At 44.5% G+C, this 60,948-nt stretch overlaps 4 protein-coding genes and 1 long non-coding RNA gene across 9 annotated transcripts; 1 reads left to right on the top strand and 4 right to left on the bottom strand.

Moving 5' to 3' along the window:
* Positions 1–4,053: 4,053 nt before the first annotated feature.
* Positions 4,054–8,902, bottom strand: LOC125525398 (uncharacterized). Of its 5 annotated transcripts, none has more exons than XR_007291282.2 (6): positions 8,591–8,902; positions 8,299–8,507; positions 7,510–7,791; positions 7,252–7,438; positions 4,714–7,170; positions 4,054–4,636 (listed from the first exon to the last, which is right to left on the bottom strand). It is a non-coding gene; the product is annotated as an uncharacterized LOC125525398 (long non-coding RNA). The 5 variants fall into 5 exon arrangements; XR_007291283.2 differs by having other exon boundaries at positions 4,740–7,170; XR_007291284.2 differs by having other exon boundaries at positions 4,169–6,372; positions 7,001–7,170; positions 8,591–8,894.
* Positions 8,903–14,581: 5,679 nt separating this feature from the next.
* LOC125525422 (putative receptor-like serine/threonine-protein kinase At5g57670) lies at positions 14,582–17,335 on the top strand. Its single transcript, XM_048690441.2, has 5 exons — positions 14,582–15,521; positions 15,629–15,792; positions 15,877–16,092; positions 16,214–16,375; positions 16,469–17,335. The coding sequence occupies exons 1-5, from the start codon at positions 14,834–14,836 to the stop codon at positions 16,640–16,642; spliced, it is 1,404 nt and encodes a 467-aa protein (XP_048546398.1). The 5' UTR covers positions 14,582–14,833; the 3' UTR covers positions 16,643–17,335.
* A 2,314-nt stretch (positions 17,336–19,649) lies between these two features.
* LOC125521713 (replication protein A 32 kDa subunit C-like) lies at positions 19,650–24,063 on the bottom strand. Its single transcript, XM_048686776.2, has 10 exons — positions 23,840–24,063; positions 23,607–23,744; positions 23,406–23,503; positions 23,265–23,306; positions 23,090–23,167; positions 21,857–21,935; positions 21,443–21,763; positions 21,106–21,188; positions 20,054–20,122; positions 19,650–19,973 (listed from the first exon to the last, which is right to left on the bottom strand). Exons 1-10 carry the CDS (start codon positions 23,945–23,947, stop codon positions 19,889–19,891), a joined length of 1,101 nt encoding a protein of 366 aa, XP_048542733.1. The 5' UTR covers positions 23,948–24,063; the 3' UTR covers positions 19,650–19,888.
* A 5,025-nt stretch (positions 24,064–29,088) lies between these two features.
* Positions 29,089–29,724, bottom strand: LOC147960792 (silicon efflux transporter LSI3-like). The gene is made up of 2 exons (XM_087533188.1): positions 29,596–29,724; positions 29,089–29,193 (listed from the first exon to the last, which is right to left on the bottom strand). Exons 1-2 carry the CDS (start codon positions 29,722–29,724, stop codon positions 29,089–29,091), a joined length of 234 nt encoding a protein of 77 aa, XP_087389314.1.
* A 1,748-nt stretch (positions 29,725–31,472) lies between these two features.
* Positions 31,473–32,476, bottom strand: LOC147960791 (uncharacterized). Its single transcript, XM_087533553.1, has 3 exons — positions 32,298–32,476; positions 32,076–32,193; positions 31,473–31,544 (listed from the first exon to the last, which is right to left on the bottom strand). Exons 1-3 carry the CDS (start codon positions 32,474–32,476, stop codon positions 31,473–31,475), a joined length of 369 nt encoding a protein of 122 aa, XP_087389679.1.
* Positions 32,477–60,948: the final 28,472 nt, after the last annotated feature.

Here is a 60,948-nt window from a genome sequence, read left to right as displayed (position 1 = left end):
TTTTTCTTGAAACTAGTGGTCTTATTGACCATCAACACTTGATGCTCCTTTTTGATTTCTACCTCCGTAGCTTTCAGCATTGCGAAGAGCTCGGGAATAGTCTTATTCATCCCTTGCATATTATAGTTCATCACGAAGCTCTTGTAGCTTGGTGGCAGTGATTGGAGAATTCTGTCAATGACGCAATCATCTGGAAGATTAACTCCCAATTGAATCAAGTGATTATTATACCCAGACATTTTGAGTATATGCTCACTGACAGAACTGTTCTCCTCCATCTTGCAGCTATAGAACTTATTGGAGACTTCATATCTCTCAATCCGGGCATTTGCTTGAAATATTAACTTCAACTCCTGGAACATCTCATATGCTCCATGACGTTTAAAACATCGTTGAAGTCCCGATTCTAAGCCGTAAAGCATGGCACACTGAACTATCGAGTAGTCATCAGCTTTGCTCTGCCAGACATTCATAACATCTGGTGTTGCTCCAGCAGCAGGTCTGGCACCCAGCGGTGCTTCCAGGACGTAATTCTTCTGTGCAGCAATGAGGATAATCCTCAAGTTACGGACCCAGTCCGTGTAATTGCTACCATCATCTTTCAACTTTGCTTTCTCAAGGAACGCATTAAAATTCAACGGAACAATAGCACGGGCCATCTATCTACAATCGAACATAAACAAGCAAGATACTATCAGGTACTAAGTTCATGATAAATTTAGGTTCAATTAATCATATTACTAAAGAACTCCCACTTAGATAGACATCCCTCTAATCCTCTAAGTGATTACGTGATCCAAATCAACTAAACCATGTCCGATCATCACGTGAGATGGAGTAGTTTCATTGGTGAACATCGCTATGTTGATCATATCTACTATATGATTCACGCTCGACCTTTCGGTCTCTGTGTTCCGAGGCCATATCTGTATATGCTTGGCTCGTCAAGTATAACCTGAGTATTCTGCATGTGCAACTGTTTTGCACCCGTTGTATTTGAACGTAGAGCCTATCACACCCGATCATCACGTGGTGTCTCAGCACGAAGAACTTTCGCAATGGTGCATACTCAGGGAGAACACTTCTTGATAATTAGTGAGAGATCATCTTAAAATGCTACCGTCAATCAAAGCAAGATAAGATGCATAAAAGATAAACATCACATGCAATCAATATAAGTGATATGATATGGCCATCATCATCTTGTGCTTGTGATCTCCATCTTCGAAGCACCGTCGTGATCACCATCGTCACCGGCGCGACACCTTGATCACCATCGTAGCATCGTTGTCGTCTCGCCAATCTTATGCTTCCACGACTATCGCTACCGCTTAGTGATAAAGTAAAGCATTACAGCGCCATTGCATTGCATACAATAAAGCGATAACCATATGGCTCCTGCCAGTTGCCGATAACTTGGTTACAAAACATGATCATCTCATACAATAAAATTTAGCATCATGTCTTGACCATATCACATCACAACATGCCCTGCAAAAACAAGTTAGACGTCCTCTACTTTGTTGTTGCAAGTTTTTCGTGGCTTCTATGGGCTTAAGCAAGAACCAATCTTACCTACGCATCAAAACCACAACGATAGTTTGTCAAGTTGGTGCTGTTTTAACCTTTGCAAGGACCGGGCGTAGCCACATTCGGTTCAACTAAAGTTGGAGAAACTGTCACCCGCTAGCCACCTTTGTGCAAAGCACGTCGGGAGAACCGGTCTCGCGTAAGCGTACGCGTAATGTCGGTCCGGGCCGCTTCGTCCAACAATACCGCCGAACCAAAGTATGACATGCTGGTAAGCAGTATGACTTATATCGCCCACAACTCACTTGTGTTCTACTCGTGCATATAACATCAACACATAAAACCTAGGCTCTGATACCACTGTTGGGGAACGTAGTAATTTCAAAAAAAATTCTACGCACACGCAAGATCATGGTGATGCATAGCAACGAGAGGGGAGAGTGTGATCTACGTACCCTTGTAGACCGACAGCGGAAGCGTTAGCACAACGCGGTTGATGTAGTCGTACGTCTTCACGGCCCAACCGATCAAGCACCGAAACTACGACACCTCCGAGTTTTAGCACACGTTCAGCTCGATGGCGATCCCCAGACTCCGATCCAGCAAAGTGTCGGGGAAGAGTTCCGTCAGCACGACGGCGTGGTGACGATCTTGATGCACTACCGTCGCAGGGCTTCGCCTAAGCACCGCTACAATATTATCGAGGACTATGGTGGAAGGGGGCACCGCACACGACTAAGAATATGATCACGTGGATCAACTTGTGTGTCAAGGGGTGCCCCCTGCCCCCGTATATAAAGGATCAAGGGGAGGAGGCCGGCCGGCCCTCTATGGCGCGCCAAGGAGGAGTCCTCCTCCTAGTAGGAGTAGGACTCCTACTAGGAGGGGGAAAGAAGTGGGGAGGGAGAGGGAAAGGGGGGCGCCGCCCCCCTCTCCTAGTCCAATTCGGACCAGGGGGGAGGAGGCGCGCGGCCCACCCTGGCTACCCTTCTCTCTCTCCACCAAGGCCCATATGGCCCATTACTTCTCCCGGTAGGGTTCCGGTAACCCTCCGGCTCTCCGGTTTTCTCCGAAATCACCCGGAACACTTCCGGTGTTCGAATATAGCCGTCCAATATATCAATCTTTATGTCTCGACCATTTCGAGACTCCTCGTTATGTCCGTGATCACATCCGGGACTCCGAACTAACTTCGGTACATCAAAACTCATAAACTCATAATATAACTGTCATCGAAACCTTAAGCGTGCGCCTACGGGTTCGAGAACAATGTAGACATGACCGAGACACGTCTCCGGTCAATAACCAATAGCGGAACCTGGATGCTCATATTGGCTCCTACATATTCTACGAAGATCTTTATCGGTCAGACCACATAACAACATACGTTGTTCCCTTTGTCATCGGTATTTTACTTGCCCGAGATTCGATCGTCGGTATCTCAATACCTAGTTCAATCTCGTTACCGGCAAGTCTCTTTACTCGTTTCGTAATACATCATCTCACAACTAACTCATTAGTTGCAATGCTTGCAAGGCTTATGTGATGTGCATTACCGAGAGGGCCCAGAGATACCTCTCCGACAATCGGAGTGACAAATCCTAATCTCGAAATACGCCAACCCAACATGTACCTTTGGAGACACCTGTAGAGCTCCTTTATAATCACCCAGTTACGTTGTGACGTTTGGTAGCACACAAAGTGTTCCTCCGGCAAACGGGAGTTGCATAATCTCATAGTCATAGGAACATGTATAAGTCATGAAGAAAGCAATAGCAACATACTAAACGATCGGGTGCTAAGCTAATGGAATGGGTTATGTCAATCACATAATTCTCCTAATAATGTGATCCCGTTAATCAGATGACAACACATATCTATGGTTAGGAAACATAACCATCTTTGATTAATGAGCTAGTCAAGTAGAGGCATACTAGTGACGTTTGGTTTGTCTATGTATTCACACAAGTATTATGTTTCCGGATAATACAATTCTAGCATGAATAATAAACATTTATCATGATATAAGGAAATAAAATAATAACATTATTATTGCCTCTAGGGCATATTTCCTTCAGTAAACAACCACAATCTTGAAGAAAACTACCCCTCGTGCCATGCTATGATGTTAAATATACGGTAATGAAAGGACATCATTCAAATTGTAACATCACCATCCTACACAAACTCTCATCCTGCATACAAACTCCTCACCATCCACAGCTTCAACTTAAAGTCTTAACCATAATATAAGGGCCTCTTTGATTCATTGGATTGCAAAAACACAGGAATAGGAAAAACGTAGGATTGGAATGGCATGTCCATTGGATCCCTATAGGATTTGAGTTTGTTTGATTGTGTCATGGAAAAAACAAAGGATTTCTTCCAAGAGGTTGAAGTGGATGTTAGAATTCTTGTGAAATGTAGTACAAATGAATCCTTAGGAAAGAATCCTATAGTATTCAATCCTACGAATCAAACGACCAACGTAGGAAAAATTCCTAAGGATTCTAATCCTTAAAAAATCCTATGAAAATCCTTTGAATCAAAGAGGCCCTAAAGATATGTCTTCGTACATTTAGGGCTCATAATTTAAGTTCACCGTGAGCACAAGAGCTTCCACGCCAGCTATGTGGGGTGAAGTTAAACAGGTCACATCCAGACCAAAAATATAGGTCTTGCTTTACATGAGTGTATCTAGTGCTGAACAAACATCGGAATCCAGGCACTACCACAGCAGCATCTGGCAAGGCAGCTAACAACTGCCCGAAGTGTCAAAATATAACCTAGGGGTTGTCATCTAGACTTGCATCTTCAAGAACCAAACTACCTTTGCTATCACCTCTTAACTTCTCATAACAGCACTTCCAAGATCATGAAATCCGGCAGCACACCCCTGTTTCCTCTCATCAAAATCACCTCATGGGCAAATGGAGCTTCAGAGATAGTGTAGCCGGTTCTGCACATTTTTTTAATAGAGCAAAATCTTTCTGCGGCATGAGAAATGTGCATCTCCCCTTACCCACGCGCTTACCGGTGTGAGATGATTTTCTAGGTAAAGCCGATCGACTTCCCTGATGTAATTCAGAACGAAGAGCTGTCCTTGCTGCGAAAAAAAGGTATTAGTCCATATCCGGGTCGTCGAACAAGGCTGGCAAATGTGAATTGCATCAAATGCCTTACATATCACAATTAAAATGCAAACCCACGTTGTAGTTAATCGTCCAGCCCTTAGCAGACACATGCCACCCAGCAATGTTTGCATGAATGCAATGCCGAAGGCCATCTAGGATGAGGTTTGCATTGTTCTCGTGCTTATATCACATCTCCTCAATAGGCTCAGATGTCTCGCATGGGTCCATCACTAACATGGTCATTTCTTCCATGTCGATGACATAAAGTCACCAGCCATCCAACATAGGCACTGACAGCATCAGCTACGAAAACAAATTCCCATAGAAATTCCCACTGCAAGTAGTATTTTACCCTCTGCTGTTATGGAACTATTTTATCCTCAAGCACCGTAATCAGGATGGACACTGTATAGATGCGAATGGTCCCCTTCAAATCGAACAATAACCAACCTACTCAAAATAATCAAACTCAACCTGTTGAGAGTATAATTGCTGAACAGTATAATTGTGTTTATATCTCTTTATCACATCAAATTAAATGGCCATTTACCTGAAGTGCTGAACTAATAAGTTTTTGAACTGACCAAAGGCAGCAAACATAGTTTCAGTACTTGATTATGGTGATAGATTTTAATCATTTTAGTAGATTAGTTTACTGAAAACTGAATAAATTGTCCTCGCTAATTTGTGTTCCGGTTTCAATTGTTTTGAATTACCATCCCGGCCTCCAGTGCCTCTCACATGGATCCAGAAAGATAAATTCCTCCCTCTCTCTCCCTTTTCACCACCTCTTCCGGAACTGTGCACTAGTCGCAGGACACTACCACTCGTCTGACGATCTATCATGCTTGTGGCCCAACTCCTTTCCTTATCGCTGCTTCTCTGCCGTCATTGCAGCGGCTGCCCTTCCTCCTGGACTTCTGTTTGTGCAACCATGACGTCTCATCCTGTTGCCCGTTGCCAGTTGGGCCTCCCCTATACAGTCATAGTGCTCTGACTCAACAAGTGCCTCCTGCTATGGTAACATTGTGCTAGCTAGATAATATTCATTCCTTTCACTCATTAAGAGAGAGAAAAATTGGTCAGAGTTCTATAATAATATTTAATTTGTTCGCCTGGTGTTAACTTACTTTGGATCATTATATTATTTTCAGACCTTGCTAAGTAAGCTGGCATGGTTCTCGAAAATGTACTCAATATGCATATGTCATATATAGGATCTCCCATCACACCATGTGCCACTTTGATAGGAACTGATGGTCTTGTAGCAAGTGTTACTGAGCTCTTCAAAAAGAAAAGGAAATATAATTAAAGCAAATTTAAGCAACTAATTTGTCCAACTGTTTAGTAATCCATGTTTGATTGGCACATTTTCAGGTCACATTAAACACAGAATGTCACCTCTTTGCACTAAAATCACACATTGATAATTCAAGATACTCTATTTGTTGTATTTAAACACACCGCTCTATTCCACAAAACACCATGTTAAAATCTTGTACCAAACATGAAAATCGGTTGATCTATTCGACCATTCCTAATTAGTAATTACTCGAGCATTGTCACCAAAAAATTCTCCAGCAAGAGTTTATATGTTGGTGTTGGTTTTGTGGTATTCTGTGATCCTGGGAGAGCCAACGGAAGTTTATCACTACTGTGTATAATATCAGATCCTTCAACTGAATTTTTATCTCCCCAAATAAAGCAGCTGCAACAATGAAATTTCTGAATAAGTGCATATATTCTACGAACTGCTGGGTGTTGGCATCTTTACAAACAAAATTAAGTCCCTTAAGATGGGTTCAGTATAAGAAAAACACTCACGCTAATGGGTTGATTTCCAATTTGGTTGTCTGCCGCAATAAAATAAAAATAAAGCAGAGGCAACAATAGTGATATTTCTGAATTAGTGAATATATACTCTCAAATGCTGGTTGTTAGTATCTTTCCAAACAAAATTAAGTCCTTTAAGATGGGTTCAGGGTAACAACACTCACACTAATTGTCAGATTTCCAATTTGGTTTGACTAATTCCACAACCCTACATGCTTTAACTTGACTAATTCTGCAACCCTTCGCCGACGTCGTCTCCTCGTTTACATCCTGGCCCACAACCCAGGTGTATTCTTTCATTTCCTTATTTATGGAAGCACTTCTATCTAATGCCAGCATTTAATGCACCACATCCCAATATGCACCTCAACCGCCCAGATAAAGAGTACAGGTGTGCCCGCAATCAGAAACACGGTGTCCTATCATCAGGCTGATGAGTACAGACTCGCAATACCATATTATGTAGGTGCTCCCTCACCGAGAATAAAGGTTCAATTGTGTACCTCGATGAGATGTAGGGGGTTCTAGGTCTGATTCCATGTCAATCTGGGAGTAGCGGCATAGGATTATGGGCATCAACTCATGATCCATAAGGGTGTTCCCGGCTAGCTGTTCCTTTGGAGCAACACCTGATATTCGTATAAACCTACGAACTTTGTGGACAAGGGAATTCCTACAAAAGCATATGAATAAGTATTAGCAACACGTTATGTTTAAATGCAGACGTATTTTAGTACATGTGTGGGGTAACTACCCTGGATAGTTCTTGACCAGATGCAGAACTGAAGAATGTATCAAAATTCAGAGACACTTGCTTCAGGTCAGTATGGAACAACACCACTGTTGCATGGGTTAGTCTGGAAACCAGGGCAGAAGATATACTTTCGCCCTGTGAGCTCGTCTCGCGGTTGTCTAAGGCTTTAGATAAAAGTATCGTGTAACTGTAGCATGGAATTATGTAAGGCTTCAGATAAAAGTAATAGTTGGATTATCAATATTTTTACAACCATACCTTGCAGTTTGAGTATGATGTAACATCCTTGCCGATGCCAGCAGCCATATTGATCATTCTTCTAACAGACTGTCCTGATCAAAGAGGTTGATGCGAGGAAGAACATCATGCTCCTTGTTAACATAGCGATAGGTGAAGTGTGTATCTTTTGAACCGACATCCGCGAAAACCTCCATCGTCTTCCGTACATCGTCCTCTGCTTTGCTCATGGCTAATTTTCCCACATAGATTCTTCCGTGCCCCATTTGTGAAGGGAACATTCACCATCGACCAAAAAAACTCCTACAACGATGCATACCATGGTTAGGATATGGTATTCATGCTGCTGACGAAGGACCTACTCTAACCCTGCAATCAACATGCAACTGCTGATGTGAGTACAACGCCACATATCCCCATTCCACGGAGAAAATGTACAGATGATGAAACCCTTAGATCTCTTTCATATTCATCTAGTTTTTGTTAACAATCAAAGTTCGGAATTTGCTCACAATTTCCTCGCCAAATTGCACTTGGAACTGAAATAAACTCACTCTTATCTCCACGCTTTCAGACCAATGCTGCAAATTTCGACAGAAAAATCCCCTTTTGACAGTCACTACCAATGTTGCTGAAAAAAATCTTTCAATTTCCAGTTTGCACCTAACTAAATCCCTCATTCGTCACACTTGGCTGCTATTCATCCTAGTCTGTACTCTGATTATTAGCAGTCAATCACATATGTCTGCACTTGCTGAATCCGACTTGCACTACTAATTTTTGGATTGAATATCTTGATTCCTAACATACCTGTGTGCCCATCCTGAAGTTCTTGGATCCATCTTTCCTGCCGACTGTGCCGAGGCCTGTGGGGAATCCTCCCTCTGATCTCTAGCGGCTGCCTCTACCGCACAAATCTTCCCATAGAATGGGGGTTGATTCTGCTCCGTGCCGCCACAGGATAATGGAGGGGCTCCATAGGGATTTCACAATCATTAACCTCCTCAGGCACCATAAATCTGACAAGAAATCGGTCCAAGCTTGCATTAGGAACTCCATGGGATTAGAAAGAACAAGAAAAACAAGGGAGACCTTTTGGTACCTTTTAATCGGTTGCATAAGGAACTCCATGCCCACTGGCAGATCTTGCCCCCTGATTGAATCGCTTCTCCACAGCCTCGGCGCTCTCTCTCTACTTGCAAAATCCAGAAGGGTGAGGTAGAAGACGACTGTACCACACCAACCCCACCACTTACCAGCCATTCCGTCGATGCAGATAACGGAAAGTAACTTTTCTGATCCACGGATCAGGAAGAGGAATGTCGTCCTGAGTCATGGCTCGGCCAGCTGCCGTCGACCACCACGTATCCTCCGCCTTCCCTGGCCCACAGCTCATTTGTATTTCCACCTCCCACTCCTTTTTCTAGCGCTCGCGTATCTGGCTCATGCCATAAATGCATCGCATCGCCAGAGCCAATTCAACCGCCCAGATACCGAGCTCATGTGTGCTCGTGAGCAGAAACACCGCTTTCGTAGTAACATAGACTAGTAACATGCATATGTTACTAATCTATATTACTACCTCTATAATAGGGAGTGGCATATGTGTAGTAACATGCAACACTTCATTTATTAGGCTATAGACTCATCTTGCCTTGCGATGTGTGGCGTTAGACTAGTCATAGTGGGAGTAACTTCAGCAGTAACATCGAGTCAACTCAGCAAATTTTCTTATGTGACAATGAGTTAATGAGGAGAGAGGTAGTTGTAGTAACTTAGCTAGTTACTAGTTACTGTAACATCACATGTCCCAATGCAATATGAGTCTATAACCTAATAAATGAAGCTTTGCATGTTACCACGCTTATGTTACTACCCACTATGAATGTAGTAACATAGTATAGGAATATGTGTATGTTACTATTGTATGTTACTCTCCATTATGGCTAGTCTTACTCATACTACTAGTAACTAGCTATGTTACTATTTTCCTCTCTTTCTTCATTTATTGCTTGCCACATCATCTATTTTATCTAGATATGTGTGATGTTACTACCTATGTTTACTCCCACTGTGGGTAGTCTTAGGGATATGACTAGTTGCGAGCATCTCAATGCACATGGATTATTGGGAGTTAAGTTTAGTACTCCCTCCGATCCATATTAATTGTCGCTGATTTTGTACAAAATCAGCGGCAATTAATATGGATCAGAAGGAGTAAGTGAGTTAGGAATTAAATAAAAGGAATGTGTTAGAGTTCAATTTGTTGATAATTAGGATTATTTGACTCTTTGGATTAGAACTTTGAACTTGTGACTAGAACTTAGAACATGGGGTTCGTGTCTGGTTTATTTGCTTTCCTGTTAACTACACCAAAAATCAACTTTACTCTCTTTACAGGAAAATCAACTACACTTCATGAAACTTGTTTCTTAGATTGGTTTACCTTCCAATTTTAATACCAAACAAAACAACCTCCCAAGCATCGAAACTAGAGATTTGCCCATCTATACTAGAAGTTGTTTCGTCAGTATCATGGTGTGTTTATCTTTTCAATGAAAGTTGATATGTGGAGGTTTAAACTAGCAGCCAACTTTGCTTGACGTGTTCATCTACCGTACATTGTAATGGTCACTATGTCGGGCAGTTAGGATGCATGCTCTTTATCTTTGTCATTGCCGAAACTAGAACCTTTGGCGGTGTGATTGCTTCAAAGAACAATGAAACAATTAGTGACCATTGCTAGCCATCCTTGCAATTTCAAGTTTTACCAAACCACATTAGGATTGGTGAAATATCCGGGTTTTTGTGCAAGTGCTTAAACTCTGGAATTCTCTGTCTAAGATCCACCTAAATCCTAAGGCCAATGATGTTTTGACATGAAAGTAGGAATCCAAGGATGTCTTATCGACAAAGTCAGTTTACACATCATATTTTAACACTTCGATCATTAACCCCGCAACAAAGGTGATCTAGTTGTCTTGGGCTCCACTTGGATGCAAAAAAATCTATGGTTGGTCACTCATGAGAGGATTTGGACAGCTGGTCACCTGCTAAACGTGGTCTTCCCATAACGAGCGATGTGTTTTATATGGCACACCCGGGAAAACATTTGTCACCTGTTCATGGAGTACTGTGCAGTGATCAACATAACTAGCATCGAGAATATAGGTCATCTTGTTTGTACAAATGAGAGATGGCCAAATTTGAAGGGCAGGGAAAAATAAAACTATAATTACATCCTTGAATCCCGCTTCCTTTTAGTAGAGCAACTTTGGCTATTGAACTAGCCATGCCAAAGAGGAATTGACCAAAGCGCCATACCTCTCTTATATCTATTATGACATTTCTGGTGAGGAGCCTTGAACAAGAAAAGCTGATTCGGGTCTCCTTCTTTGTTAAAAAAGGTTACAAGAGCAAATGTTTTTAGAAACAAATCTGGTCGGGTGAGAGCCCTGACGAAAAGAAGGCAGATAAGAGAGGGCTCAGATTGTCACTATTTATCTAAGTGACCCAAACATTCCATCAAATGGTTGTATACTGGTTCGATCGGTTGCTAGGGATTGGCCCAATTGTTGGTAATGTATTTACTTCTTGTTTTGCACGTAGCTGGGTCCAATCAATCTTCAGTCGTACATGTAGTTACATTGTAGGGTGTAGTATGTAGCATGTTAGCCATTTACCACATCATCACATGATTTTGTAATGTTTTCACCCAACATTATTTAATGACAAACCTATTGTCACTTAAGGGGAACTCATCACATGTAAATAAGAAAAATAAGTGCTTCACCAACCATCACCTATGTGAATATTAATCACCCTCCCCCCATTATATAGGCCCCTTTGTTTTGACGGGAATAGATAACATCGTGCAATTGTTTCACTTTCTTTTAACTTGTTTTGCAAAACTAGGTTAGTCCATCAAGTACGCGTCACACATGTAAAAATAGATGATACATGAGAAAAGCCAAAGAGTCTTATGGGTCGACCAATGGGAATAGGAGGCATTAGTAACCGGGTTGTGGCAATTAGTTTCAGACACCATCGAGGTTCAACATTGGCGACCTTGTCTTACGTCTCATTCAAGACAAGACAGACCACAAACTCAAGTCGCCATGGGAGGGTCCGTTCATCATCGACGAATTGTTGCACGACAGAGCACCTTGGAACATCCAACTGCGTCGTTGAGCTGAATCCTTGGAACATCCAATTGCTATGTTCCTTTTGCACCTGACCTTTTTTAGTTCATTTCTATTCATGTTTAGTTCGATCAGACATTATATGAGTTGAATAAAGATGGTTTAACCCAAGTTGGTCCTGTCTAAATTTCCTTTATCCTTTGATCGTGCTAAAATACTGATCACCCCGCACATGTGTCATTGGTCAAATTGCAGATCTCCCGGGCCGGGGCTGCGTCAGCAGCATTATATACGCCACATCCCGGCTGAAAATTACTCTTCCTAACTTACATGCTTGCTTATGATTTGGTGTGCGCCTTCTCGCACACATAGTCATGATCAAATCATGAAATCAACATGCAATGTACTCCAGCTGTGTTTGCACAATGTGGATGTCGCACTGTAGTGTGGTCTGTAAGTTGAATGCTAAGAATTGCAGTCTGGGTTAGTACCTGACATTTTTACAAACCAAAATTTGAGGGAATGGTGAACTTGCTATCGTCAGGAGCATGCGTGTACAAATACAATGGTCTCTCCCCTCGCAAAAATAAAAGATAAAACGGTCTCTCATACATAAATATGACACCAGATGAAGTGTGTGCCCCGTTGTGCATGGCTACATTCAAGCAATGTGTATGCGATGTATACGATTTTAGATGGTGAGTTCCTTGCATCGGTGATGATGGTTGAGTTGGGCTTACTTTTTTTCAACCAAGTGCATATAACATCTCTCCTCTGAATAGAGGGAACTGCGCGAACCAATCTGTGGTTGGATGGTTAGATAGACAGTGATATCCTCAGCCCAATGGTTCAAGTCCTAGATTTGACATTGGTGCTCGCATTATTTCTGCATTTGTTTCAGGCTTCCGGCAATGTTCGTTCAGTGGGAAGAGACGTTCCCGTCGACTACGATGCGGCTCACTCTATCGGAGGTGCTCATAAGAGTAGGATGTGTGTGTGCGTGTTCGTTCATAGGAGTAAGTATATGCTCGTGTATGTAGCGACTTCGATTGTACCGTGTTAAAAAAAGAATAAAAAGGACTGCAACAATCAAACAAACTAGGAATAACCAACGACCACCGAACAACCAACTTAGGGCAAACCCTGTTCCGCCTGTGGCACGCACCCACACGTTGTTTTTAAAATTAATTTATGACATAAATTTTAAAAATCATGCTATATATTATATATTTTTAACATCTTTTAAAAATTGAATATTATTTATATTTAAAAATTATATAAATTTGAATTTTTAAAAATTGTGAGTAGTTTTATATGAATTAGTATAAAAAAAATTGGCTTGGACAGCCCATAGCTACTTGCTGGCGGGCTAGCTACTGTGTTGTACCCGTTCCATACGAGAAAAATTAGAAGAGTACAACCACCAAGAGGACGAGGCGGTGCAGTTCCTGTTGAAACATAGCCCAAATTCTCAAAAAAAAAATGCCCAGACACATAAACTGATCCTAAGAATCAAATCGCACACCCACCGTTCATCAACCCCCGCTACGGCCAGTCCGCTGCCATCCAGCAGGCCCACTTGCCAAGTGAAAAGAGTACCCACGTACCTAGTCAGCTGAGTGAAACTCATCGCCGGCAAATCCACGCACCAGCACGAGGACCCACACGTCAGTGGCCGCGAACCTCCTGATAACCTGAGCGTTGGCTTGGCTAGCCACGTATAAATTTGAAGGAAATTTTGACTTTGGAGTTAAGCACTACAGCAGGTTGGATTGCAAGAGGTCGTCCCTGATCACTTGGTGCCATATGGCATTAAGCGTGATGCATGAGGACATGAGAAGAAAAAATATTCCATGATCTCGTGGAGCATATGGAGAGAAAGGAACGATAGACTTTTCGACGATATGGTCAACCGAATTTATATTTTGTTCAGATATAAGCTGATGCTAACTTATGGGCGATGGCTAGCTTGGGTTGTTTGACCCATGTAACCCCTCTTTCTATAATTGGAGTTATTATCAGCCGCTGTAGTTTTTTTTTTTTACTTTTGGCTTGACCGCTTGAGTGAGCTGTCGCACGTTTCAGTAGCCTATATGTTGTATTAGCCTCTTTATAGTTGTTGTTGGTCCCTCTTTTCAAGTTTTTTCCAAAGACTTTTGTGGTTCCCCAAGGTCGTTCTAAACTGTATTGTAAATGTTCTGAACCGGATTACATTGTATATTTTTTTCCTTTTTCAGGCAAGGGGTACATGTCCACCACTTACCTTGGTCTTGTAACTGTTTGCATCTTGTTTCATTTTCTCCGCCTTAATATATGGGCAGCAAAACCTGCCAGTTCCTCAATATTTGCACTATAGTTTTTTCCGCTTAGTAATACGGCATGTGCACTTTTCTCCTACATGATTCAAAAAATATACCACACACACACAAAAAAAATTCAAGTCTTTCAAGCGAACGGTTGACGCTGGCCCATTTAAACCATGGGCCCAGGCACCGTCAGTCCTGCCTCGAGCAAGATGGGCCGGCCCAGGCACGCATGCGGCTCAGGGCAACGAAGTCCAGCCACACACCAAAAAATTGCCTAAAAAAACTGCCTTAGAAGTTAAAACTCGAAAAAAAGACATGCAGACGCGCGCCAACCTTTTCTTGGTTGCGACGGCGCAGCAGCACGTACGGGCGATCGCCAAGGACGCACTTTGACAAAGGGATGCAGCTAGCACAAGCGCTCAACATCAACCGCGTCGTTTTCCACTGCATCTTTTGGCCGAGGCTGGATGCCCATTTGTCGCCGGCCTCAACGCGGACGTCGCGGCGGTAAGACGAGCTGGCGGCTCGTACCGTGCGTGCGTTTGCGCACTGGAGCCGGTGGCGAAACGGCAGCTACCGCGGCGGCAGAGTCACAGAGAGAGGAAGCAGAAAGCAGAGTCCCTTCCCTTCCCCTGCTGCGGACGCAACGCTTCCTTCCCTTCTCCCTAAGCAACTGCCTGCCTTGCCCTCCCGTTCCGTTTCACCCGCCCGCCTAGGCCTGGGTAGACTCGTCCCACAGCCACGCTCAGGCGTCACCGCTGCTGCTGGTGGTGTGGCCGTGTGGCTGCCTGCAACGGCGCGGTGCATGGAGGGTCGCGTCCACCGGTCCACGTACGGTACGGGCGCCGGGCCGGAGCGGGACCCAAACGCCCCCCTGCCCCGCCCGGTCGCGATCATATGCCCACGACGCGCGCGGCGTTACGTAGCACTCTGACGCATCAATGCCCGATCCCCAGCACCCCTAGCCACTTCCTACACCACTTCGCCTCCCTCCACTTCCTTCCGATCCCTCTTCACCCGAGACCAGAGCTCGCCCTCGTCGATCGCCCGCGCGCCGCTCAGCCAAGAAGCCGCACGACGGCGTTCGCGCATTGCCCCGGAGAGGCCCGCCGACCGATGAAGCCGCTGTACCTGCGTGGCAGCGGCAGCTTCAAGAGGCTGCTGCTCTCCCTCTCGCCGCACCGCGCCAAGCGCGTCCACGCGCCCCCCGACGTAGAGCACGCCAGCGCGCAGACGGAGGCAGCGTCGCCGCCGCCGCCGGAGCGGAGGCCCGAGTGGGAGTGCTTCTCGTACGAGGAGGTCCGGCGCGCCACGGGCGGCTTCCGCGCGGCCAACCTGGTGGGCCGGGGCGGGTCGTCGGAGGTGTACCGCGGCGAGCTGGCGGACGGGCGGGCCGTGGCGGTGAAGCGGCTCCTGGGCGCGTCCGCCTGCGAGCGCCGGGAGCGGGACTTCCTGGCGGAGCTCGGCACCGTCGGCCACGCCCGGCACCCCAACGTGTGCCCGCTCCTGGGATGCTGCGTCGACCGCGACCTCTACCTCGTCTTCGCCTTCTCCGCCCGCGGCTCCGTCTCCGCCAACCTCCACGGTACGTCACGCCCGTAACGGACGCCGCACGCACCACGGCCATTAATGCCAACAATGTTTCTTGAATGAACCGTGGGTCGATTGATTGATGAATGAATGCATGCTCAGGCGGCGAGGAGGGGGCGCCGGCGATGGGGTGGGAGGCGCGGTACGGCGTGGCGGTGGGCACGGCGAGGGGGCTGGAGTACCTGCACAAGGGCTGCCGGCGGCGGATCATCCACCGGGACATCAAGGCCTCCAACGTGCTGCTCACCGACGACTTCCAGCCCCAGGTCAGTCACTCAGCCGCCGCATCTCCATCGTCGATCGATCGATCCTCCGCTCTGCTCCGGCAGCCCTGACGCATGTAACAACAGATCTCCGACTTCGGGCTGGCCAAGTGGCTGCCGACGGAGTGGACGCACCGGGCGATCGCGCCGATCGAGGGCACCTTCGGGTGCCTGGCGCCGGAGTACTACACGCGCGGCATCGTGGACGAGAAGACGGACGTGTTCGCCTTCGGCGTCTTCCTGCTGGAGCTCATGGCCGGCCGCAAGCCGGTGGACGGCACCCACAGGAGCCTCCTCGGCTGGGTGGGCGCCGAACCGACCAACCAAACATTTTTGGCCCTGGGCCGTTGTACCAGCCTCCGTTCCACGGCAGCGCACGTTCGTTAATTAATTAATTAATCTTGTCCAAACAATGCGAGTGCAGGCGAGGCCCCTGCTGAGCGAGGGCAAGACGGAGGCGCTGCTGGACCCGAGGATCCTCGCCGGCGGCAATGGCGGCTACGACGCCGAGCAGGCCCGGCGGCTGGCGTTCGTGGCGTCGCTGTGCGTCCGCGCGTCGGCGACGTGGAGGCCGTCCATGACAGAGGTAAGCTTAATTTGCGGGTAAAAGCAACGTTGACAAGTTGAAAATGTATGCGACGAACAATCTGATCGTGGCGGCATGCATTGCAACGAACAGGTCCTGGACCTGCTGGAGGGCGCGGAGATCACGGAGGAGCGGTGGGCGATGCCGGAGCCGGCGGCCGGGGACGACGAGGGGGAGGAAATGTGGGGCTTCGACGACCTCGACGACGACGAGGAGGAATCCGGCACGCCGTCCCCTTTGTCAACGTCCTCGGCCTCGAGCGCTTAGCCCGGGCTAAGATTGCGTGAGGCGACCGGGATGCTTGCTGAGAATTTTGCTCCTTCCCACCTGCCCCGTTCGTTGTCGAGGTTGTGAATACAAAGGTTATCTGTGAGAGGCAAGTAAAAACCACCCCCGTATGCTGACCACGACACGGACGGAAAAGATGGTGGTGCTCGCGTGCAATGCGTAATGCAAAGCAGACCGAGGGTTTTGTCGGGCACGGTTCAGGGAAAGAGACCGACCGACCGACCTGCCTGCCCTACCAAGAGTGGTACCTGGCTGCTCCGGTTGGGTTGGGTTGGGTACTTGGATTCCAGTTGTATGGACGCATGCAGTTGGTTCGTTGTTGCCAGGTGTGCGTGCCGCTTTCAGTATACTCTACTCTGGTAGCGCATTCGTGGCCACGACACGTGGTGCAGCGCCGTGGCATGGCGGTTCGGGACAGGTTGAGCTGTGCCCCTGCCCTGGCTCCTTGCACACCTCTTGGACGGACCCCGGAATGGAGCGGCATGCTCCTCATAAAAGGCGAGGGGAACAGGGACCGGTCGATCATGTGGCCGTGAGTGTGGGCAAGTGCAGCAGGTGTTCTCTTCTCTCCTCGGGCAGCTTCCCATGCAAGGTGTTCGTCTTCTGCGACAACTTGCTTATCAGTAACATGTATCGACGCGAGGTTGGTTGACAAGCAACCTCTTCCTTCTCTTTCTTTTATTAAAAACTGAAAGCAACCTGTGCTGAAAAGGGGAGTACTAAAGTGGGATACAGTCGCGTTGGCCTGTAGCTGCACGCACTGTCACCGGATCATTGGTGCGTGCGTGCGTGCTCCTCACTCCTAAATACTGGCCAGGTGGTATAATAGTAGGGTTTATTCAGGAATAGTAGTGGCGTCCACCCAAACCGGACGGCACCTTTCGGTCGGTGCGGTGCTTGGCTTTGGTGCTCCGCCAGAACCATTCTGGACTGAGCTCTGAACTCTCGTCTGACAGAATACTATGGTTTCTTTCTACACCTGTTGCCACTGACCGAGGGAGGGATTTGCTCACGAAAAGAATCTCAAGGGGAACACACACAAAAAAATGTCGCCAAAACCCCACCTCTCATTGGCCTTTGATTAGGTGACCCAAGGCCAATCATAGCAAGGACGAGCAGCTACATGGCCAATCCTGATCCAGGCGTGCGGAGTCCGACCTAATCTGACTACACACCTGCTCGCTTCTCTCCGGGAAGGATTCAGCGGGCGCGTGTTCAGTAGAGCAGAGTCAAACCTACCGTGGGCACTGGGCAGTGGGCTAACGTAAGGCTGGCCCGTGCGCGCAGGTAGCGATCTGGAGACGCACGGCGCGAGAAAACAGCAACCGTTTTTCTTCTAATCTAATTAATCACCAGAAACACGAAAAACGTTCACTGGCAAACACTGCATTGACACGATCAATCCGCCCATCTCTTTCTTGACACGATCTTACGAAGAAGAAAGATTAGTTTGCGGGAATCATCACATCATGCAAAGCGTATGATCGATGTTCACGGCCGCACCAACTAAATGCGTGACAAGAACTGACGATGGTTGATGGCTGCGGACAGGCCACCAGCAAAAATGCCTGACGAGAACGAAAGAATGCGACATATGCTTTGCGTAAATGTAGATGAAATTGCTGGGCAATTTAGCGTTTCGTGCCAAGGAAAATACTTTTCATTTACCTAATTTTGCGTGCCGACATCTCATAATGAAATGAGCTAACAGATGATCAAATGCGCAACTCTTTATTTTTGATGTATCGTTCCATTCTCCTGAAGTGCAAGTAGTTTGACAATGCCAGATTCCAGAAAGGTAGACACTGACTGCAAGGACCACACGTTGATAATGCAGGCCATTAAGGCGAATTTATAGATGTTCCCGGCGTGAATTAAAATAGGGATCCCATTAAAATATAGACCAGTATTGTCTTTGTCTATCATCAGCAAAAATCCAGATAAGCATGCCCAGTTAGTTGCTGGTCCTATATTTATTAATTCAGCAAATATGTGACAAACGAGAGTAATGCATAAAATACAACTCACTGAATTTAAGATTAAAACCTGCCATGTTCTATTTTTCGCCTACTTAATGGGGTTTAGCATGTCGAGCAAGAAGGCATGTACAGCTGCACATCAACATCTGACGAGAAAATGGAGGAAACGATTTGCCTTTGATAATAAAACAGGAAAGAAATGACAGGAGAACAAGACCTTATGGACCCAACAAACATCAAAACATAGCAGAGCATGAAGCACAGAATACCTAACCCAGGTAATTGACTTGTTCCATCTATACTCTATATTCAATCTATGAAGAAATATTATAGGTGACCTCCAGAAAAAGTATACTACAGATGGGTTAAGATAACACGTAGAGGGTTCGGACACTAATCCATGCACTAGCAAACTGGTGTTAGTTGGATAGGAGGATTAAGAATTATTGACACACTAGCTTTTGGATAGCACGTGTACGCCTACGATCAGCAGACACCATCTGAGAAATGCACATCGGGTAGGCAAACTGAAGGAGCTCTTGTACACAATTATTGGTCAAAGCAGATAAGACTTCTTTTGGGAAGACAACCTAAAAGAAACGATAAGCTAAACTAGAAGACAATGCATCGAACTCAGGACCCTAACCAGTAAAACCAATAGTGGTTGACCTGACAAATTGGCGTGTTAATTGTCAGACCGAACCCCTATTTTTAGTCCCTGTTGTTTCTTATCTCCATGGTGCAATGAATCGGACAAGACAGAATAGTACATTTGAGGAGCAAGTTCAACTGCAAACTACCAGGCAAAAGTTTATGGGATCGAACAGAAGTGTACTCATATATAATCTATGCTCATGGAAACAGCAGAGGCTAAAGAAGAGGTAAACAGAAGGATAAAATCAGTTGGAAACAGCAGAGGCTAAAGAAGAGGTAAACAGAAGGATAAGATCAGTCACATAAGCAGGAAAAACTAGAAAAGTGTTGTAACGTAACATAACGCAAGCACACAAGCATGAACATACTGCATAGTATATCCCAGTAAAACAGCAACGTACTAACGTGAGTATTTAGCAATATAAGGGGTGGTACTGGTATCACCTACTCGACTGTCAAATGGAAGACTGAGTCAAACCACTGAACGTTTGCAACAGTGCACTTACATCGTGTTCCACGTAGATCATTAGTAGTAACTATAGCCAAACTGATCTCACATTCACTAGATTAGTTCTGAAGATTACTGTGTTGGTCAACCATTACACACAGACTTGACATGATAGTCATCAATGGTCCAACAGACGAACCCTGTATCAGCAAGTAAGTTGATAACCTCCCTGTACAGCAAAATTGTAAACAGGTCAAACTCAGATCATGCAAGCAGCAATTGGAAAAAACAAAAAGTTAGAGGTAGTACATGATGTTTGTTTTTGGCGCTCCAGTTCTTCTAGCCACTTCATCAACATGTACGCCATTTTCAAGGGGTCTGCGGGAAGCAACAGTCAGTACATATCTCCTAAATAAACTTTCTTCAATTCAATACTGATCTGGATCAGCCTGGTTGTTGAGGCAGCTTCAGGTCTATTATTAGAAAAGAGCTCCTGATTTTTAGGCAAGACATCAGATGCATACTACATTGCGGTAAGGATGCCCAATGCTGCAATGTGTAAGTGGAACTCATTGCCATGAAAAGTTACACGGGGATCCATTAAGTGTCAGAATGCCTCAAACAACAAAACCACTGAAGTATCCAGCCACAGCTCAACCTGTCACTTGAATTATTTATTGAAACACTTCAAACAAAGGGATCATGCAATCGGTAGACCCATTGTGCGTCTCGATAACCTGGCTACAATTTTCTTTAAGGAGCGCAATACTCCCTCCGTCCCAAAATAAGTGTCTTGAGCTTAGTATAAATTTGTACTAGAGCTAGTACAAAGTTGAGACACTTATTTTGGGACGGAGGGAGTACATAGTAATAATGAACGTTAAAAAAAATGATTCGCTTGTACAGAAAACTAGGAGTAGTAAGCACTCTTGTTTTTCTATGCATGATTAGGAGTTTTGAACCATTCCATGATATATTTGTGTTATCAATACCGTTAGTCTACTGTAGCACAACTTGGCACCGCTTTAACAGACCAATCAAGTTTTCTTTACTCAAGCAGAAGCAGCACAACTTGGACTTAAAAGGCAATGGAAAAAATATAACAAGCCTTTTTACTCTTTCTGATCATTCCCCGTTACCATGAAAAGGTCAATTCTAGACACCAGACCTACAAATATACAAAATAAACTGACAATGTGACAAAGGAAAGGCTGGAACCAGCTTATAACCTTTGGTCAGGATTAGAATTTGGAAAATGTGAACATACGTACACCTAACTAAGCAAACCATTACAACAGAAGCTAAGAGTTCCATAATGATATGCAACCTTTTACCACTTCTGGCAGAGAAACTAAACTTACAGGATATCAGGTGCTTGCAGAACTTCCAAAACCATTCTTTGCAGATCATACTGTTGTCCACCAGTGCCTGAGTAAGCTGCAAACTACGCAAGAAAATATCTCACAGTCAGTTAAGAGGCTTACAGACAAGGCAAGTTAGGGATATAAGCTGGTACATAAAACAGAAGGCGCTAAAGAAAGAGGCTACAGAAGAGACCAGATAATTGGCTATCTCAAGTATATAATCGGCAGCTCACGATAATAAAATTAATATCAAATATACCAACAAAAGTATAGACAAGTACGCTTTCCCATTACCAAGGAATTCATGAAACTGAATTGTCATAAAATTCCGTACTTGGTTTATTTGAGGTCGAGGAGCAAGCTGAACTTGATGGTCTCTCACTCCGCCGGAGAAAGGACCATGAGTAGATGTATTAGTTTGAACTCTGGGAGGAGGAAATTGTCCATGATTTACTTGAGGAGTAAAATGAACTTGATGTTCTCTCGCACCACCAGTAAAAGGCCCATAAGTAGACGCATTTGTTCGAACTGCAGGTGGGAGTTGCCGTTGGTTTACTTGAGGAGTAAAATGGACTTGCTGTTCTCTCATTCCACCAGAATAAGGCACATGAGTATAAGCGTTTGTTTGAACTGCTGGAGGGAGTTGCCCTTGCATCTTTAAAACGGAAACAGAATGATCATTAATGGTGTCTCTCATACCAAATTAATACTAGAACACTGACTGAAATATAATATTTGCTTTCTGTACCTTCGTCTGAGTATTTTCCATGTGCACGTGCATGCATTCGATGAAATGCAGCACCACTTCATTGAAATTGGTAACTGGGCTGGAAATATAAGAAGGTTAATAGAATTAGAGTTAGAATAAAGTAAGAAGTGTTAGTAAACAATAACCGGTGGAAACATAAGATCTCCCAGAACAGAAAATTAACAAGATATAATTTCCTCAGATATTCATAAACAAAAATTACAATCATGAGCTGTCCACAGAACAGTTACTTCATGGGGTTTTAACCATGGAAAGTGGAAATATAGGACAGACAGCAAAGCAGGTATCAAGTATCGACTAGTTCAGTTTCCAGCTTGTGTGATATGTCCAGTAGTTCAGATTGCAGTACACTTCAGATTTTATAAAAGGAATATCTCAGAGGGAGAAGACGCACAAGAACCACTGGATACATAATCAGAACAACATTACTGACAGTATGCATCATTCAGTAACCATAACATAACATGACTGGTGAACCTTAGTATTGAGATTCACTTTCCATGGACATGTTAGCCAAAGCACAGCTGAAATTACGAAATAGAGAACCAAAGGTAAAATTAGTGTTATCTTCCACAAACAACGGTAACTTAACAATGATACTTTCAAACAAAGTCATCCATGAAGTTATGTACAAGAGACCTAGTTAGAACAAACTGACACAGAGATAACTATTCTGAGAATTGAAAATCTTCAATCAAGATTTTAAAAGAGAGCAACATGTGCACTAATACATAGACAAGTAAAGCACAGGATGTAAACCTTTATCCTCGGTATCTCACACATTTCCCCTCAAAGGATGTTTAATTGGCACAGCACTCACAATAACCATAAATACATTACAAACAAGACATTGTTCCATTCAAATGCTATAGTCACAAAACCTCTGCAAGAACTGCATTTAAGTATATCATCCACAGATAAACTTTGAAACAGTCAATATCTTAGAACAAAACAAAACTTGGTGTGGAGGTGGACAAATAATGAAGACAACAAGAGCACAATTTTGAACAACCAAACAAAGGTTAAGTTCCAGTGAATCGCACTGTGAAAACAAACCAGCTGCAGATTTTAATTTTAATACTTTGCAAACCAGATCAGTAACAGTCAGATGGCTCAGATAAGAAAACTGAAGCAACCAAAAGCTTTTCTAGTACAACAAATAGATGAGTACCAGCACAGCACAGCAACACTAAAGGAATCCAGCTCCCTTACCGGATAGATCGAGCAAATCCATGCTTCTGAGCTTGAAACCCCATGATGTTCACATGAACCCTGACGTACACTCCATGCCTTCATAAACACAAGCCGGACAAACATACTAGGATATCAGAACACTTCCAACAAGCTAAAATTGAACACATATCAGAGCGTATCACACATCACATACTGGATGAAAGCCGCTTCTCGAGCATCTGTCTCGTCATTGATCCTACAATACCAGAAAATCGTCAACCACACCGCACCACATCAGCAGTACCGGATCTAGTTGAAAGTTGAAACATGAAGGGTAAAAGAAATCGCAACTCACCACCGCACGAGATCGATCTTCCCGGTGCCGTCGTCGAGCGTGAACGACACGTCGGTCTCCCTGCTCGACATGCTCACAACCCTCCCCAAAACCCTAACCTGCGCGCACGAGTTTGGGGGTTTCCAGACGAACACAAAATTAGGCGAAGCCAAGCAGATATGAAGTCCCAGGAGACGTTCTGAGGGCGCGAAGGGGAATCACGTTGCTGGTCTCGACGCCGTCGATGGAGAAGACGGGGTCGCCACCGCCACCGCCGTGGTTCGCCGCGGCGGCGGCGAGGGAGCGGGAGATGTGGAGGACGGTGGCGGGGACGCAGCCGGAGTAGCGGGGGTTGCGCGCCTGCGTAGGACACGCGGATGGACGGAGTTAATGCTAGGGGGAGGCGGAGACGGCGCGCGGAAGGGCTAGTACCACGAGAGGGTCGCGGGACGAACCTTGGAGGGGGAAGGGGTGGCCGCACCGGCGGCGGAGTAGTCGGGCGCCCCCGCGCGCTGCGACGGCATCAGCGCCGTGCCGGAGAAGTAGGACGCGGCGGCGGCCATGGATGGACGATGGCGCCGCGTCGGCGTGGGTTGGGGGACGGCTTCGGAGGAGGAACGGGAAATGGATCGAGGCGGTTGTTTGAGCGGGAAGAATAAAAAATTGGGAACACCGTTCGTGGTGAGGTGGAGCGGTAGAAATGAGGTCGTGGCAAGATTTTAGGCCAAAATCACTCTTATGACCTTATATAGGCCCTGTTTGATTTCAAATAAGTTACCAACTTATAAGTCGAAAAATATAAAAAATGACTTATTTTGCCAAACGGACTCAACTTTTAAGTCACCCTAACTTATAAGTCATAAGTCGCTCCACCCCAACTTAAAATTTACAAGTCACCCCCTTTTACGTGGGTCCCGTCATCTTTACATTAAAAAACAAGGTGGAAAGGTGTGGTCAGGTGACTTATAAGTTAGATGACAATCAAATAGGCGTGACTTATAAGTCACTGATTTTAAGTCATCTGACTTATAAGTCAGGTGACTTATTGGAACCAAATAGGCTCATAGATCTTTAGTACCAAAAATGACCTCTCTTAGAAATTATTTCACGATTTAATTCTTTTTAGACATGTCATGGCTCGTGGCGTTTCTAGCCTGGCCCACCTTCAGGCTAATGTGGAGGCGTCTGCTTACGTGGTGGCTAGAAACGCCAAACCATCGGGCGTTTCACACACGCCAAGGACCGTGGCGTTTTTGCCTGAATAGGTAAGTGGTCGCGGGGTCTTGGTGAGGCCCCCACTGACCACTCACCCCCCTCTCCTTCCTCCTTCTCACTGGCCATCCCGAGTTCAAGCCCTCTTCCCCATTATCTCCTTCACTCAATCCTCCTTTAAATCCTTCCAGATCGGTGGCATTTGTTCATGGATCCGGTGTTTTTTTCCTTCCCTTGAGGTATCCTCCTTCATCTCTCAAGTTTTGATTGGTTGGGTTTGTGTATTTGAATGGATGTGCTCCTAACCCTAGTTATGAAGGTTCTCCCTCAAATAATATGAAGTTTGTGATGTTTAGTAATGAATATGGGCTTAGGGTTGGTCAAATAGTGGTGATTTATGATGTGGATGGGCTTAGGGTTGCGTTCGGGTTAATCTTAGGATTAGAAATTATTCTAACTTTATTTTGATGCCATATGGTACATTTGTCATTGCTCCATTGTTTTTTAGATGGAGAGGATTGTGAATGTTCATTATGTTGACAAGGAGGCATTTATGAATGTCGAGCTTGCTGATAGGGGTGAGGAAGTGTTGAGATTTGTTACGAGTCCTAGTTACGATAAGGTTGTGGAAGAAACATAGAATATATTAGATTGGATGGATCCAAGTGACCAAGCTCAACTAGTAGGAAGATATGATGTTGGAACGGGAGACGAGTGTCGGATCAAGACGATGATGCCTATCAAATCAAATTTGGAATGGGTGCATATAAGGAGGTTGTTGCGTCCTTGAAAGTCAAATCACTCGAAGTGTTTCCCAGTAAGGTCAACCTCTCTTTGATGTTGACTTGACCAAACCCTGTTAGATGATATGAGCCCAGTTAGACGTGTGCGCCCACATGTTGACCAAACAGTTGAAGTGCAAGTCGCCAATGCAATAAGCTGACCTCATGTTAGCTAACCAAATGAATTCGAGATGAAAGATATTCAACATGTGAACAAACAAGTTGATTATGTCAATGTGGATCCCCAATATGAGTTTGAGGGTGGTTCACCGATGTATGATGATGGTCATGACTTTGAGCAAGAGCATGAGAAGCGTAACAATGATCTTGGTGACATAAAGGCTCAAGTAAGGCATGAGGACATGAATCCACTATTTTCTGGGACCATGGCGTGCCAATGTCATGGTTCGACGTCAATCTACCACACGGGTGGCATCTCAACCCCGATAGGGCTCCGGTATCGGTGGTACAGGCCACAGACCGCGCGCGGCTGATGGAGATCCACCACCACGGTGCTCAACTCGCGGTCGACCTCCGCCGCACCCTAATGCGTGCGATTGATGTCTTCTAGAACAACGTCGGTATTTGCCCAAAGAGGAAGGGATGATGCAACACAACAACGGTAGGTATTTCCCTCAGTGATGAGACCAAGGTTATTGAACCAGTAGGAGAACCAAGCAACACCACGTAAACAACACCTGCACACAAATAACAAATACTCGCAAGCCGGCGTATTAAAGGGGTTGTTAATCCCTTTCGGGTAACAGCACCAGAAATTGGCAAACGGATGTGAGAGAGTTGTAATAAGTTGATAGATCAAACACCAAATAAAATAAAGTGCAGCAAGGTATTTTTGGTTTAATAGATCTGAAAATAAAAGTAAAGAAAAATAGATCGCAAAGGCAAATATAATAAAGAAGAGACCCGAGGGTCGTAGGTTTCACTAGTGGCTTCTCTCGAGAAAAATAGCAAACGGTGGGTAAACTAATTACTATTGGGAAATTGATAGAACTTCAAATAATCATGACGATATCCCAACAATGATCATTATATAGGCATCACGTCCAAGATTGGTAGACCGACTCCTGCCTGCATCTACTACTATTACTCCACACATCGACCGCTATCCAGCATGCATCTAGTGTATTAAGTTCGTGGAGAAACAGATTAATGCAATAAGAACTATCACATGATGTAGACAATATCTATTTATGTACAAATAGACCACATTTTGTTATCCTTAATAGCAACGATACATACGTGCCGGTTCCCCTTCTGTCACTGGCATCAAGCACCGTAAGACTGAACCCATCACAAAGCACCTCTTCCCATTGCAAGATAAATAGATCACGTTGGCCAAACAAAACCCAAATATTGGATACAAAATACGAGCTATAATCAATCATGCATATAAGAGATCAAAGAAGACTCAAATAACTTCCATGGATAAAAAGAGATAGATCTGAGCATAAAATAAAAGTTCATCGGATCCCACCAAACACACCGCGAAAGAATTACATCATACGGATCTCCAAGAGACCATTGTATTGAGAATCAAACGAGAGTGAGGAAGCCATCTAGCTACTAACTACAGACCCGGAGGTCTACAAAAGACTACTCACGCATCATCAGAGAGGCACCAATGGACCTGATGAACCCCTCCGTGATGGTGTCTAGATTGGATCTGGTGTTTCCGGAACTTTGCAGTAGCTAGAATTGTTTTTCGTCGACTCCCCTAGGGTTTCTGGAATATTGGGGTATTTATAGAGCAAAGAGGCGGTCCGTGAAGGAAATATGCCCTAGAGGCAATAATAAAGTTGTTATTTATATTTCCTTATATCATGATAAATGTTTATTATTCATGCTAGAATTGTATTAACCGGAAACTTGATACATGTGTGGATACATAGACAAAACATAGTGTCCCTAGAAAGCCTCTACTAGACTAGCTCGTTAATCAAAGATGGTTAGGTTTCCTAACCATGGACATGTGTTGTCATTTGATGAACGAGATCACATCATTAGGAGAATGATGTGATGGACAAGACCCATCCATTAGCTTAGCATAATGATCGTTAAGTCTTATTGCTAATGCTTTCTTCATGACTTATACATATTGCTTTGACTATGAGATTATGCAACTCCCGAATACCGGAGGAACACCTTGTGTGCTATCAAACATCACAACGTAACTAGGTGATTATAAAGATGCTCTACAGGTGTCTCTGAAGGTGTTTGTTGGGTTGGCATAGATCGAGATTAGGATTTGTCACTCTGAGTATCGGAGAGGTATCTCTGGGCCCTCTCGGTAATACACGTCACAATAAGCCTTGCAAGCAATGTGACTAATGGTTAGTTACGGGATGATGCATTACGAACGATTAAAGAGACTTGCGAGTAACAATATTTAACTAGGTATCACTACAAGAAATATGTCAACTTGTGACCACCACTATTGGTCACTGAATGGTCACAAATTTCCATTTGTGACCTTTTTGTGACCAAAAACATAAGGTCAAAAGCTGGCCGTCATAAACTGACTATAGCGACCTTTCTTCTGGAATGGTCGAAGACGTTTATGACCAAAATACGTCTACTGTGGCGTTTTGGTCACTAGCAACCTCCCCAGGCCACAAGATTCAGCCCGGTCCAATTCGATTTTCTACATGGGCCTAGCCCAACAATTTGGCCTTTTTAATGTATTTTTTCTATCAATTTTTGATCAGCTTCATGGGCCAAGCCCAACATTGCAGCCTTTTTTATTGTTGGGTTGTGGCCTTTTTGTCTAAACGAATTTAGTTTTTCTTTTTTTTTCCCAAAAGAAGGGTCCACTAGTCAGATAAGTGGGTCCACTAGTCAGATGTGTCCCAATTGTTAGGTTCTGGTAACAGGTTTCCATTTGTCAGGTAAGTGGGTCCCATCTATCAGACTCATATTCTTCATATTTCAAGCAGTATTTAGATTGGCGGAGACAAAAACACACACAATACTTAAACAAGAGCAACCAGATCACATAATACAAGCTCTATCCGTGCCATTACAAACGGCCATGTATAATACAATACTTTACAAGCTCTACAAGTGTAATATAGTACTACTTCACAAGCTCCTGGACTCGCTGGACTCTCTCATATTTCTATGCAACTTCAACAGGACAAAAACTTCGATAGTCAGGGCTGGAACCATAGTCAGATGAACAAAACGCCGGACTCGCTCGACGGCGATAGTCAGGGCTGAGACCAAACAAAACAGCAACATGGCTTCATCTGTCATCCTGTTACATGAATCAGAGAAGAATGAGAAAAACTGGGGCAAATATATTATGAACAGACCATTCAAGAAAAGGACATGTATTTAGAATGATAACACAAATTCAGCTAGTACCATGCTTTTTGTTGTCGAGCTAGTTAAAATGAGATAGTAGTTCATATAAGAAACAGAGACACAATATGAATATGCATGGCACATATGCAGGTTGTGCAAAAAACTGCCCTACAACACATTGCGCCTGAAACAAAATACCATTCTACTATCACGACCATACATTCAACTGGCAAGATCTAACAATACTCGTCAGCACACGCATACTAACATCACAAAGGCAGGAGAGAATAAAGGGAACCAAGGAAGATACCTGTGGATGATAGTGTCGACGATGATCTGGATTGAGTTAGCATTGATGAGGAAGTGGATGGTGTCCATGGTGTGCTTTAGATGCACACATCCATGAGCTTCTTGCCGCTGTTGCATCCGTTCGCTCGATGATGGGTACCAATGCATCCAAGTAGAACAAAACCACCAACATTAACCCACAGCTTCAAGTACAAGCAAGTATATATCAAGTGACAGTGAAAACATGTTGAGAAAAACACTGTAAATATCTATTTCATGTCATGCAATATTCAAACCGAATAAACCTATGCATATAAAGGTGAAATATTACAAAGAAAGCACTCATCAGGTAGCATGCATACAAAATCTCTGTGTTGGCAGTAGTAAATACTCTCTGTGTTAGCAGTAGTAAAACTCATGCAGTACCAAGTTAACAACTTTGAGTCAGAAAAGCTAGAAGTGTCTCTTAAGAGAGATCAGAACTTAGAATTAAGGCACATATCATATTCTGAACAGCATCAGCACCATGGTAGTAACAATTAACAGTAGTAGGACATCAATGGGGCACAACTTATTTAACTACAGACGGATGGACAGACAATTACCTTCTCGAGGCAGGGGCGAGCGTCCTTGAAGTCGAGGAAGATGAGCGTGAGGGCGACGCTAATGGCACTCCAGGACATGTTGAGGCCGAGCAGCAGCGCCACAAGCATGCCCAAGGTGATGGTGTACATGCCGAAGGTGATTTTCTCCCCAGATTCAGTGCATGGAACAGCTCCCTTCCGTTCCCAACAGTAGCAAGGTACTGGTGCTACTGCCGTGCAAAGAAAAATCTTGTAAGCATGATAGAAGGCTGGCATGGCAGGAAGTGAAAATCCTGTCTAACAACATGAGCAGAGCACTAGTTACAAGCATGATAGAAGGCTGGGTGAAGAATATACGAAACTGAACCAATCAATTCAATTCAAAGGGTGTATCTTGTGTAAATGATGCTAGCAATCTCAGTTATATATATATATATAGCAAAAAAATTATTAGATAATCCTAACTCCATACTTAACAGATATTCATTCCTCAAAATACTCAACAGAGAGTATTCCCTGCCACAAGCAGCAAGATGAGCGGGGTTTGGGCGAGATCCAGCGAGGTGCAGGGCTGCTCGTTGGGTAACTAGTACCTGGATGTACGGAGTGAGGAGGGAGAGCTGCAGCATACTAATCTTGGGCATGAAGAGTGGAAACTACCATATATTGCCCAAGAATTGAACCCAACTTTGACATGCATGCTGCAATTCAACTCCATTGGTTGTCATGGAGATAAGATGAAAATCAACATTGTTTTGTTTGCCACTTATTGATGAAGCTACTAATCAGGATTAAATGCAGACAACAACAGTAGTAGTAGTAGCATAGCAGTATATATATTAATTTGACTAAACTGAACCAACACCACAAGTCTGCATACAATGAAGTTACTAGGTAGGGATCATATAACATGAGGCAGATGGATGATTAGCAAACATGCTGGGTGGCCAAGAAATGAACATCATATAAAATACTCCTACTACTGTAGTAGTTAAGATGATGAGACAAAGGACAGCAGCATGTAGAGTTCCCGATGCACTGGAGTGGCCCAACTGCACCACACCGAGGCACTGTTGTTCCATCAAGCTCGACCATGTGCAGGCTTCATCATCGCCGTGGAGGTCCCGGTGGTCGTCCTGGTCCATGGAGTGTGAATCTTATTATTTCATTTCAGAGAACGTTAAACACAAATGGCATGTATATGGATCACTGTGGACAAGCAAACTTCACTAATAAATATGAACAAGGCCTACTATAGCATAGCAGGTAAAGAGTTAGCTTAACTCAAGTATTGGTGACTAATAGACCTATTATTTCATACAGATGGGTCACCATAAATGTAACTAATAGACCTATTATTTCGCATATACACATGACCATCATCGCACAAGTATGCCCACTGCCCGAGCTCAGGTAAAACAAATAGATCCAACCCCGCAAAAAAATAGATCCAACCTAAGCACATTCATGTTCTTACAGCAGCACAAGCTGTAACCAAGTGCACCTTATTGGCTCATAAAGCCACATTGGTATGACAAAAAAGAAACCAGATATCCAGCAAGCGTGCCTCAGCTTATGGAAGCATAAGTTGTCAACAACCCTTAACATGACGCCGAATGATAGCTCAGCAAACATGGCATACCACAAGGAACTGAGACAACATGGTCGCACCGGCGTTGCACAAAAATATACCCCAGGCTAGACAAGCAGATGCAGAAGGAAAAAAAATTCAAATGCAGCAACAAAAGGATGTTCTCAAGCCCATATATTATTACTGACTCATAATATCAATATCACACTCCGATTCGGAATAACTAGTCATATCACACACCAGTGTTTAAATCAGTTCCACATAGAGATCCCAGACAAGAGAGCGCCCACATGGGCGTTAACAATATTTACGGGGCTGTCAGATATGAGCAACCCTTGACAACTGACGGCGAAGCAAGTGAACATTGCATGAGCCGTACCTGCATAACAGATAGAATAGAGTAAGATGTTAGTGTTCAAGAATTAAAGGAAGGCTCCTTCTCTAATGCATGATACGCACACTCGTGCGTATTCCCAAAAAATAATTAAAGGAAGGATAGGTCTCGACTACGAGCTATCTCTGCAATGCATTTGTTCACTCACTGTTACTTAACATATTCTACAGTGATGCTAAGCTACTGACTAACAGTTCCGGAAAAAAATTAGTGTACTCCGTCCACAAATACTCACTCAGCAAACAACAATACCGTGTCATGAAGATGACCTTCTAATGCTACTGCTTGCCAATATGAAAAAAGTTGCAACACAGTGCCAATAAGAATGTTAGTCGACACAGAGATGGATACCTTTATGGTGATAAATCTGTGTGCAATTTTACTGGAATGTGTGGTGTGTCAGCAGTGGCACATTAGTCACCTTGATTGGTGACTAATAGACCTATTATTGGTGACTAATAGACATATTATTTCATATAGATGATACACAGGCTTAAGGTAACTCAGATGGGTCACCTTCATCCTGCCCCTGCTGAAGGTGAAGTCCTCGATTCCGTGGCCACTGAAGAAATCCGCCACCTCCTGCAGCACCGGTGGCTTGTGCAGGTCGAACTCGTGCGTGCATCCGGAACACCTACGAACCACGCAGAAGAAGAGTCAGCTCACACGCACGCATGTACTAAAGTGGTACACAATATCTTGTGGAATCGAAAGAAATCGAAGCGGCGAGAACCGAACTGTTGGAGGGACGAGATCGACGGATCACTCACGTGGCGGAGGTCGGCCTTGAGGGGCGTCGTGGCCTCTGGGGACGACGAGGCCGCCATCGTCACCGCGGAGGCAGTCACCCGCGAGGGCGACCGACAGGCTTGGCCTGGACATGCTTGACCTTGGAGAGGATCTCCCGCGGCCGCCATCGCTGATGCTGCTGTTGGATCCGAGCTTCGGGGATTGGGGATCGGGGAGACGAAACCCTAGCTGCAGCGGAGGAGGAAGAAGAGCTGGGAGCGGGAGCGAGGTTCGGGTGCAGCGCGAGGGAAGGAGGGCGCCGCCGGTGACAGAAAGGAAGGAGGGCACCGCCGGTGATAGAAAGGAAGGAGGGCACCGCCGGTGCCAGCGCGAGGGAAGGAGGGCGTGGCGCGAGGGGTGGGGGAGAGGCCGATCTGGATCAGGGACAGAGAGAGGGAGGCGGCGGGCGGAAGGAAGGGACGAGAGGTGAGAGAGAGGTAGGGTTTGGTGCGGTGGGTTTTTTCCTTTCTTTGCATGGACAGATGGATGGACGTTGGATTGCTAGCAATGGATGGTAGGATGTCTGCCATCTCATCGATCCGTGCCACAAACGGTTCCACCAATCACAGTGTAGTACACACTTTGATGATTTTATAACCATCTAAATTGGTCGTAATCAATTAAATAATATGCTAAATCATGTCACCTATTTTATAACATCATAGAATTAGAAAAAAAATAAGAACAATAGCATCGTGTCACAAGTGAGACTTGTTTTTCAGAAAAATAACAAACCTGGAATAATACAAATATCTTTAAAAATTGATCTCAAAAATGAGTTTTATTTGCAAAAAAAACATTTTCAACCTTTGGAGTGTCGAAAATGGTATATATTTTTTGAAGCACCTACCAATATTTGTTGCAAAATGGCACCACTCTATTTTTCAATAATATTAGATCATATTTTAGGTACAATTGACCAAATGCTTGTGTCTCAATAGCTGTCTATCCACCTCTCGTCAATAATTGAGGAGGTTTTTCAAGTGCCCATTTTTCATTTTTCGAGTGTCCAAAAGGGGTTTTTTTTTGTGAAGAACCTACCAAATAATTGTTGCGAAATTGGACCAAATCATTTTTCTAAAATGCTATGCCATATTTAATGCACAATTGACCAAATGGTTGGGTGTAAAGAGTTTTGATCCTCCTCTCGTGAAAAAGACAAATTTTTGCCGATTCAGCTGGAAGCGGGTCAAATTTGAACTGTAGTTGCCTTATAGTTTCCTCTTTATTTTTTAGAAAACTCATTTCTAGGTACATAAGTATCTATTTAATCAGAGAAACACCAAAAAAATTCCAAGATTCAACCACTAGCCCCTAGCTAGGAACGGTCATTCCCGCCGTTTTGACCGCATTTTGAAACGGGCATAAAAAATTCAAAAAAAATCAAAAAATTGGGAAACCTTCGCATTGTGTCATTATATGTGGCCAAGTTCCTAGGAAAAATAACAAACTTGTAATACGGTAATTATTTTAAAAAAAGTGTTCTCAGAAACGAACTATCATGTGTGGAGATCAATGGCTTTCAAGCCAAATGATCAGTCTTATGGCCACATTCATGGCATAGTTTGTTCAAATGATCTCATATTGTGCACAAGGGTGCATATTGGAATGACAAACAATATTGCCTAAGGAAGTTTTCATTTTCCTTGGACGGAAAAACCATTTTCAATTTTTCGAGTGCCTAAAAGGGGTTTTTTTGTGAAGGACCTCCCAAATAATTGTTGCAAAATTGGACCAAATCATTTTTCTAAAATATTAGGCCATATTTAATGCACAATTGACCAAATGGTTGGGTGTAAAAAGTTTTGATCCTCCTCTCGTGAAAAAGACAAATTTCCGTCGATTCAGCAGGAAGCGGGTCAAATTTGAACTGCAGCTGCATCATAGTTTGCTATTTATTTTTTACAAAAATCATTTTTAGGTACATAAGTACCTATTTAATCAGAGAAAAACCAAAAAAATTCCAAGATTCAACCACTAGCTAGGAACGGTCATTCCCGCCGTTTTGACCGCATTTTGAAACGGGCATAAAAAATTCAAAAAAAAATAAAAAAATTGGGAAACCTTCGCATTGTGTCATTATATGTGGCCAAGTTCCTAGGAAAAATAACAAACTTGTAATACGGCAATTGTTTTAAAAAAGTGTTCCCAGAAACAAGCTATCACGTGTGGAGATCAATGGCTTTCAAGCCAAATGATCAATCTTATGGCCACATTCATGGCATAGTTTGTTCAAATGATCTCATATTGTGCACAAGGGTGCATATTAGAATGGCAAACAATGTTGCCTAAGGAAGTTTTCATTTTCTTTGGACGAAAAAACCATTTTCCATTTTTTGAGTGCCCAAAAGGAGGTTTTTTTGTGAAGGACCTCCCAAATAATTGTTGCAAAATTGGACCAAATAATTTTTCTAAAATACTAGGCCATATTTAATGCACAATTTACAAAATGGTTGGGTGTACAAAGTTTTGATCCACCTCTCGTGAAAAAGACAAATTTCCGCCGATTCAATAGGAAGCGGGTCGAATTTGAACTGCAGCTGCATCATAGTTTGCTATTTATTTTTTACAAAAATCATTTCTAGGTACATAAGTACCTATTTAATCAGAGAAATTCCAAAAAAAATCCAAGATTCAACCACTAGCTAGGAACGGTCATTCCCGCCATTTTGACCGCATTTTGAAACGGGCATAAAAAATTCAAAAAAAATCAAAAAATTGGGAAACCTTCGCATTGTGTCATTATATGTGGCCAAGTTCCCGGGAAAAATAACAAACTTATAATACGACAATTATTTTAAAAAAGTGTTCTCAGAAACGAGCTATCACGTGTGGAGATCAATGGCTTTCAAGCCAAATGATCAATCTTATGGCCACATTCATGGCATAGTTTGTTCAAATGATCTCATATTGTGCACAAGGGTGCATATTGGAATGGCAAACAATGTTGCCTAAGGAAGTTTTCATTTTCGTTGGACGAAAAAACCATTTTCCATTTTTCGAGTGCCCGAAAGGAGGTTTTTTGTGAAGGAACTACCAAATAATTGTTGCAAAATTGGACCTAATCATTTTTATAAAATACTAGGCCATATTTAATGCACAGTTGACAAAATGGTTGGGTGTAAAATGTTTTGATCCACCTCTCGTGAAAAAGACAAATTTCCACCGATTCAGTTGGAAGCGGGTCAAATTTGAACTGCAGCTGCCTCATAGTTTGCTATTTATTTTTTCCAAAAATCATTTCTAGTTACATAAGGACCTATTTAATCATAAATACATGGTTTGGTGGCGATACGTCGAGGTTTTGGCGGTGGCCGAGGGCCCCAACTCTAGAGCGCGTAAACTCGCATGCCCGTCGCGTGGTCACCGTGTGACCGTAATGTTGCCATGTGTTCTGGGCGGCCTAGGCATGTCTAGTGGGTTGGGCACTCCCCAGGTTGGTGCTAGGAAGAAAATTACAACATAAGATTCTCACGAGGAGACCGATCGATGCTCAAACATGAATTAGTAGCCAAGTGTTTGATTAGCGGTACGGGAAATGCCCATGGCCAATGGGCGTGAGTTTTGGCTGAGGATGATCATCTACTAAGGAGAATGTCTTCACAAATTTTTAGCTCAAAAGGAGGATCCTAGGTGGTACTTGCTTTGCAAAGTACCACGCTGGACAAAAATATGAATGTTGAAGCTGGGCTCAAAATAATGAATGGAGTGAGTTGAAATTTTGTGGAGGATGGTTATTTGGGCATAGGAAAGCATTGTAGAAAATTGATACCATTTGGACATGCCAAAGTAGTACTTCCTTCACAATGCTCTTCTATGGACAGAAACTTGGGAAAACTAGTGAGAGAGATTGGATGAATGAAATGAGCTCAAAATTGGTGTAGGTAAGTTACTTAGGTATGGTCATGCGCTGGTAAATTTTCAGATCATTTGGGTAAGCCTAGCTAGTACTTACTTCACAAAGCTTCTCTCGAGGTAGAAACTTTGGAAATTTCCCGAGAAAGATTTACTAGGAAAATTGAGCTAAATATTATCATGTGGCAATGATTTGGGTATGGAAGAGTGCCCGAAAAGTTTGAGGGTAATAGGAGGAGTTTATATAACACTTGCTTTGCAACGTGCCAATTTGGCCATAAAATATAAATTGAACCTGGGCTCACATAGATGATTTGACTGAGCTGCAATTTGGAGGAGGGTGATAATTTGGGCATATGAAGGAATTGTATAAATTTCATGTCATTTAGAGATATAAAAAGGTACTTCCTTCACAATGCTTCTAGGTGGACAAAAACTTTGGAAATTTGCCGAGGAAGATTTGCTAGGAAAATGGAGCTTAATTTTGTCATGCGGTAATGATTTGGATAGGAAAGAGTGCCAAAAAATTCCGAGGGCAATCAAGAATATATAAATAGCACTTCCTTCATAAAGTGTTGTTGTGAACAGAATAGGAAAATGAATATTGTTTAATTAGTTTTGAACTAGGCAAGGAAGGATTTTTACATATTTGATGAATATATGCCCCAAATAATTTATGAGATTTTTTTGGGAATTTTGGGAATGATAGAAATATAGGTTGCTTCACAACCTAAGGCAAAAACTGCCACATGGACATGACACATAGGCAAAACTGATGAGATGGCGCCTAGTCATCAGAACCCACCACAATCTACAAGGCTATGACCATCTATATTGGTCATTAACAACTAGAAATAAGGCAGCGGACTAGCACTGTTTGCTTTGTGACCATTTCGTGTAAGGAAATTACGACCTTTCTGACCAAAATGGTCGCAATGGTTTAGGGTTTGGAGCCCCCTGAACAGCTTTTGACCAATTGGTCTAAAATTGTCATAAATTTATGACCATTTCTTCGAGGGTCACTGACAGAAGGTCATAAGTTGACATATTTCTTGTAGTGTATGGAGATACTGACGATCAAATCTCGGGCAAGTAACATACCGATGACAAAGGGAATAACGTATGTTGTCATAACGGTTTGACTGATAAAGATCTTCGTAGAATATGTGGGAACCAATATGAGCATCCATGTTCCGCTATTGGTTATTGACCGGAGAGGTGTCGTGGTCATGTCTACATAGTTCTCGAACCTGTAGGGTTCGCACGCTTAACGTTCGATGACGATTTGTATTTATGAGTTATGTGTTTTGGTGACCGAAGTTTGTTAGGAGTCCCGGATGAGATCACGGACATGACAAGGATTCTTGAAATGGTCGAGAGGTAAAGATTGGTATATTGGAAGGTAGTATTCGGACATCGGAAGGGTTCCGGAGTGTATCGGGTACATACCGGAGTACCGGAGGGGTTACCGGAACCCCCTGGTGGAAGATATGGGCCATATGGGCCATAGGAGGGAGGCTAACCACCCCACAAGGGGCTGGTGCGCCCCCCACAAGGGAGGAGGCCAAATTGGACTAGGGAAGGGGGCGCCACCCCCTTTCCTTCTCCTACTCCCTCTCCTTCCCTTTTCCCCCCTCCGGTAGAAGAAAAAAAGGGGGGCCGAATCCTACTAGGACTAGAGTCCTAGTACGACTCCCCTCTCCTTGGCACGCCCCTTGTGGCCGGCCTCCTCCCCTCCTCCTTTATATACGGGGGCAGGGGGCACCCCAAAGCACATCAATTGTTCTCTTACCCGTGTGCGGTGCCCCCCTCCACAGTTTACTCCTCCGATCATAGCGTCGTAGTGCTTAGGCGAAGCCCTGCGCAGATCACATCACCATCACCGTCACAAATGTCGTCGTGCTGACAGAACTCTCCCTCGATCCTCTGTTGGATCAATAGTTCGAGGGACGTCATCGAGCTGAACGTGTGCTGAACACGGAGGTGTCGTACGTTCGGTAGTTTATCAGTTGGATAGCGAAGACGTTCGACTACATCAACCGTGTTAACCTAACGCTTCCACTTTCGGTCTACGAGGGTACGTGGACACACTCTACCCGTCTCGTTGCTATGCATCTCCTATATAGACCTTGCGTTATCGTAGGATTTTTTTTGAAATTGCATGCTACATTCCCCAACAATGGCATCCGAGCCAGGTCTATGCGTAGATCATATGCACGAGTAGAACACAAAGAGTTGTGGGCAATAATAGTCATACTGCTTACCACCAACGTCTTACTTTGATTCAGCGGTATTGTTGGATGAAGCGGCCCGGACCGACATTACGGGTGCGTTTGATTCCTTGGCAAAAACCGTTTTGCCTTGCTAGGCTAGGCTTGTCGTTTGGTAGCGCAAATATATCCTAGCTTTTGGGGGCAGCTAGCCTCACTCAGCCAGAAAACCCTCGCTCCTGGAGAAGAGTCGATTCGGCTCGCCCTCGATGGAAAAGCCGGAACGCGCGAAGAATTCTACGTGGAACTCTCCGGATGGATAAGTCCGTCGGCAACAAATCCCTAAATCAACGTTCTCCACCCCGACCTCCTCCTCCACTTTCCCCTCCGATTTTTCCTCATCCCAACGAAATCCTTCGAAGTTGCAGAGATAAATCAAGCGAGTTGGCCCAAGTTGCCCTCCATGATTAGCTGAAGGCGCATCAGATTTGACAGGGAAAGCTTACATCCGCCTTGCACAAGTCTGCGTCCGCCCCCATCCACCTTGCTCAGGTCTGTGTCTGCCTCATCTCTTGATTTCTCCTGTGTATGCGTGTGCACTTTTCTTGGCAATAGATCACCTGGTTCAGGAATTGATTAGTACTAGAAGCAACAAGTCGTAAATACTATCTTTGTATACTCCCCGTCGTCTTATCCAAGGCTGGATTCTTGTGGGTGACCTAGCCTTGGGATTAGATTGGAACCGCTAAGGTGATATCAAACTGTAGTATATAATGCCACTGTGGCGTTGGGGTTGGGAAGGATACTATTGTTGGCAGGCACCCAGCTCTTGATTTTTATTCCAAACCAGACTCCAATTGAGTAGCTTATAGGAGTGCATGACATGAATTGATTTTGCTGGGACATGTATGATTGATCTGCATTTAAATCCTTAATTTGGTCTGTACTGAATATGCATACAGAGTAATCTACTTAGCAGGCATCTAAACTCATTCATTAGTTCTGCATATGTATTTTCTAAAAGAACAGAGCTTCCTCTTTTTTTGTCTTGTGCCTACATCTTTGTTTCATTTATATCAAGAAAGATTTGTCTACGATAGTCCTAGACTGTGTATACACTACTGCAGGATGCTGCTAACGCGACACTACAATCAGAGACCCTTCGAGAAACTGTGTGCGATGCAATAATCGCAAACGGTGGTGTGTGAAAACTGTCAAAAATGTATAAAACGTTTGCGATGACGGATGCATCAAACACGGTTCAGATTTTAGTTGCGTGTGCGATGAAGGGCATACAGTTCAGTTCAATTAACTGTTTGCGGTGAGGAGGAACAAAAGAAACGGGCAGCCAGATGAAGGCGTGTGCGATACACAACATACGGTTCACTCGGATGAACTGTTCGTGATTAGGCAACACAAAAGAAACGGGCAACCAGATGAAGGTGTGTGTGATATACAACATATGGTTCACTCGGATGAACGATTTGTGATTAGGCAACCCAAAAGAAACGGTCAGCCAGATCAAGGTGTGTGCGATATACGCATGTGGTTCACTTGGCCCTTGTCGTCAGTGTGTGACCTCTGTGGCAACTGTTCGCTCCCCAGGCGCCTCTGCGTGTACCGTGGCAACCGTCCACCGAGTCTTCACCTTTCCCTCTCGATTTGGAACTGCTGCCACACGCTAGCTCTTCCTCCCTCCTCCATTTGCCTTCACCCTTCCTTCTGCCATTGTTCGATCGTCTTCTCCATGGAGGGAACAGGGCGAAAATGACCCCATTATTCTTGCCCCGATCTGAATGATGACGTCGTGGAGGAACTCATTGATCGGTGTGACGTCATCACCTCGGCTAGCATGGCAGGTTTGTTCAAGGCCATTCTCGACTCAACTAATAACATCATTACAAGGAACCCAAGGGTCCAGGAGTGGTTTGATCTCCCTTATCTTCTTCGCTGTGACCCTGCTGACTGGCGCATGGACGAGGGAAGCATCGCCTTGTGTAAGTTGATGCCGCTTGATAATGATACGTATGATGTTAAGATGCCATCGCTTGAGGGCAAGGCTTGGGCAGGCGCAAATGGTGATTGGGTTGTTTATATTTGGTACAACTGCGAGTGGGAACTTGTGAATGTGTACACTGTTAGGGAACGTTGCAGAAAACAAAAAATTTCCTACTCGTTTCACCAAGATCCATCTAGGAGTTCATCTAGCAACGAGTGATCGGATGCATCTACATACCTTTGTAGATCGCGAGCGGAAGCGTTCAAAGAACGGGGATGATGTAGTCGAACACGACGTGATCCAAATCACCGATGACCAAGCGCCGAACGGACGGCACCTCCGCGTTCAACACACGTACAGAACGGATGACGTCTCCTCCTTTCTTGATCCAGCAAGGGGGGGAGAGGTTGATGAAGATCCAGCAGCACGACGGCGTGGTGGTGGATGCAGGGCGTCACAGTAGCAGGGCTTCGCCTATACTACGAGAGAGAGACGTAACGGGGGAGAGGGAAGCACCAAAGGCTGAGGTATGAAGTCCTCCCTCTCCTCAACTATATATAGGAGGGCCAAGGGGGGGTGCGCCAGCCTAGGAGATCCAATCTCCTAGGTGCGGCGGCCAAAGGGGAGGTTTCCCTTCCCTCCAAGGCACCTAGAGGTGCCTTCCACCATTGGGACTCTTCCCTTTTGTGGAAACCTAGGCGCATGGGCTTTTGGGGCTGGTGCCCTTGGCCCATGCAGGCCAAGGCGCACCCCCTACAGCCCATGTGGCCCCCCGGGACAGGTGGCCCCACCCGGTGGACCTCCGGGACCCTTCCGGTGGTCCCGGTACAATACCGATAACCCCGAAACTTGTCCCGATGGCCGATACTGCACTTCCTATATATAATTCTTTACCTCCGGACCATTCCGGAACTCCTCGTGACGTCCGGGATCTCATCCGGGACTCCGAACAACATTCGGGTTACTGCATATACATATCTTCATAACCCTAGCGTCACCGAACCTTAAGTGTGTAGACCCTACGGGTTCGGGAGACATGCAGACATGACCGGGACGACTCTCCGGTCAATAACCAACAGCGGGATCTGGATACCCATGTTGGCTCCCACATGCTCCACGATGATCTCATCGGATGAACCACGATGTCGAGGATTTAATCAACCCCGTATACAATTCCCTTTGTCAATCGGTATGTTACTTGCCCGAGACTTGATCGTTGGTATCCCAATACCTTGTTCAGTCTCATTACCGGCAAGTCACTTTACTCGTACCGTAATGCATGATCCCGTGATCAACCACTTGGTCACCTTGAGCTCATAATGATGATGCATTACCGAGTGGGCCCAGTGATACCTCTCCGTTATTCGGAGTGACAAATCCCAGTCTCGATCCGTGTCAACCCAACAGACACTTTCGGAAATACCTGTAGTGCACCTTTATAGTCACCCAGTTACGTTGTGACGTTTGATACACCCAAAGCACTCTTACGGTATCCGGGAGTTACACGATCTCATGGTCAAAGGAAAAGATACTTGACATTGGAAAAGCTCTAGCAAACGAACTACACGATCTTGTGCTATGCTTAGGATTAGGTCTTGTCCATCACATCATTCTCCTAATGATGTGATCCCGTTATCAATGACATCCAATGTCCATAGCCAGGAAACCATGACTATCTGTTGATCAACGAGCTAGTCAACTAGAGGCTTACTAGGGACATATTATGGTCTATGTATTCACACGTGTATTACGATTTCCGGATAATACAGTTATAGCATGAATAAAGACAATTATCATGATCAAAGAAATATAATAATAATACTTTTATTATTGCCTCTAGGGCATATTTCCAACAGTCTCCCACTTGCACTAGAGTCAATAATCTAGTTACATTGTGATGAATCGAACACCCATGGAATTCTGGTGTTGATCATGTTTTGCCCTAGGGAGAGGTTTAGTCAACGGATCTGCTATATTCAGGTCCATATGTACTTTACAAATCTCTATGTCTCCATCTTGAACATTTTCACGAATGGAGTTGAAGCGACGCTTGATGTGCCTTGTCTTCTTGTGAAACCTGGGCTCCTTGGCAAGTGCAATAGCTCCAGTGTTGTCACAAAAGAGTTTGATTGGCCCCGACGCATTGGGTATGACTCCTAGGTCGGTGATGAACTCCTTCACCCATATTGCTTCATGTGCTGCCTCCGAGGCTGCCATGTACTCCGCTTCACATGTAGATCCCGCCACGACGCTCTGTTTGCAGCTGCACCAGCTCACTGCTTCACCATTCAACATATACACGTATCCGGTTTGTGACTTAGAGTCATCCAGATCTGTGTCGAAGCTAGCGTCGACGTAACCCTTTACGACGAGCTCTTCGTCACCTCCATAAACGAGAAACATTTCCTTAGTCCTTTTCAGGTACTTCAGGATATTCTTGACCGCTGTCCAGTGTTCCTTGCCGGGATTACTTTGGTACCTTCCTACCAAACTTACGGCAAGGTTTACATCAGGTCTGGTACACAGCATGGCATACATAATAGAACCTATGGCTGAGGCATAGGGGATGACACTCATCTCTTCTATATCTTCTGCCGTGGCCGGGCATTGAGCCGAGCTCAATCTCACACCTTGCAAAACAGGCAAGAACCCTTTCTTGGACTGATCCATTTTGAACTTCTTCAAAATCTTATCAAGGTATGTGCTTTGTGAAAGACCTATGAGGCGTCTTGATCTATCTCTATAGATCTTGATGCCTAATATATAAGCAGCTTCTCCAAGGTCCTTCATTGAAAAACTCTTATTCAAGTAGGCCTTGATGCTGTCCAAGAGTTATGTATCATTTCCCATCAAAAGTATGTCATCTACATATAGTATGAGAAATGCTACAGAGCTCCCACTCACTTTCTTGTAAACGCAGGCTTCTCCATAAGTCTGCGTAAACCCAAACGCTTTGATCATCTCATCAAAGCGAATGTTCCAACTCCGAGATGCTTGCACCAACCCATAAATCGAGCGTTGGAGCTTGCACACCTTGTTAGCATTCTTAGGATCGACAAAACCTTCCGGCTACATCATATACAATTCTTCCTTAAGGAAACCATTAAGGAATGCCGTTTTGACGTCCATTTGCCATATTTCATAATCGTAGAATGCGGCAATTGCTAACATGATTCGGACGGACTTCAGCTTCGCCACTGGTGAGAAAGTCTCATCGTACTCAACCCCTTGAACTTGTCGATAACCCTTAGCGACAAGCCTAGCTTTATAGATGGTCACATTACCATCCGCGTCTGTCTTCTTCTTAAAGATCCATTTATTTTCTATGGCTCGCCGTTCAATGGGCAAGTCAGTCAAAGTCCATACTTCATTTTCATACATGGATCCTATCTCGGATTTCATGGCTTCTAGCCATTTGTCGGAATCCGGGCCCGCCATCGCTTCTTCATAGTTCGTAGGTTCACCGTTGTCTAACAACATGATTTCCAAGACAGGGTTGCCGTACCACTCTGGTGCGGAACGTGTCCTTGTGGACCTTCGAATTTCAGTAGGAGCTTGATCAGAAGTATCTTGATCATCATGAATAACTTCCTCTCTAGTCGGTGCAGGCACCTCAGGAACATTTTCTTGAGTTGCGCCATTTACCGGTTCAAGAGGCAATACTTCATCAAGTTCTACTTTCCTCCCACTTACTTCTTTCGAGAGAAACTCTTTCTCTAGAAAGGATCCATTCCTGGCAACAAAGATCTTGCCTTCGGATCTGAGGTAGAAGGTATACCCAGCAGTTTCTTTAGGGTATCCTATGAAGACGCATTTTTCCGACTTGGGTTCGAGCTTTTCAGGTTGAAGTTTCTTGACATAAGCATCGCATCCCCAAACTTTTAGAAACGACAGCTTAGGTTTCTTCCCAAACCATAATTCATACGGTGTCGTCTCAACGGATTTCGACGGAGCCCTATTTAAAGTGAATGCGGCAGTCTCTAAAGCATAGCCCCAAAAAGATAGCGGTAAATCGGTAAGAGACATCATAGATCGTACCATGTCTAATAGAGTGCGATTACGACGTTCGGACACACCATTACGCTGAGGTGTTCCAGGCGGCGTGAGTTGTGAAACTATTCCACATTTTCTTAAGTGTGTGCCAAATTCGTGACTCAAGTATTCTCCTCCACGATCTGATCGTAGAAACTTGATTTTCCTGTCACGTTGATTCTCAACCTCACTCTGAAATTCTTTAAACTTTTCAAAGGTTTCAGACTTGTGTTTCATTAAGTAGACATACCCATATCTACTCAAGTCATCAGTGAGGGTGAGAACATAACGATAGCCACCGCGAGCCTCAACACTCATCGGACCGCACACATCAGTATGTATGATTTCCAATAAGTTGGTTGCTCGCTCCATTGTTCCTGAGAACGGAGTCTTGGTCATTTTTCCCATGAGGCATGGTTCGCACGTGTCAAATGATTCATAATCAAGAGAATCTAAAAGTCCATCTGCATGGAGCTTCTTCATGCGTTTGACACCTATGTGACCAAGGCGGCAGTGCCACAAGTATGTGGGACTATCATTATCAACCTTACATCTTTTGGTACTCACACTATGAACATGTGTAGTAATACGCTCGAGATTCATTAAGAATAAACCATTGACTATCGGAGCATGACCATAAAACATATCTCTCATATAAATAGACCAACCATTATTCTCGGATTTAAATGAGTAGCCATCTCGTATTAAACGAGATCCTGGTACAATGTTCATGCTCAAACATGGCACTAAATAACAATTATTGAGGTTTATAACTAATCCCGTAGGTAAATGTAGAGGTAGCGTGCCGACGGCGATCACATCGACCTTGGAACCATTCCCGACGCGCATCGTCACCTCGTCCTTCGCCAGTTTCCGTTTATTCCGCAGCTCCTGCTGTGAGTTACAAATATGAGCAACGGCACCGGTATCAAATACCCAGGAGTTACTACGAGTACTGGTAAGGTACACATCAATTACATGTATATCAAATATACCTTTGGTGTTGCCGGCCTTCTTGTCCGCTAAGTATTTGGGGCAGTTCCGCTTCCAGTGACCCTTCCCTTTGCAATAAAAGCACTCTGTCTCAGGCTTGGGTCCATTCTTTGACTTCTTCCCGACAGCTTGCTTGCCGGGCGCAGCAACTTCCTTGCCGTCCTTCTTGAAGTTCTTTTTACCCTTGCCCTTCTTGAACTTAGTGGTTTTATTCATCATCAACACTTGATGTTCCTTCTTGACTTCTACCTCTGCTGATTTCAGCATAGCAAATACTTCAGGAATGGTCTTTACCATCCCCTGCATATTGAAGTTCATCACAAAGCTCTTGTAGCTTGGTGGAAGCGACTGGAGGATTCTGTCAATGACCGCGTCATCCGGGAGATTAACTCCCAGCTGAGTCAAGCGGTTATGTAACCCAGACATAGTGAGTATGTGCTCACTGACAGAACTATTTTCCTCCATCTTACAGCTGAAGAACTTATCGGAGACTTCATATCTCTCGATCCGGGCATGAGCTTGAAAAACCATTTTTAGCTCTTCGAACATCTCATATGCTCCATGTCTCTCAAAACGCTTTTGGAGCCCCGGCTCTAAGCTGTAAAGCATGCCGCACTGAACGAGGGAGTAGTCATCAGTACGTGTCTGCCAAGCGTTCATAGCGTCTTGGTTCTGTGGGACGGGTGGATCACCTAGCGGTGCTTGTAGGACATAATCTTTCTTGGCAGCTATGAGGATGATCCTCAGGTTCCGGACCCAGTCCATATAGTTGCTGCCATCGTCTTTCAGCTTGGTTTTCTCTAGGAACGCGTTGAAATTGAATACAACGTTGGCCATTTGATCTACAAGACATATTGTAAAGATTTTAGACTAAGTTCATGATAATTAAGTTCATCTAATCAAATTATTAATGAACTCCCACTCAGATTAGACATCCCTCTAGTCATCTAAGTGTTACACGATCCGAGTCGACTAGGCCGTGTCTGATTAACACGTGAGACGGACTAGTCATCGTCGGTGAACATCTTCATGTTGATCGTATCTTCCATACGACTCGTGTTCGACCTTTCGGTCTCTGTGTTCCGAGGCCATGTCTGTACATGCTAGGCTCATCAAGTTAACCCTAAGTGTTTTTGCATGTGTAAAACTGTCTTACACCCGTTGTATGTGAACGTAAGGATCTATCACACCCGATTGACACGTGGTGCTTCGAAACGACGAACTGTAGCAATGGTGCACAGTTAGGGGAGAACACTTCTTGAAGTTGTTGTAAGGGATCATCTTATTTACTACCGTCGTTCTAAGTAAACAAGATGCAAAACATGATAAACATCACATGCAATCAAATAATAATAGTGACATGATATGGCCAATATCACATAGCTCCTTTGATCTCCATCTTGGGGCTCCATGATCATCCTGTCACCGTCATACTCATCGACATGTAAGTTGTGATTCCTTGTATAATAGCATGAACATCTCATACATCACATATAGATCATTCATCACAACTTTGGCCATATCATATCACAAAGCACTTGCTGCAAAAACAAGTTAGACGTCCTCTAATTGTTGTTGCAGGTTTTACGTGGCTGAAGTAGGGTTCTAACAAGAACGTTTTATTACCTACGTGAAAGCCACAACGTGATTTGTCAACTTCTATTTACCCTTCATAAGGACCCTGTTCATCGAATCTGCTCCAACTAAAGTAGGAGAGACAGACACCCGCCAGCCACCTTATGCAACTTGTGCATGTTTGTCGGTGGAACCGGTCTCACGTAAGCATACGTGTAAGGTTGGTCCGGACCGCTTCATCCCACAGTTCCGTTGAAGCAAGATAAGACTAGTAGCGGCAAGAAAGTTGACAACATCAACGCCCACAACAAATTGTCTTCTACTCGTGCAAGAGAACTACGCATAGACCTAGCTCATGATGCCACTGTTAGGGAACGTTGCAGAAAACAAAAATTTTCCTACTCGTTTCACCAAGATCCATCTAGGAGTTCATCTAGCAACGAGTGATCGGATGCATCTACATACCTTTGTAGATCGCGAGCGGAAGCGTTCAAAGAACGGGGATGATGTAGTCGAACACGACGTGATCCAAATCACCGATGACCAAGCGCCGAACGGACGGCACCTCCGCGTTCAACACACGTACGGAACGGATGACGTCTCCTCCTTTCTTGATCCAGCAAGGGGGGGAGAGGTTGATGAAGATCCAGCAGCACGACGGCGTGGTGGTGGATGCAGGGCGTCACAGTAGCAGGGCTTCGCCTATACTACGAGAGAGAGACGTAACGGGGGAGAGGGAAGCACCAAAGGCTGAGGTATGAAGTCCTCCCTCTCCTCAACTATATATAGGAGGGCCAAGGGGGGGGTGCGCCAGCCTAGGAGATCCAATCTCCTAGGTGCGGCGGCCAAAGGGGAGGTTTCCCTTCCCCCCAAGGCACCTAGAGGTGCCTTCCACCATTGGGACTCTTCCCTTTTGTGGAAACCTAGGCGCATGGGCTTTTGGGGCTGGTGCCCTTGGCCCATGCAGGCCAAGGCGCACCTCCTACAGCCCATGTGGCCCCCCGGGACAGGTGGCCCCACCCGGTGGACCTCCGGGACCCTTCCGGTGGTCCCGGTACAATACCGATAACCCCGAAACTTGTCCCGATGGCCGATACTGCACTTCCTATATATAATTCTTTACCTCCGGACCATTCCGGAACTCCTCGTGACATCCGGGATCTCATCCGGGACTCCGAACAAGATTCAGGTTACTGCATATACATATCTTCATAACCCTAGCGTCACCGAACCTTAAGTGTGTAGACCCTACGGGTTCGGGAGACATGCAGACATGACCGGGACGACTCTCCGATCAATAACCAACAGCGGGATCTGGATACCCATGTTGGCTCCCACATGCTCCATGATGATCTCATCAGATGAACCACGATGTCGAGGATTTAATCAACCCCGTATACAATTCCCTTTGTCAATCGGTATGTTACTTGCCCGAGACTCGATCGTTGGTATCCCAATACCTTGTTCAGTCTCGTTACCGGCAAGTCACTTTACTCGTACCGTAATGCATGATCCCGTGATCAACCACTTGGTCACCTTGAGCTCATAATGATGATGCATTACCGAGTGGGCCCAGTGATACCTCTCCGTTATTCGGAGTGACAAATCCCAGTCTCGATCCGTGTCAACCCAACAGACACTTTCGGAAATACCTGTAGTGCACCTTTATAGTCACCCAGTTACGTTGTGACGTTTGATACACCCAAAGCACTCTTACGGTATCCAGGAGTTACACGATCTCATGGTCAAAGGAAAAGATACTTGACATTGGAAAAGCTCTAGCAAACAAACTACACGATCTTGTGCTATGCTTAGGATTAGGTCTTGTCCATCACATCATTCTCCTAATGATGTGATCCTGTTATCAATGACATCCAATGTCCATAGCCAGGAAACCATGACTATCTTTTGATCAACGAGCTAGTCAACTAGAGGCTTACTAGGGACATATTATGGTCTATGTATTCACACGTGTATTACGATTTCCGGATAATACAGTTATAGCATGAATAAAGACAATTATCATGATCAAAGAAATATAATAATAATACTTTTATTATTGCCTCTAGGGCATATTTCCAACATACACTCGTCACCGGGTTCCACTTCCAAAAATCTCAGACGACTACCCAGAGGTTGAGTACACCGGTATTCTACGTGAGTTCAAATACGATCATGCTAACTGTCGTCTATGGAAGATAGCAATTTATCGAGATTGCTGATGGGGGTGAGGAAGTGTTGAGATTTGTTGCGAGTCCTAATTACGATAAGGTTGTGGAAGAAACACATAATATATTAGATTGGATGGATCCAAGTGACCAAGTTCAACTAGTAGGAAGATATGATGTTGGAACGAGAGATGAGTGTCAGATTAAGACGATGATGCCTATCAAATCAAATTTGGAATGGGGTGCATATAAGGAGGTTGTTGCGTCCTTGAAAGTCAAATCACTCGAAGTGTTTCCCAGTAAGGTCAACCTCTCTTTCATGTTGACTTGACCAAACCTCGTTAGATGATATGAGCCCAGTTAGACGTGTGCGCCCACTTGTTGACCAAACAGTTGAAGTGCAAGTCGTCAATGCAATAAGCCGACCGCATGTTAGCTAACCAAATGAATTCGAGATGAAAGATATTCAACATGTGAACAAACAAGTTGATTATGTCAATGTGGATCCCCAATATGAGTTTCAGGGTGGTTCACCGATGAATGATGATGGTCATGACTTTGAGAAAGAGCATGAGAGGCATAACAATGATCTTGGTGAGATAAAGGCTCAAGTAAGGTATGTGGACATGAATCCACTATTTTCTAGGACCATGGCGTGCCAATGTCATGGTTCGACGTCAATCTACCACACTGGTGGCATCTCAACCCCGATAGGGCTCCGGTATTGGTGGTACTGGCCATAGACCGCGCGCGGCTGATGGAGATCCACCACAACGGTGCTCAACTCCCAGTCGACCTCCGTCGCACCCTAATGTGTGCGATTGATATCTTCTAGAACAACATCGGTATTTGCCCAAAGAGGAAGGGATGATGCAGCACAACAACGGTAGGTATTTCCCTCAGTGATGAGACCAAGGTTATCGAACCAGTAGGAGAACCAAGCAACACTACGTAAACAACACCTGCACACAATTAAAAAATACTCGCAACCCAACGTATTGAAGGGTTTGTCAATCCCTTTTGGGTAACGGCGCCAGAAATTGGCTAACGGACGTGAGAGTGTTGTAATAAGTTGATAGATCGAACGCCAAATAAAACAAAGTACAACCAGTTATTTTTGTATTTTTGGTTTAATAGATCTGAAAATAAAAGCAAAGGAAAATAGATCGCAAAGGCGAATATAATAAAGAAGAGACCCCGGGGCCGTAGGTTTCACTAGTGGCTTCTCTCGAGAAAAATAGCAAACGGTGGGTAAACGAATTACTGTTGGGCAATTGATAGAACTTCAAATAATCATGACGATATCCCGGCAATGATCATTATATAGGCATCATGTCCAAGATTGGTAGACCGACTCCTGCCTGCATCTACTACGATTACTCCACACATCGACCGCTATCCAGCATGCATCTAGTGTATTAAGTTCATGGAGAAACAGAGTAATGCAATAAGAACTATGACATGATGTAGACAAGATCTATTTATATAGAAATCGACCACATCTTGTTATCTTTAATAGCAACGATACATACGTGTCGGTTCCCCTTCTGTCACTGGGATCAAGCACCGTAAGGTCGAACCCATCACAAAGCACCTCTTCCCATTGCAAGATAAATAGATCAAGTTGGACAAACAAAACCCAAATATCCGAGAAGAAATACGAGGCTATAATCAACCATGCATATAAGAGATCAAAGAAGACTCAAATAACTTTCATGGATAAAAAGATATAGATCTGATCATAAACTCAAAGTTCATCGGATCTCAACAAACACACCGCGAAAGAATTACATCATACGGATCTACAAGAGACCATTGTATTGAGAATCAAACGAGAGTGAGGAAGCCATCTAGCTACTAACTACGGACCTGGAGGTCTACAAAAGACTACTCATGCATCATCGGAGAGGCACCAATGGACCTGATGAACCCCTCTATGATGGTGTCTAGATTGGATCTGGTGTTTCTGGAACTTTGCGGCGGCTGGAATTGTTTTTCGTCGACTCCCCTAGGGTTTCCGGAATATTGGGGGTATTTATAGATCAAAGAGGCGGTCCGTGAAGGAAATATGCCCTAGAGGCAATAATAAAGTTGTTATTTATATTTCCTTATATCATGATAAATGTTTATTATTCATGCTAGAATTGTATTAGCCGGAAACTTGATACATGTGTGGATACATAGACAAAACATAGTGTCCCTAGAAAGCCTCTACAAGCCTAGCTCGTTAATCAAAGATGGTTAAGTTTCCTAACCATGGACATGTGTTGTCATTTGATGAACGGGATCACATCATTAGGAGAATGATGTGATGGAAAAGACCCATCCATTAGCTTAGCATAATGATCGTTAAGTTTTATTGCTATTGCTTTCTTCATGACTTATACATATTGCTTTGACTATGAGATTATGCAACTCCCGAATACCGGAGGAACACCTTGTGTGCTATTAAATGTCACAATGTAACTGGGTGATTATAAAGATGCTCTACAGGTGTCTCCGGAGGTGTTTGTTGGGTTGGCATAGATCGAGATTAGGATTTGTCATTCTGAGTATCGGAGAGGTATCTTTGGGCCCTCTCGGTAATACACATTACAATAAGCCTTGCAAGCAATGTGACTAATGGGTTAGTTACGGGATGATGCATTACGGAACGATTAAATAGACTCGCCAGTAACGATATTTAACTAGGTATGGAGATACCGACGATCAAATCTCGGGCAAGTAACATACCGATGACAAAGGGAATAACGTATGTTGTCATAACGGTTTAACCGATAAAGATCTTCGTAGAATATGTGGGAACCAATATGAGCATCCAGGTTCTGCTATTCGTTATTGACTGGAGAGGTGTCTCGGTCATGTCTACATAGTTCTCAAACCCGTAGGGTTCGTACGCTTAACGTTCGATGACGATTTGTATTTATGAGTTATGTGTTTTGGTGACCGAAGTTTGTTCGGAGTCCTGGATGAGATCACGGACATTACAGGATTCTTGAAATGGTCGAGAGGTAAAGATTGTTATATTGGAAGGTAGTATTCGGACACCGGAAGGGTTCTGGAGTGTATCGGGTACATACCGGAGTACCGGAGGGGTTATCGGAACCCCCCGATGGAAGATATGGGCCATAGGAGGAAGGCTAACCAGCCCACAAGGGGCTGGTGCGCCCCCCCACAAGGGAGGAGGCCGAATTGGACTAGGGAAGGGGGCGCCACCCCCTTTCCTTCTCCTACTCCGTCTCCTTCCCTTTTCCCCCTCCGGTAGAAGGGAAAAAAGGGGGGGCGAATCCTACTAGGAGTGAAGTCCTAGTAGGCTCCCCTCTCCTTGCCGCGCCCCTTGTGGACGGCCTCCTCCCCTTCTCCTTTATATACGGGGGCAGGGGGCACCCCAAAGCACATCAATTGTTCTCTTACCCGTGTGCGGTGCCCCCTCCATAGTTTACTCCTCCGGTCATAGCGTCGTAGTGCTTAGGCGAAGCCCTGCACGGATCACATCACCATCACCGTCACCAATGCTGTCGTGCTGACATAACTCTCCCTCGATCCTCTGCTGGATCAAGAGTTCGATTGACATCATCGAGCTGAACGTGTGCTGAACACGGAGGTGTCGTACGCTCGGTACTTTATCGGTTGGATCGCGAAGACGTTTGACTACGTCAACCGCGTTAACCTAACGCTTCCGCTTTCGGTCTACGAGGGTACGTGGACACACTCTCCCCATCTTGTTGCTATGCATCTGCTATATAGATCTTGCATGATCGTAGGATTTTTTTTGAAATTGCATGCTACATTCCCCAACAGTGGCATCCGAGCCAGGTCTATGCGTAGATGATATGCATAAGTAGAATACAAAGAGTTGTGGGAAATAATAGTCATACTTCTTAGCACCAACATCTTACTTTGATTCAGCGGTATTGTTGGATGAAGCGGCCCGGACCGACATTACGGGTGCGTTTGGTTCCTTGGCAAAAATCATTTTTGCCTTGCTAGGCTAGGCTTGCGGTTTGGTAGCGCAAATATATCCTAGCTTTTGGGGGCAGCTACCCTCACTCAAATAGAAAATGCTCGCTCCGCGAGGAGAGCCGATTCGGCTCGCCCTCGACGGCAAACCCGGAACACGCGAAGAATTATACGCGGAACTCTCCGGATGGATAAGTCCGTCTGCAACAAATACCTAAATCAACGTTCTCCACTCCGACCTACTCCTCCACTTTCCCCTCCGATTTTTCCTCATCCCAACGAAATCCTCCGAAGTTGCAGAGATAAATCGAGCGAGTTGGCCCAAGTTGCCCTCCATGATTAGCTGAAGGCGCATCAGATTTGATAGGGAAATCTTACATCTGCCTTGCACAAGTCTGCGTCCGCCCCCATCCACCTTGCTCAGGTCAATGTCCGCCTTATCTCTTGATTTCTCTTGTGTATGCGTGTGGACTTTTCTTGGTAATAGATCAGCTGGTTCATGAATTGATTAGTACTAGAAGCAACATATCGTAAATACTATCTTTCTATACTCCCCGCCGTCTTATCCAAGGCTGGATTCTTGTTGGGTGACCTAGCCTTGGGATTAGATTGGAACTACTAAGGTGATATCAAACTGTAGTATATAATGCCACTGTGGCGTTGTGGTTGGGAAGGATACTATTGTTGGCAGGCACCTAGCTCTTGATTTTTATTCCAAACCAGACTCCAATTGAGTAGCTTATAGGAGTGCATGACATGAATTGATTTTGCTAGAACATGTATGATGCATCTGCATCTGAATCCTTAATTTGGTCTGTACTGAATATGCATACAGAGCAATCTACTTAGCAGGCATCTAAACTGATTCATTAGTTCTGCATATGTATTTTCTAAAAGAACAGAGCTTCCTCTTTTTTTGTATTGTGCCTGCATCTTAGTTTCATTTATATCAAGAAAGATTTGTCTACGATAGTCCTAGACTATGTATACACTACTGCTGGATGCTGCTAACGCGACACTACGATAAGAGACCCTTCGAGAAACTGCGTGCGACGCAATAATCGCAAACGGTGGTATGTGAAAACTGTCAAAAATGTATAAAACGTTTGAAATTATGGATGCATAAAACGTGGTTCAAATTTTAGTTGCGTGTGCGATGAAGGGCATATGGTTCAGTTCAATTAACTGTTTGCTGTGAGGAGGAACAAAAGAAATGGGCAGCTAGCTGAAGGCGTGTGCGATACACAGCATACGGTTCACTCAGATGAACTATTTGTCATTAGGCAACTCAAAAGAAAGAGGCAGCCAGATGAAGGTGTCTGCGATATACAGCATACGGTTCACTCGGATGAACGGTTTGTGATTAGGCAATACAAAAGAAACGGTCAGCCAGATCAAGGTGTGTGCGATATACGCATGTGGTTCACTTGGCCCTTTTCGTCAGTGTGTGACCTCTGTGGCAACCGTTCACTCCCTAGGCGCCTCTGCGTGTACTGTGGCAACCGTCCACCAACTCTTCACCTTTCCCTCTCGATTTGGAATTGCTGCCGCACACTAGCTCTTCCCCCTCCTCCATTTGCCTTCACCCTTCCTTCTGCCATTGTTTGATCGTCTTCTCCATGGAGGGAACAGGCCAGAAATGACCCCATTATTCTTGCCTCGATCTGAATGATGATGCCGTGGAGGAACTCATTAATCGATGCGACGTCATCACCTCGTCTAGCATGGCAGGTTCGTTCAAGGCCATTCTCGACTCAACTAATAACATCATTACAAGGAACCCAAGGGTCTAGGAGCGGTTTGATCTCCCCTATCTTCTTCCCTATGACCCTGCTGATTGGCGCAGGGACGAGGGAAGCATCGCCTTGTGTAAGTTGATGCCGCTTGATAAGTAGATGCCGCTTGATAATGATACATATGATGTTAAGATGCCATCACTTGAGGGCAAGGCTTGGGCAGGCACAAACGGAGATTGGGTTGTTTATATTGGGTACAACTGCGAGTGGGAACTTGTGAATGTGTACACTCGTCACCGGGTTCCACTTCCAAAAAACTCAGACGACTGCCCAAAGGTTGAGTACACGTGTATTCTACGTGAGTTCAAATACGATCATGCTAACCGTCGTCTACGGAAGATAGAAATTTGTCGAGACTGCTGATGGGGGTGAGGAAGTGTTGAGATTTGTTACGAGTCCTAATTACGATAAGGTTGTGGAAGAAACACATAATATATTAGATTGGATGGATCCAAGTGACCAAGTTCAACTAGTAGGAAGATATGATGTTGGAATGGGAGACGAGCGTCAGATCAAGACGATGATGCCTATCAAATCAAATTTCAAATGGGGTGCATATAAGGAGGTTGTTGCGTCCTTGAAAGTCAAATCACTCGAAGTGTTTCCCAGTAAGGTCAACCTCTCTTTCATGTTGACTTGACCAAACCTTGTTAGATGATATGAGCCCAGTTAGACGTATGCGCCCACTTGTTGACCAAACAGTTGAAGTGCAAGTCGCCAATGCAATAAGCCGACCTCATGTTAGCTAACCAAATGAATTCGAGATGAAAGATATTCAACATGTGAACAAACAAGTTGATTATGTCAATGTGGATACCCAATATGAGTTTGAGGGTGGTTCACCGATGTATGATGATGGTCATGACTTTGAGCAAGAGCATGAGAGGCGTAACAATGATCTTGGTGAGATAAAGGCTCAAGTAAGGTATGTGGACATGAATCCACTATTTTCTAGGACCATGGCGTGCCACAATGTCATGGTTCGACGTCAATCTACCACACTAGTGGCATCTCAACCCCGATAGGGCTCCGGTATCGGTGGTACTGGCCACAGACCGCGCGCGGCTGATGGAGATCCACCACCACGGTGCTCAACTCCCAGTCGACCTCCACCGCACCCTAATGTGTGCGATTGATATCTTCTAGAACAACGTCGGTATTTACCCAAAGAGGAAGGGATGATGTAGCACAACAATGGTAGGTATTTCCCTCAGTGATGAGACCAAGGTTATCGAACCAGTAGGAGAACCAAGCAACACCGCGTAAACAACACCTGCACACAATTAACAAATACTCGCAATCCAACGTATTGAAGGGTTTGTCAATCCCTTTCGGGTAACGGCGCTAGAAATTGGCTAACGGATGTGAGAGACTTGTAATAAGTTGATAGATGGAACCCCAAATAAAACAAAGTATAACCAGGTATTTTGTATTTTTGGTTTAATAGATCTGAAAATAAAAGCAAAGGAAAATAGATAGCAAAGGCAAATATAATAAAGAAGAGACCCCAGGGCCGTAGGTTTCACTAGTGGCTTCTCTCGAGAAAAATAGCAAACGGTGGGTAAACGAATTACTGTTGGGCAATTGATAGAACTTCAAATAATCATGACGATATCCCGGCAATGATCATTATATAGGCATCATGTCCAACATTGGTAGACCGACTCCTCCCTGCATCTACTACTATTACTCCACACATCGACCGCTATCCAGCATGCATCTAGTGTATTAAGTTCATGGAGAAACAGAGTAATGCAATAAGAACTATGACATGATGTAGACAAGATCTATTTATATAGAAATAGACCACATCTTGTTATCCTTAATAGCAACGATACATACGTGTCGGTTCCCCTTCTATCACTGGGATCAAGCACCGTAAGGTCGAACCCATCACAAAGCACCTCTTCCCATTGCAAGATAAATAGATCAAGTTGGCCAAACAAAACCCAAATATCCGAGAATAAATACGAGGCTATAATCAACCATGCATATAAGAGATCAAAGAAGACTCAAATAACTTTCATGGATAAAAAGAGATAGATCTGATCATAAACTCAAAGTTCATCGGATCTCAACAAACACACCGTGAAAGAATTACATCATACGGATCTCCAAGAGACCATTGTATTGAGAATCAAACGGGAGTGAGGAAGCCATCTAGCTACTAACTACGGACCTGGAGGTCTACAAAAGACTACTCACGCATCATCGGAGAGGCACCAATGGACCTGGTGAACCCCTCCGTTATGGTGTCTAGATTGGATCTGGTGTTTCTGGAACTTTGCGGCGGCTGGAATTGTTTTTCGTCGACTCCCCTAGGGTTTCTGGAATATTGGGGGTATTTATAGAGCAAAGAGGTGGTCCGTGAAGGAAATATGCCCTAGAGGCGATAATAAAGTTGTTATTTATATTTCCTTATATCATGATAAATTTTTACTATTCATGCTAGAATTGTATTAACCGGAAACTTGATACATGTGTGGATACATAGACAAAACATAGTGTCCCTAGAAAGCCTCTACTAGACTAGCTCGTTAATCAAAGATGGTTAGGTTTCCTAACCATAGACATGTGTTGTCATTTGATGAACGGGATCACATCATTAGGAGAATGATGTGATGGACAAGACCCATCCATTAGCTCAGCATAATGATCGTTAAGTTTTATTGCTATTGCTTTCTTCATGACTTATACATATTGCTTTGACTATGAGATTATGCAACTCCCGAATACCGGAGGAACACCTTGTGTGCTATCAAACGTCACAACGTAACTGGGTGATTATAAAGATGCTCTACAGGTGTCTCCGAAGGTGTTTGTTGGGTTGGCATAGATCGAGATTAGGATTTGTCACTCTGAGTATCGGAGAGGTATCTCTGGGCCCTCTCGGTAATACACATTACAATAAGCCTTGCAAGCAATGTGACTAATGGGTTAGTTACGGGATGATGCATTATGGAACGACTAATAGACTTGCCAATAACGATATTTAACTAGGTATGGAGATACCGACGATCAAATCTCGGGCAAGTAACATACCGATGACAAAGGGAATAACGTATGTTGTCATAACGGTTTGACCGATAAAGATCTTTGTAGAATATGTGGGAACCAATATGAGCATCCAGGTTCTGCTATTCGTTATTGACCGGAGAGGTGTCTCTGTCATGTCTACATAGTTCTCGAACCCGTAGGGTTCGCACGCTTAACGTTTGATGACGATTTGTATTTATGAGTTATGTGTTTTGGTGACCGAAGTTTGTTCGGAGTACCGGATGAGATCACGGACATTACAGGATTCTCGAAATGTTCGAGAGGTAAAGATTGGTATATTGGAAGGTAGTATTCGGACACCGGAAGGGTCCCGGAGTGTATCGGGTACATACCGGAGTACCGGAGGGGTTACCGGAACCCCCCGATGGAAGATATGGGCCATATGGGCCATAGGAGGGAGGCTAACCAGCCCACAAGGGGCTGGTGCGCCCCCCACAAGGGAGGAGGCCGAATTGGACTAGGGAAGGGGGCGCCACCCCCTTTCCTTCACATACTCCCTCTCCTTCCCTTTTCCCACTCCGGTAGAAGGAAAAAAAGGGGGGGGCGAATCCTACTAGGACTGAAGTCCTAGTAGGACTCCCCTCTCCTTGGCGCGCCCCTTGTGGCCGACCTCCTCCCCTCGTCCTTTATATACGGGGGCAGGGGCACCCCAAAGCACATCAATTGTTCTCTTACCCGTGTGCGGTGCCCCCTCCATAGTTTACTCCTCCGGTCATAGCATCGTAGTGCTTAGGCATAGCCCTGCACGCATCACATAACCATCACCGTCACCATGCCGTCATGCTGACAGAACTCTCCCTCGATCCTCTGTTGGATCAAGAGTTCGAGGGACATCATCGAGCTGAATGTGTGCTGAACACGGAGGTGTCATACGTTCGGTACTTTATCGGTTGGATCGCGAAGACGTTCGACTACATCAACCGCGTTAACCTAACGCTTCCGCTTTCGGTCTATGAGGGTACGTGGACACACTCTCCCCATCTCGTTGCTATGCATCTCCTATATATATCTTGTGTGATCGTAGGAATTTTTTTGAAATTGCATGCTACATTCCCCAACAGTGGCATCCGAGCCAGGTCTATGCGTAAATCATATGCATGAGTAGAATACAAAGAGTTGTGGGCAATTATAGTCATACTACTTACCACCAACGTCTTACTTTGATTCAGCGGTATTGTTGGATGAAGCGGCCCGGACCGACATTACGGGTGCGTTTGGTTCCTTGGCAAAAATCATTTTTGCCTTGCTAGGCTAGGCTTGCGGTTTGGTAGCGCCAATATATCCTAGCTTTTGGGGGCAGCTACCCTCACTCAAATAGAAAATGCTCGCTCCGCGAGGAGATCCGATTCGGCTCGCCCTCCATGGCAAGGCCGGAACATGCGAAGAATTCTACATGGAACTCTCTGGATGGATAAGTCTGTCTGCAACAAATACCTAAATCAAGGTTCTCCACTCCGACCTCCTCCTCCACTTTCCCCTCTGATTTTTCCTCATCCCAACGAAATCCTCCAAAGCTGCAGAGATAAATCGAGCGAGTTGATCCAAATGATGCCAAATTACAAAGATCTCAAGCCAACGGAAGTCATCGGAAGAATTGTTGCTCATGAGATGTCACTCAAGGATAAAGAGGAACTTCACAACAAATCAAGTGGTGCTTACAAAGCCTCATGTGAAGCCCCCACATCATCAAGTGAGAAACAAACCTTCAATGAAGAATTGAGCTTAATGGTGAAGAACTTCAACAAGTTCTACAAGAGTAGAAGCAAAGAGAGAAGCTCCAAGTCAAGGTCCTACAATGACAAAAGATCTTCTAGTCGAGAGCGAAACTGCTACAATTGTGGAAGGCCCGGACACTATTCCAATGAGTGTACGGCCCCCTACAATAGAAGAGAAGAATCACCATCTAGAGAAAGAAGGAGTACAGATGATCATTATGAACGAAGACCCTCACGGAGAAGCAAGGATTCGGAAAGAAAGGACAAGTCGTCAAGGAGCTACACAAAACGAAGACATCAAGCTCATGTCGGTGAATGGGTATCCGGCTCCGACTCCGACAACCACTCCGAGAGAAGCTATCACTCCGACTCCGAATATACTCAAGATGAAGGTGTTGCCGGTCTAGCACTTGTGACAACCAACTCCTATGACATATTTGACTCACCAAATGAAGGAGTTGGAACATGCTTCATGGCTAAAGGCCCAAAGGTATCACACCCCGAGTATGTTGATTTCAATAGTGATGAAGATGACTTGTTAGGTGATGATGATTTATTTGTTGACAATTCTAGTGATGAATACTATGATGAAACGTCAATTAATCATGCTAATCAAGATAAAACGAATGACAATGATAAGGAGAAGATTGAGTCTCTAACTAAAGAACTAAACACTCTTAAGTTAGCTCATGAAACTATCTTAGGAGATCATTGAGAACTTTTAAGGACTCATGAGAAATTGCGCTTTGAAAAGCTCAACCTTGAGCAAGAGCATGAGTTCTTAAAAGCAATCAATAATGATCTTCGTAAGAAAAGTTCTTCTTACATTGCCAAGCGTTTACTCTTATCCACTTACATGCCTCAAGTCAAGTCTAGTAACAAGAACAAGAAAGATTCTTCCTCTAGTAGTAACAATAATCATGCTAAATCTAATATTGTTGCTTCTAGTAGTTCTCTTGATTTCACTAATGATTCTCTTAGCCAAGTTACACTTGAGCAAGAAAATAGCTTATTGAAGGGAATTATAGAGAAAGGTGTTTACAAGAGCCTTGCCGGAAGTAAGCAATTCGAGGAAATTGTACGCAAGCAAGGAAGGCACCGGAAGAATCAAGGTGTTGGTTTTGAACGAAAGTTCAATGCCAATGGAGTTGAGTGGGAAGAAGATCAATACCCCAAGATGAAGTTTGTTCCTCAACAAGAGAAGTATGATCCTACTTCTCTCAAAGGGACACAAGCTCAA

Source organism: Triticum urartu, chromosome 7A, assembly GCF_056163025.1.
Source record: "Triticum urartu cultivar PI428250 chromosome 7A, HENAU_Tu73, whole genome shotgun sequence".
Classification (NCBI taxonomy): domain Eukaryota; kingdom Viridiplantae; phylum Streptophyta; class Magnoliopsida; order Poales; family Poaceae; genus Triticum; species Triticum urartu.
This window is presented reverse-complemented; position numbering and strand designations above follow the sequence as displayed.

Bases quoted from the DNA above. Each gene is read 5' to 3' on its own strand.
- LOC125525422 (XM_048690441.2), top strand. From the start codon at position 14,834: ATGCCCACGACGCGCGCGGCGTTACGTAGCACTCTGACGCATCAATGC. The intron at 15,793-15,876 runs GTCAGTCACTCA...ATGTAACAACAG, and splicing joins CCGACGACTTCCAGCCCCAG to ATCTCCGACTTCGGGCTGGC. The intron at 16,376-16,468 runs GTAAGCTTAATT...TGCAACGAACAG, and splicing joins GGAGGCCGTCCATGACAGAG to GTCCTGGACCTGCTGGAGGG.
- LOC125521713 (XM_048686776.2), bottom strand. From the start codon at position 23,947: ATGGCCGCCGCCGCGTCCTACTTCTCCGGCACGGCGCTGATGCCGTCG. The intron at 23,745-23,839 runs GTTCGTCCCGCG...TGTCCTACGCAG, and splicing joins CCACCCCTTCCCCCTCCAAG to GCGCGCAACCCCCGCTACTC. The intron at 21,936-23,089 runs GTAAGGGAGCTG...TTATATTTCCAG, and splicing joins GGATTTGCTCGATCTATCCG to CCCAGTTACCAATTTCAATG.
- LOC147960792 (XM_087533188.1), bottom strand. From the start codon at position 29,724: ATGTACACCATCACCTTGGGCATGCTTGTGGCGCTGCTGCTCGGCCTC. The intron at 29,194-29,595 runs GTAATTGTCTGT...TTGTACTTGAAG, and splicing joins CTCGCCCCTGCCTCGAGAAG to CTGTGGGTTAATGTTGGTGG.
- LOC147960791 (XM_087533553.1), bottom strand. From the start codon at position 32,476: ATGGCGGCCGCGGGAGATCCTCTCCAAGGTCAAGCATGTCCAGGCCAA. The intron at 32,194-32,297 runs GTTCGGTTCTCG...CGTGGTTCGTAG, and splicing joins TCGATCTCGTCCCTCCAACA to GTGTTCCGGATGCACGCACG. The intron at 31,545-32,075 runs GTGACCCATCTG...TCTGTTATGCAG, and splicing joins TCAGCAGGGGCAGGATGAAG to GTACGGCTCATGCAATGTTC.